Below are 64,476 nucleotides of genomic sequence, written 5' to 3'. Positions count from 1 at the left end.
TTATTTAGTGTTAGCACAGCTCAGAGGAGACCCACAGTGGGTAGCTCCCCTCTGTAGGCAGGTTGTCCCATGGAGTGTTCAGCTCTCAGCAGAGAGGAGGCCCTGGAGAGGGTAGCTCCTCTCCACAGGCAGGTTGTTAAGGGCATCTCTGCAGGTCTCTGAAGCTCTCAGCAGAGAGGGTAGCTCCTCTCTGCAGTTAATCCTCCCATTGTCTCTCCATCCTCTGCCCTTTTCTTGCTAAGCCCAGGGCTCAGAGGGGAGGAAGTATGTGCTGATTGGTCCATGGCAGCCATAGGTGGTCTGGAGGAGGCACCACAACTCCTCACTCTGGTCTGTTGGACTGGCAACCCAGCCCCCAGCCTTCAGGCCCTCTCTGGCCTGAAGGTGTGGCCTTACTGGAACCTGTTCCCTTCCCCCCCAGGAATCTGTCTGCCTTCTGCTGCCATTCATGACCCCAGGGCTCAGCCCCAACCCTGCTCAGAGATTGGAGCAGGCACTGGGAGAGTAGAGAGGCCAGGCAGTGGGAGCAGACAACCCCAGGCCTGCAGGTATGGGTCGGGAGAGGCCTTCTTGGGCCCCCAAGGGTGCAGGCTACAGAGATGCTTGGGTCCTGTGCCTGGGAGGGTGGCTGCAGCTGCACCCTGGGAGCTACCACCCCTCCAACTTGGAAGTCTCTTCCTCTGCTTGTCCCTGGCTCCTGCCTGCTCTGTGGAGCAGGAGGCCCAGGTCTGCAGCTGTGGGTCCAGGGCCTGCAGTTGCATCCAGGAGGGCAGATCCTGCCTGCTCCTGGTCACCCCTCAAGAGCGCAGGGAGGCTTGGATCCACAGCTGCAGTTTGGGTGCCTGTATCCCCACCCAGTGGGGCAGGGCCCCTGCCTGCTCAGTAGAGCAGGAGGACTGGGTCTGTGGCCATGGTGAGCTGCCATCCCTGGGATGACAGGCATGAGCCACTAGCCTGACCCTTCCTTCCTCTTCTCACCTTCTGGTAGCTCCTGCAAACCTTGGAATTCCTTGGTTTGCAACTGTCACTCAATCTCTGCCTTTATCTGCACCTGGCCTTCTCTCCTGTGTCTTTCTGTGTTTTTTCCTTTTTTAAACGACACTAGTCATTGGGTTTACAGCCCACCCTTATCAAGTATGACCTCACTTTAACTAATTATATCTGCAAAGACCCTATTTTCAAGTAAGTTCACATTTTTAGGTTCAGGGTGGACATGAATTTTGGGGGGAACACTTACTCAGCCCACCCTGGTGGCTGTACCATGTTGCATTCCCACTAGCAGTGCCTGAGAGTTACAGTTGTTCCCAATCCTCACAACTTCAGGCTTAGCAACTTCAGGAGATAGGAGAGTTTCATTAGAAGTCTCAGGACTGTCTCTCATTGGGCTGCTTGGCATACATGTGCGTTCATCCTTGAACTTATCGCTACAGCCCAGACATGGAACATGATGGTTGGCCAGGATGTGGTCATGTCCCTACTCCTAAAGGTAGGGATGGGCAGGGGTCAGTGCCACATGAATCGTGTAAATTGATTGTGGATAAGGGGCTCCCTGGAAGAAAACTAGGGAGATGTTAATAGAAGAAGAGGAACTGAATGATTGTCAGGTAAAAACAACTAATTTCCTCTACAAATAGGAAAGTGCCTTTTGCAACCGCTCCTTATCAGCTTCCAACAACTGCTAGAATCAAAGCAATTGATTATTTTCCATGTGCCAGGCACGATGCCACGTGTTTTACATGGCTCCAATTTCCCCAGAATTCCTCTGGGGAAGATTCCACTACTCTCACCTTTTTTTTGTCTTTCTTTCTTTCTTTCTTTCTTTCTTTCTTTCTTTCTTTCTTTCTTTCTTTCTTTCTTTCTTTCTTTCTTTCTTTCTTTCTTTCTTTCTTTCTTTCTCTCTTTCTTTTTCTTTCTTTCTTTCTTTTCTTTCTTTTTCCTTCTTTCTTTCCTTCCTTCCTTCCTCCCTTCCTTCCTTCCTTCCTTCTTTCCTTTCTTTTCTTTTCTTTTCTTTTCTTTTGAGGCAGAGTCTCGCTCTTTCACCCAGGCTGGAGTGCAGTGGCACAATTTCTGCTCACTGCAACCTCCACCTCCCAGGTTCAAGCGATTCTCCTGCCTCAGCCTCCTGAGCAGCTGGGATTACAGGCGTCTGCCACCATGCCCAGCTAACTTTTGTATTTTTAGTAGAGATGGGGTTTCACCATGTTGGCCAGGCTGGTCTTGAATGCCTGACTTCAAGTGATTGCCCTCCTCGGCCTCCCAAAGTGCTGGGATTACAGGCATGAGCCACCGTGACCGGCTCACCCTTTTTACATGTAGGAAACTAAGACTTGGAGACTTTGGATAACATTCCAAAAGACACATAGCTATTAGGGGGTACCCTGGATCCTGGGCCAGGTCTGCTAACGTCGGTGCACATTATACTGTCCTTGTATCTCTCCCCAGTCTCCCAACTAGCCAGTCTGTCCCTGCCTACCTGGATTTGACCCTTTCATTGACATGAATAATTTCATGGAGTGGTAACTTTTTTTTTTTTTTTTTTTAAACATTTCAGGGCTTTTCCTAGTGATAACCTCTGCTTCCTGCTGAGTTCTGGATCTAGAGCACAGGCAGATTTCCTGCCGTTTCTCCCATAGCTCCTGAACTCTGACTTTGTACTGATGGAGTGTCTGGGGACCAACAGAGATTTCTGTCCTTCACCTGGCAGCAGGAGACTGCTAATTTATATCAGAGTGTGTTTCTTTCCCCTCCCCCAGGGGCAGACAGGCACCATCTTGTCCTCAGACAAGACTCAAGGCATGAATGGGCTTCTCTAGGTATGCCTGCTCCACCCTAAAACCTTGGCAGGTGCTGTAGGGCTGTACCACCAAGGGGGAAGGGTCTCCTAGGACTACTGCGCTGTTTCCAGTCTTTCTCATGCACACCGAGTAGAGGCCAGAGGGAAAGGTGGCAAGCGGATGGGGATTTCTCTGTGTCCAGCATGCTCAGGACTTCTAAACTGCCCTGCTAGCTTATCCTTTGCCGGTAAGAATTTGTTTTCTTCTTAGCCAGTTTTCTGGTGATTGTCTGTTCTTCCCATTCTCGTCCAAAAGAGGAAACAGCTGGTGTGTCTTGTCCCTCTTTGGAAGGACTTGTGAGCTTTAGGAATTCAGTTCCCTTGATTGCTTTGTATAATAGCTCAATTTGCTGATGAACTAAAACAAAACTATGGTTTTGTATGTCTTATAGGTTATCCATTTTTTAATATATTTATTTGACACATTGAGGGTTTTTGTTTGTTTGTTTGTTTTGTTTTTGAGACAGGGTCTCACTCTGTTACCCAGGCTGGTGCGCAGTGGCGCAATCTTAGCTCACTGCAACCAACCTCCACCTCCTGGGTTTAAGCGATTCTCCTTCCTTAGCCTCCCAAGAAGCTGGGATTACAGGCATGTGCCACTACGCCCAGCTAATTTTTGTATTTTTAGTAGAGATGGTGTTTCGCCATGTTGGCCAGGCTGGTCTCAAGTTCCTGACTTTAGGTGATTTGCCCGCTTCGGCCTCTCAAAGTGTTGAGATTACAGGCATGAGTCACTGCGCCCGGCTGTTTATCCATTTTTTTCTTGTGTATGCCAGCCTCACAGAGTATGGGATATGAGAAAGAAAGGATCCTACGGTTGAATAAACTTAAGAAATTTGTCATGCCTTATCCTCTTCTGGATATTTACGTGGTACATTCACATCTTAAAGACCCTGAGAATTCCTGCAGAATAGAGAAATATATATATATATATATATATATATTTTTTTTTTTTTTTTTTTTGAGATGGAGTCTCGCTCTTGTTGCCCAGGCTGGTGTGCGATGGCACGATCTCAGCTCACTGCAACCTCCACCTCCCAGGTTCAAGCAATTCTCCTGCCTCAGCCTCTCAAGTAGCTGAGATTATAGGCGTGCACCACCACACCTGACTAATTTTGTAGTTTTAGTAGAGATGGGGTTTCGCCATGTTGGTCAGGCTGGTCTCAAACTCCTGACCTTAGGCGATCCACCAGCCTCGGCCTCCCAAAGTATTGAGATTACAGGCATAAACCACCACACCTGGCCTAGAGAAGTAAATTTAACTTTGTTTAACAAAGTGTCCCTAAAGTTTGTTTGATCATAGAACCCTTTGCTTGTGTAGCACTCATTATTTCCCTTAGAATTAATATTCTGTGAACACAGTTTGGGAAATAGAGGGCTGGATGTTGATGTTTTATTGTCTGGGAACCTGGAACCAAAATAGAAAGCCAGGATCCATAAAGATAGTAACAGAATTGTTGTGGGTATTTCTAGAACCAAAAGCCATCCTGAAGATTGGGTGGAGGTTCTGGGTGATACCGAGGCACTCAGCAATGGCCTTGGTCAGTAGTCCGTGTTTCATCTTGTATGCTATAACTTCAGAGATGGCCAGGTGTGGTCACTCACTCCTGTAATCCCAGTGCTTTGCGAGGCCGAGGCGGGTGGATCAGTTGTGGTCAGGAGTTTGAGACCAACATAGCGAAACCTCATCTCTACTAAAATTACAAAAATTAGCTGGGCATGGTGGCAGGCAGCTGTAATCCTAGCTACTTGGGAGGCTGAGGCAGGAGAATTGCTTGAACCTGGGAGGCAGAAGTTGCAGTGAGCAGAGATTGCACCACTGCACTCCAGCCTGGACAACAGAGTGAGATTCTGTCTCAAAAACACAGAAACAAAAACAGAAACAACAAAAGACTTCAGAAAGGATACCTGGATGAATGAGACACAAAGTCAAAATAAAATGGAAGTCTCTAGATCATTCCATGGACTCTCCTTTCTGACACACCCATCTCACTCTCTGAAACCAATAAGAAATCTCTTCCTGGCCCCTGGGTACAGCTTGCTCTGATGGCTGGTCCTCACCAACCCCGCTGTGGTTGGGGCCGACTCTGAATATGGAGCTGCTATTATATAGTAGGGCTGGATGTGAACCTGTTTTGTGGATCTTCATCCTAGTTGTAAATTATTTCTCAGCCTCAAATTTAAACTCCTGGGCTTCTGGGCCCTGGTCTGCCCCATGGATTTGAGAGTGGGCATTTAGTCTCTCTGCTCTGTGCCCCTCAGTTCCATTACCATCCCTTGAAGTAGCCTAGACACCTGTTGTTTTCAGCTCCTTTACATCCCTTTTATTTTTGCTCATGGGACACCACTTCTCTCCTCCATCCTATATTCAGGTGGGTCTGCCTGTCCGTAATTGCTGGTAGGGACCAAAGCTGGGGTTCAAACCCAAGGGGTCTGACTCCAAAACCCACTTTCATAAAAATTACTCTAGCTTGCTTCCTGGTGCCAAATTGCATTGCTTTTCATTGCATTTAATTTTTAACACTCTAGATCGTGAAATATACTACAGAGTTTCTCTCCAGTCATTTGGATAACCACATGTCAGACAATATTTGAGTCAAGGTTTAAGATTACACAAAATAAACCAAAGTTCTCATCTCATAACAGGGAAAAGTTTCATCTTACTAGTTTTAATAGTGGCAAAAAATGAAGGTTCTGTTTGAAAAATTATTTTTACTCTAAGATCCTTAGTCCTTTTTATTCCTCAACTACATCAGTTAAAATGTGGCCATGTATGATGATTAGGGAAGCAAACAGCTCTTTCTGAAGGATACTAACCTAATTACTCGGGAAATATCAACCATGAATCAAGAAGTATATTATGACTTAATTGTTCATCATACAAAATTTAGATAATCCTTCATTTCTTCCATGCCTTTCCTCTCTCCATCTAGAAGCGTATTTAACTAAGTAATCAGAGGTACTAACTATTCACAGCCTAGGCAAGTGTGGGCAAATAACCACTGCAATAACACATTGGCAGCCTCAGAAATGACTGGCCATGAATAAGCACATAGCACTTAGTCTGCTCCTTCTTATGTGTTTGCCAATACATTTGCAATTTCATGCACAGTTTTAAATGTTAAGCATTAATCTGAAATGGGCACTGAAGCATCAATAAAGTCTACAATTTGCCCCCTTTAATGAAAATGCTAGATATAGATTTAATGCAAAACTAAACATTTGGCTCAATATGTTCTACTCCAGTAAATTAGCTAGTGTTTGTCATCTTTTTAAAAAAACGGGGGTTGAATGCCTCATTTCACATGGTTTTGTTAGGGACAGATAGAAAGCTGATAAACAACCCATTTGTTCTATGACAGTAGCTCCTAGTCACACTACTGGAGTTAAGCTTCAGTGCTCATTTCCTTTACAAATCCTGTTGTGAGTTTAAGTGGCCTGCTGTTGAATATTTGACTGAAGTGTAGCCTTGATGAGAGTGTTTTCCCAGAGGAACACAGACGAAGCTTTTTTGGATAGTGGCCCTAGAGCAGTGGGTTCTGAAATGACTCGGTGAACCTGAAAGGGAACAGAGCATCAGTGAGCCCTACTGTGTGCTATTTGAAACTGTCAGAGATGTTATCCCTCAACAGCCCCAAAAGGTTCATGTAATTGCCCTCTACTTGGCCAGATGAGGAAACCAAGGGCTAGAGATGAAGCTGTGTAGCTAGGAAGTGATGAAACCTGGATTTGACCCCACTCACTATTCTACACTGTCTGGCAGCTGGGAGCTGCCATTCTTCTATCTCTACCAGTGGTGCATTATTTGTCATTCAAGGAGCTTACACATGCCACGTCCTCCAGGAAGTCTTGCTGACTGCTCACGATTAACCATCCTTCTTATGTGTTTTTATTGTACTTTGTCTATTTCCAGTGTAGTCCTTAGGACATTCTGCCTTTTGGTACATTAATTTTAATACCTGTCTGACTCTTTATAAGGGGAAGGGCTATCTCTTACATCGATCTTCTATATACTGCAGGACTTTCACTATCAAAGGCACTCAATAAATGTTCATTGAGGCTGGGCATGGTGGCTCGCACCCCTAATCCCAGTACTTTTGGTGGCCAAGGTGGAAGGATCACTTGAGGCCAGGAGTTTGAGACCAGCCTGTGAAACATAGCAAGACCTCATCTCTGCAAAAAAAAAATTTTTTTTTTTTTGAGACAGAGTCTTGCTCTGTGGCCAAGCTGGAGTGCAGTGGTGTGATCTCGGCTCACCGCAACCTCCGCCTCCCGGGTTCAAGCAATTCTCCTGCCTCAGCCTCCCAAGTAGCTGAGATTACAATGGCATGCTGCCATGCCCAGCTAATTTTTGTATTTTTAGTGGAGACGGGGTTTCACCATGTTGGCTAGGATGGTCTTGATTTCCTGACCTCGTGATCCACCCGCCTCAGCCTCCCAAAGTGCTGGGCTTATAGGCATGAGTCACTGCACCCAGCCAAAACGTTTTTTAAAAAAATTAGCCAGGCGTGGTGGTGAGCACCAGTACTCCGAGCTACTCAGGAGGCTTAGGTGGGAGGATCGCTTAAGTCCAGAAGGTTGAGGCTGTAGTGAGCTATGATTACACCACTGCACTGCAGCCTAGGTGACAGAGTGGGACCTGTCTCCAAAAAGAGTTAAAAAACTGTTCATTGAAATGTTTATAAAATAGATGGTTCTCAATATCTCATATCCTATTTCCAGAATTATGAAGAACAGTACAGTCAAGGGGGCAGGTCTTGCAGTAAGCCTGGCTGAGTTTGAATCTCAGCTGTATGACCTTAGGAGAGTTGCAGAGCTTCTCTGAGTTTCACATTCCTTCTGTTATAAAGCAAAGATAGGAATAGTAGCTACTGCAAAAGGTTGTTGCAAAAGTCCAATAAGAGAAGGCACACATAGTGCTTAGAATAGTGCCTGGTACATAGAAAATGCTCACTGAACCTTGGCTATTATTTTCCAGAAATGTTTGGGGATTTTTACTGCACAGGCAAGAAACTTTGTGGCACTGGTTGTTTACCATTTTAAAACATAAAAAAAAAAAAGGAAATATTTGATTTGATTAATAGTTGAACTGACAATGTGCAAGAACCATTTAATAATGACCAATCATTAAAGATTATGGAAAAAGAAATGATTTAAGAAGGCCAAGACCCAGGCCCAGGTATTGGTCAGCCCAGAACTTACCACATGCCTGGAGTCGACAGTTTGATCAATTCTAGTCTTGAATATGGGCGGGAGATTTTTGTAAAAAAAAAAAGTTTTTGGGCAATATGCATACTGCTTTCTTTTTTTCTTTCTCTTTTCCTGCCCCGTGGGCAATATGCGTACTGCTTTCTGAGAATGACTTTCCAAATAATTGTGTACCTACTGACGCAGGTGTCATAATTTCCAAACCCATCCAATCAATATGTACCGGAGAGACATCTGCTTACAGTTCAGAGAGCTAATTTGGAAACTCCAGTGGGCCATTCTTTTCCTTGTTCTGAATAACCAACTAACTAACCTACCTGCCTATTTAACACTATTTGACTTGGGTAAGCCCCTCAACATCTCTTGGAACTTGAATCTTCTTACGGATAAATATGGATCAAAATATGGATACCTCTCCTTCCTTTCCCTCTTTGGACCTCAGTTTCTCATCTGTAAAATGACCAGGTGGCCTCTCAGTCCCTCCTCTGGCTAACCTTCCATGGTTCTGCCTCCTCTGGGATGCTGTAAAGTCAGTTCAATGATATTGACTAAGCTGCTGTGAACTTCCTGACCCAGAGCCCAGCTGGACACCAACTGACTAGGAGAGTTGATGGCCACATGGGGAAGAACTGCCTCTCCTCAACTGCCGGACAGGGGAAGGAGGGGTGGGGCAGCTGCTGATGGCTATGTCTTCCCCTGTGTCCTGGTCACCTGGCCTCTGCTTGCATGTAACAACTCTATTTTTGGACAGGAGGTGGGTGGCAGGCGGGCCCAGAGGTCTGAATTTTCTTAAACAGTCAGGCATCCTTGGTCTGAATTTTCTTAAACAGTCAGACATCCTTGGGCTGACACGGTGTCCTTGCTCTCATCAAAGGACATGATGAGTGTATATAAAGTGAAGCTACATGAGCAGCCCATTGTGAAGGGAGGAGAAGGGCAGGAGGTCTTGTAGCCTAGACTCTTTGGCTCCAGATGGCTGGAAAAGTCAACAGCTCTAGACAGTTTCCCAAGCCGGCTGTGCACCAGCAGCACTTGGAAAGGTGGTTTGAAGTACAGATTTGTGGGCTGTAGCTTAGAACAGTCTGATTCAGTAGGTGAATGGCCTGAGCGTCTTATTTTTAGCAAACTCCCCAAGTGGTTCTCGTGCACAGCAAGGCTTGGGAATTCCTTTGGTTTAGGTCATGGGGAGATCGAAGCTGTAAGAGAAGAATGGCTCATGAAGCACATCAGCTCCACCAATGCTCCAGTGGGGTCGGCAGTATGCGGCATCCCAGCTCATTCCAGCTGTGTCTTGGTTGTGTCTTAAAATCTCAAAGCCTCGATGCTTATTTCTAAAATGGGAATCATACTGACAACCCTATAGTATCAATGTGAGGGTGAAATGGATGATACCCATAAGGCACTTAGCAGGGGGCCTGGCACAGAGTGAGCATTGAATAAATGTTAGCTATTGTCATTCTTGTTGTTGTTGACATTATTACGGAGGGCCAGGTGTGGTGGCTCCCACTTGTAATCTCAGCACTTTGGGAGGTTGAGGTGCAAGAATTGCTTGAGGCCAGGAGTTCGAGACCAGTCTGGGCAACATAACAAGCTCCTGTTTCTGCAAAAACGAAAACAAACAAACAAACAAACAACAAACAAAAACAACCTGAAAAAATTAGCCAGGTGTGGTGGTGCATGCCTTTAGTCCTAGCTACTCAGGAGGTTGAGAAGAGAGAATCACTTGAACTCAGAAGTTGGAGGTTGCAGTGAGCTATGATTGTGCCACTGAACTCCAGTCTGGGCAACAGGGTGAGACCTCATCTCTTAAAAAAAAATTAAAAAGAAAGGATTTTTAAATTCTTAAAAAAAAAAAAAAAAACCCAAGCAAAAACCATTATTAACTAATGAAGCACTTGGCCATTCCTGCTGTTGTTCTCTTCCTTATTGTAGGGTGGGTGTCTTAGTTTGGGCTGCTAGAACAAATGTAACAGACTGGGTACTTAAACAACAAACATTTCTTTCACACAGTTCTGGAGACTGGAAGCCCAAGGTGAAGGTACTGACAGATCTAGTGTCTGGAGCGGGCTCACCGTCTGGTTCAGAGATGGCTGTCTTCTCACTAGGTGCTCACATGGCAGAGAGCAGAGAGACACAGGAAGCAACCTCTCATGTCTCTTTTTAGAAAAGCATGAATTCCATTTCTGAGGGCTCTACTCTCATGATCTAATCACCTCTCAAAGTCCCTGCCTCCTAATTCCATCACACTGAGGGTAAAGATTCAACATATGAATTCTGTTCAGTCCATAACAGTGGGGTAGCCCTGGACAACATCTAAGGTCTTGTTCGCTAGATGATTTGCTCCAGAGCCCCCAAGGAACTGCACTTCTAGCACATTTTACAAAGATGACTCATAAAAGTAGGCTAAAAAATGTTAATATTATTCTAACTGGGTGAGGAATATTTAACTGGCTATTAAGATATTCCTTCAATTTCCTTAATATTTGAAATATTTCATAACAACAATAAACTAAGCTAACATTCATAAATGCCAGCTGATTTGTTCATGTTAATCCCAGCTGGTGTGACCTTGATCAAAATGGGTAAGCAGGCAAAATGGCCTTCAGGATCCTCCAGTTGTATGACTATACTCCCCTCTTTTAGACCCCCATCATTCCCTCCCAAGTTCTTCAGCCACCCAAGACCTCCCTTCCTCAAGGACTTGTTCTTCCAGAGCTCCTGATCTCATCTTGGAACTAGTTTGACTGGAGGTATTAACAGTTGATGGTGGCTTAATTTTGATTTCTGCTTTTTCTCATAAACCAAGTGGCATACACGTCGGACGCCTGCCTGTGAGTGATGAGGACATTTTGATGGAGGGTGAAAGTTGTACACTACCCTCGCAAACTACCAGGTGTAAAGCTGTTCCCTTGTTGCAGTGGAAAGGTCAACCCCATTTCAATGTTATAATGTTCAGTTTCTGTTCAGAGCAATTCAGAATGGTGCCAAACAACTGCTCGATTCAGGCGTGTGTGTGCGCGCGTGTGTGTGTGCGCGCGCGTGTGTTTAACCTGTCAATTTGTTGGTTGAAAAAAAGTGATGAGTTGCCTTTATGTAAACAAAATAGCCAGTTAATTGACTGGGATTTTCACTTTTTAACCAGTCATCATTGCAAAGACAAAGAGAACTTTTGCTAAGTTGCTTTTGACAATGTCACACAGTCAAACAAGCACAAATTCAAGGTGAGATTTTCCTTTTGTTACTATCCTCCTCTGGTGTGAATACCTAACCTGATATCAGATCTTTCTCTTCTTCCTTCACAGTCCTCCCGATGGGCTTTGATTCCCTTAGAGTCTTAGTTTTCTCCTGAGGAGACACCTCTCTCCCTTGGATACCTGCAGCACTGCCCAAACTTCAATCATTCCCTTATCGCTCTCCTGGTTTTTGCCATATCCATGTATCACCCTTCCTATCATTGAACCAGCTCTCTTTATATAAAATCACTTAGAAAATACATTTATTTTTGCCAGGCACGGTGGTTCACACCTGTAATCCCAGCACTTTGGGAGGCCAAGGCGGGTGGGTCACCTGAGGTCAGGAGTTTGAGATCAGACTAACCAACATGGTGAAACCCTGTCTCTATTAAAAATACAAAATTAGCCAGGCATGACGGTACATGCCTGTAATCCCAGCTACCTGGGGGACTGAGGCAGGAGAGTCGCTTGAACCCAGGAGGCGGAGGTTGCAGTGAGCCGAGATTGCACCACTGCACTCCAGCCTGGGTGACAAGAGCAAAATTCTGTCTCAAAAAACAACAACAACAAAAAAGAAAATACATTCATTTTAAAGAGAACTTTACATTATTACGATAAATGGGAAACCATATTACTCACCATACATACAGGGTAACCATAAACATTAACATAGTGAAAACAAAACAGTGTTCCTAAATTCTAGCTGTATTCCCTAATAAGAATCTTGACTTAAGACCTGCTTTCTCTAATAAAAAAATAAGGGGGGCCGGGCCTGGTGGCTCACGCCTGTAATCTCAGCACTTTGGGAGGCTGAGGTGGGCAAATCACTTTAGGTCAGGAGTTCCAGACCAGCCTGGCCAACATGGCGAAACCCCATCCCTACTAAAAATACAAAAATTACCTCAGCGTGGTAGTGCATGTCTGTAGTCCCAGCTACTCGGGAGGCTGAGGCAGGAGAATCACTTGAACCTGGGAGGCAGAGGTTGTGGTGAGCCGAGATAACGCCACTGCACTCCAGCCTGGGTGACAGAGTGAAACTCTGTCTCAGGAAAAAAAAAAAAAAGGGGGGGGAGTAGCAAGTGTTAAACTTTAAAAACATATTAGCACCAAACTCAGATTTTTCCTCCTTGATTTAATCCAAACAACCAAAAAGCTAATAACCTCTTTGAGTAATCAACTGTTATTTAATGCCTACAGTGATCCCTTATGCTAAAAGTAGCCACATCCCACTCCTTGGAGCTCTGGATCCCTGCAAATGGTCTTCTAATCAGGCTACGTGGTTCTATTCTGGCCTTAATACCTTGAATGCCCAAGCCACCCACTCCCTTATTAGCTTTGGAGTCTTGCATTCTTTCCCAGCGTCTTCTACAAGTCTCTTCGGGCCTTTGTACCTCACCTCACCTGCCACTCATTCAGGTCCACACAGATGCTAATTTTGTAAGCATTTTTCCTAAACCCCGCCTCAGAGACTTCCAAAGAAGGCTGACAGTGTGTCACTTAGTCTCTCAGAGCCTCCATTTCCTCATCAGCAAATCAAGGAAGTCTAATTCTGGCCTCACAGACTGTTGCAAGGATTAAACGATCCAATGGAGAGAAAGTGCCTTGCACAATGGTCGTAATATGTGCTCAATAAGCAGCCGCATGTTGTTGGCCATGGAGTCATCCAGTCTGACCCCAGTGCCAACTTCTTTCAAACAGTCAGTTCTTGAACTACCTCTTAGCCCTTGCGACGCACATTCACTGGCTCTTACAAATGCCAATAAGTTGTTGCTTTACTCAAACTCCTGATCAGTGATGGCTGATTGTCTGGAATGCCATGTGTGTTTGCTTGGTGCATCTCAAACCTGGATTAGCTACTGAAGTCAAGGAGTCCTGCAAGGGAGTGTGATTGGAGAGCATGTCCTACTGTTCCCACCAGAGAGATTCATGGCTTCGTGGACAGCCTTTGTTTTTCTCCCTTAGTGGACATAAGTAGAGGGACGGTTTTTACAAGGGACTGTGGCCATTTGCTCTCAAGGGGCTTTGGAGTCTCCTCCTGAGTATGAGGCAGTAAGTTCCCAAGGTAAGATCAGTTTCTTTGTGCAAGCCTCTCCAGCCCGTCTTTGCCTTACACACTAGACTCTTGGAACCCAGGCTCATCCTCTTATAAAAGGATGCCAAGCAGAGGGTCATACAGTAAAGGGAGGTAAACATTCTTTTAAACTAGTTTATCAATTCAACACAGCACAGTGGTGTTGGGTTACCAGGGTCAACAGTCAGCAGTCACATTCCTCAGCTGTTTGATTGGGGCAATGCATTAACAAACAGCCAGGAAAACTCTTTCTGATTAATTATGTTGATAAGTTTTTTTGTAGTGTGCTACAAGTTCTTTTAATTTAATATGCTTGGACAGCAGCCCATTCAGGTGAAATGTCTTGACTTATCTAAAGAAGCACTGATGAGAAGGCTACTGGGCCTGGGATTTTATTGTGCTATCATGTAATCATTAACACATGTGGCTACTGTTTTCCTGCATTTTGATTTTCTTCTTGAAAATCTGTGGGGTGGGGGTATTATGGAAGTAAGGATGAGGCCTGGCAGCAGTGACAAGAAAAGAGAGTGCTATTACTAGCTTAGCCTGAAAACACTATCTTTATTGCCAGGAGTAAAAGTATTTGAAAGCACTAATAATGACTTCAGTGAATACTCATCTTTTAAAAAAGAGCAAAGGATGATGAGGACATACTTCTCTCAAAGAGTGGAAATCTTCTGGATTAGGGTTGTCCAATCTTTTTGCTTCCCTGGGCCACAATGGAAGAAAAATTGTCTTGGGCCACACATAAAATACAGTCACACTAATGGTAGCTGATGAGCTTTAAAAAATTGCAAAAAAACCTCATAATGTTATAAGAAAGTTTATGAATTTGTGTTGGGCTGCATTCAAAGCTATCCTGGGCCATGTGTGGCACATGGGCTGCAAGTTGGACAAACTTGTTCTAGATCAAGGTTTCTCCACATTGGCAGTACTGGCGTTTTGGGCTGGATAAGTCTCGGTTGTGGGCTGCCTGCCCTGTACACTGGAGGATGGGTAGCCTCTTTCCAGTAGGTGCCAGCAGCATCCCTCTCCCCAACAATTGTGATAACCAAAAAGATCTGTAGACATTGCCAAATGTCTCCTGGGGCACAAAATTGCCCCCAGTTGAGAACCACTGTCCTGGATGTACAGATTCAAATCTCAAGTAGCCTATTATGACTCTCTGCTGATCTCTTTCCATCACCTCATTTAAGACACAATTCAGCCGGGCTCGGCTCACGCCTGTAATCCCAGCACTTTGGGAGGCTGAGGCAGGCGGATCACGAGGTCAGGAGATTGAGACCATCCTGGCTAACATGCTGAAAACCCGTCTCTACTAAAAAAAATGCAAAAAATTTAGCCGGTCGTAGTGGCGGGCGCCTGTAGTCCCAGCTACTTGGGAGGCTGAGGCAGGAGAATGGCGTGAACCCGGGAGGCAGAGCTTGCAGTGAGCCGAGATCGCGCCACTGCACTCCGGCCTGGGAGACAGCGAGACTCCATCTCAAAAAAAAAAAAAAAAAAAGACACAATTCCAAACATAACTCTTCCAGGGTGCCAGTCCTCACTGACTTCTTTGTCATCTGTCCTCCCTACATTGAGACCTTGGGTCTATACTATCTTCTCCTTCCTTCTCTTCTTCCTCTTCTCCCTTCTTGTTTTTTTATCCACAGAACTCTGTTCTGAGCAACTATTCAATATCAAGTTGCGAATTAACCAGGGAATTATTTCTCCCTTATATTTGTGACAGACGTCTATCTCAGAGGCAACGCACACAAAATTTCCCAAACGGTCCAAAAATAAAATGAATATTCCTTGATTAAAAACAGATGTCTAGGCCGGGTGCAGTGGCTCATTCCTGTAATCCCAACACTTTGGGAGGCGAGGGGGTGGATCACCTGAGGTCAGGAGTTCAAGACCAGTCTGGCCAACATGCTGAAATCCCTTCTTTACTAATAATACAAAAATTACCTGGGTGTGGTGGTGTGCACCTATAGTCCCAGCTACTCAAGAGGCTAAGACAGGAGAATTGCTTGAACCCGGGAAGTGGAGTTTGCAGTGAGCTAAGATAGAGCCACTGCACTGCAGCCTGGTTCACAGAGCTAGACTCAGTCTCAAAAACAAACAAACAAACAAACAGAAAAAAAACAAACACAGACATCTAGGCCAGGCACAGTGACTTGCGCCTGTAATCCCAACACATTGGGAGGCCAAGGAGGGAGGATTGCTTGAAACACGGAGTTCAAGACCAACCTGGGCAATGTAGTGAGACCCTGTCTCTATTAAAAATAAGAGAGAGAGAGGGAGAGAGAAAGAAAAAAAATACATGTCTTAATGGGGGCAATTTAAATTTGAGGTGAAAAGTAGCAGGAAGAAGTGGCAGAATTACAGAAATTAAAAATAGCTCACATTCTGCAAGCACTTAATCCACTATATGCCACATGCATTATCTCATTTAATTCACACATTACCCCATTTTGTAGAGGAGGAAATAGAGTTTTAGTGAAGTGAAGAAATTTGTGCAAGTCCCCAGAGTTGAACTGGTAGTGTGAGGATTTAAACCTGGGCAGCTTGATCCTGGGGTGGGTCCTCAACCCCTGTTCACACAGTTACAGTCCTACAGGGGTGGAAGGTCATCAAATGAGGCTGAGGACCAAGGGCAGGGTGACTTTTCAGGAGCTGTAAGAACAACTTGTCTGAATTCTAGAGGCCCCAGCTTTCAGTGTCTGGACCTATGCAAATCTACAAGTGAATGTGGTCCCATTTCTTTGTTTCCATCTGTCTTAGTGAAACTGCCTCTGCTTAGCGGTGTGGAGTATTGCTTTCCCAGTTTAGAAAGTTAATTTATCAAGTCACCTGAAGTGAAGAATATGGTTCAAGAGGGTGCCTCAGCTAGCAGGTGCTGGGGGAGTGGGGTGGGGGCGGGGAATGTAGGGCTGGAGAATCAAGAAATAAATTAAATCTTTGACCCTTGATGACTGTGGGAGAAAAACATGTGTGGACATAGATCCAAAGCCTTGGCAGTGCCTATCCCTTACCTGTCCTAAGCTGCGATTTTTCCTCATTTTGTATTTCTCATATGAAAGCACAAAGTTGTGGTTTCCAATTTCTTGGTGGCAAAATTGTGGGCAAACATTGAAAAAGAATTGAAAAATCTTTCCGCTTGCCATTCTTCTTCCTCCTCCTCCTCCTCCTCTTCTTCTTTTGTTTTGTTTTTTTTTTTTGAGACGGAGTCTCGCTCTGTTGCCAGGCTAGAGTGCAGTGGCTCAGCTCACTGCTGCAACCTCTGCCTCTGGGTTCAGGAGATTCTCCTGCCTCAGCCTCCCAAGTAGCACACACCATCATGTCTGGCTAATTTTTGTATTCTTAGTAGAGATGGGATTTGCCATGTTGGCCAGGCTGGTCTTGAACTCCTGTCCTCAAGTGATCCACCTGCCTCAGCCTCCCAAAGTGCTGGGATTACAGGCATGAGCCACCATGCCTGGCCTTCTCAGCACTTCTTTTGGAGAATTTTCCATAACTTAATGTTTGTCTCCCAACTAGACTATAAGCTCCCTGAGAACAGAGACTTAGCATCCCATATGGCAGCAGCACACAATGGCCTGGCACACAGTGTTTTATAAATACTCGTTGAGGGAATATATGAAGTCTAGACTGAGTATTTGGTTGATTTGGAAGCAATTGTGTGTTTCCTGCCTTTTAACTTTAAAAATGTGTGAAAATTTTCAAATGTACATAAAATTAGAATAATACAATGAACTTTTATATACACATCACCTGGGTTCACCAATTGTCAAGATTTTGCCACATTTACATGACTTTTTTTCCCTTTTTTAACTTAAATTTTTCCCTAGCCTTCTAAAGGCACAGAAACACTAGCTACTATTCATTGTGTTTACTACGAGCCAGCAAATGTGCTAAATGTTTCTTTCTTTTTTCTGAGACAGAGTTTCGCTCTGTCACCCAGGCTGGAGTGCAGTGGCGAGATCTCAGCTCACTGCAACCTCTGCCTCCCAGGTTCAAGTGATTCTCCTGCCTCAGCCTCCTGGGTAGCTGGAATTACAGGTGCCTGCCACCACACCTGGCTAATTTTTTGTATTTTTAGTAGAGTTGGGATTTCACCATGTTGGCCAGACTGGTCTCGAACTCCTGACCTCAGGTAATCCACCTGCCTCGGCCTCCCAAAGTGCTGGGATTAGTAGGCGTGAGTCACTACTCCCGGCCTAAATGTTTCTTACATATGTTGTTATTTAATCTTCTCAACAACTCTGCTATTTTAGAAAGGTGGACGCTGTTGATACAGTGTAAGTCACTTTATGGAGTGTTCCCACTTTAGTAGGTGGAAATCTGGGACTCCAAAGTTCATGTTCTCAACTACCAAACATTGCTCTTTATAGATTTAATCAAACACATTTCTCTCCCACCTGCCCTTTCTTCTTCATACCTACAGACTTTTAAATGTTTGAAACATTTTTATTGTGCCTAACCTGGAGGGCAAGTGCTCTAGTGCCTGTGAAAAAAGAACAGCAATTGGCTTTATTATTCTCCTAATAAAAAATCAATTTGGCAATAAACATTTATTGAACCCTTTTTTATTTATCAAGCACCATGTGAAGACCTGGGGAGACAACAGTGAATGAAATAAATATTGTCTCTAGTCTTACGGAGCACAGTAGAGTCAGGTTCTCCAACAGTAATTCAGATAGTTTGTGGTTGGATCCACCCTATATAAATATCCTCTTGGCTTTCCAACTGAGACTGTGGGTTTACAATGAGCCAAGTAAGATGGAGCAGCTGACGCTGAGGGTTCAAAACGGTCAACTCCACTATTTAGAGGTTTCTTCTCTGACACTCCCCTCTACTTTTTTCCTTGCCCTCTGTTTCCTGACTATCCTGGAGCAGTACTGCTTTCATCTCTGATTGGACAAAGGAAGGGACCAGATATGTAATTCGAATTTACTCTGATAGCTACAAAGGTCTTCTGTGTTCAGTTGTGCAATTTGTGCACTGCACAAAGACATCTGGTTGAGGAGCTGGCTGGAGCTGAAATCCTGCTTGCGCCCCATTTGCCAAGGGATGGCCCCAACCCGGGGCTCTGCCAGCCTTGAGAAAGAGCCTCTTTTTCTACCTACTGAGCTTCCCACGGCAGACACACAGGAACCACGGGTCTATGAGCTACAGAGGCATCCCATGAAGCCCTCTTGGCCAACCTAGAAAGAGAATGGAAAGGGAGATCATTGAAACAGCTGGGTCAAATTGAAATTTTGGATTACGTGTGAAACTCACCATTTGTACTCTCCATGTCACCCATGGACTCAGTGGATGGAATTCAAAGTGCCTTCAGGTTTGATGGCAGTAAGAATGTCAATTCAACACAGGAACAAGGCATGGTGGTTAAAAGCATACACTTTATAGGGTACATAACGTGACTTGAGAGACTTCTTGCCAGCAAGTAATAGAAGAGAATGGGAAGAATTGGTAACAATTTTCAGGTGGTTTATTTCCTACACTTAATTCCCAGTGTGAAGTGGATCGCCTCATCATAGTGATGAAGAGAACACTAACACTGCCCAGCCCTCTCAGCATAAACCAAGAGGTTTTCCACAGGGAGTATATTCACTGTTTTTATGATTGTGTGTAGTAATATTAATAGCTTTCACTTAGTAAGCACAGATACGTGCAGGGCATTGTACTGAGAATTTCACCTACATTGCTTTATTGAATTCTCTTTATATCCCCATAAAGGAGGTATGATTACATTTTATGCATGGGGACACTGACATTTGAGTTACCTAAGGTCATATAATAAAGAAGTGGTACAGCAGGGCTTGAACCCTTGCCTTTTGACTTCAAAACCCACACCTCGCCGGGTGCAGTGGCTCACATCTGTAATCCCAGCACTTTGGGAGGCCAAGGTGGGCGGATCACTTGAGGTCAGGAGTTTGAGACCAGCCTGGCCAACATGGTGACACCCCATCTCTACTAAAAATATAAAAATTAGCTGGGCATGGTGGTGGGCACCTGTAATCCCAGCTACTCAGGAGGCTGCGGCAGGAGAATCGCTTGAACCCAGGAGGCCAAGGTTGCAGTGAGCTTAGATTGCACCACTGCACTCCAGTCTGGGTGTCAGAGCAAGACTCCGTCTCAAAAAAAAAAAAAAGACCAAAACCCACACCTGTAACCACCACGCATGCCCGTTTTGGGAGAAGAGTCTGTCCTGTTAGGTCTCTCTCCTGGCCTGGAGAACCTACCATGCACATCTCAGACTTCTGTTCAAACATATCAAACTTCCCCCAACTTGGGATCTATTTTAGCTTTCTTTTCTTGAATACCCACTGTCTTCATGCATAACTGATTAATAGGAATCCTTCTTGGGGCCAAGCGCGGTGGCTCAAGCCTGTAATTCCAGCACTTTGGGAGGCCGAGATGGGCGGATCACGAGGTCAGGCGATCAAGACCATCCTGGCTAACACAGTGAAACCCCGTCTCTACTAAAAAATACAAAAAACTAGCCGGGCGAGGTGGCGGGCACCCATAGTCCCAGTTACTCCGGAGGCTGAGGCAGGAGAATGGCGTAAACCCGGGAGGCGGAGCTTGCAGTGAGCTGAGATCCGGCCACTGCACTCTAGCCTGGGCGACAGAGTGAGACTCCGTCTCAAAAAAAAAAAAAAAAAAAAAAAAAAGGAATCCTTCTTGGGCAGTGCAGCAAACTGGCCACTTTTTCTCAGTTAGTATTATCACAACTCACACTCATGTCACAAGCCACACCCCAGCCAAGGCCTTTAACCTCTGCCAACCTCATGACTCATCAGAAGCACTGTTATAAGTATATTAAAACATTTTGTAAGGGTTTTTTTTTTTGCCAACCTCAATAGCTCAGCAGAAAACTGACATAAGAAAATATTTTAGAAATCTTATAAGGATTTTTCTCTTTGACTATCTCCCCACAACTGTCCACAAGAGAGGACAGTCATCAAAAAGACAAGGTGTGTCTTTTTGAGTAATGGGATTTGGGAGGATCAAAGAGACTTCAGTTTAACAGGATGAAAAATGTCTTTCATGGGAAGTTGGGGCAGGAGGTGTTGGCACTGCGAGGTGGTTTGCATGGTTCTAAGATCACAGGTATGATCAGGTGTTGACTGTAATTAGTTTTTGTTTTGGGTTCAGGCGAGAGAATTGGTGTGCAATTCTTGGCTAGCGTGGTATTTTCCTTCACCTTTTAAATGGCAGAGTTCATAGTTTTTATAAGACAAAGTTACCAACCTCATGATAACAATAACTCACATTTGTTTTGTACTTACCCTTTGCTGTTTATAGACATTCTTTTATTTCATCCTCACAACCGCTTTGTGAAGGAGGCATATTCATTATTGGCAAGATGATGGCAATTTTACAGATGCCATCTTTTGCAGATGGCAAGATGGGGGCTCACAAAGGGTATGAGGTTGTGGCTGTGTAAGCTGAACAAGTGTAGAGAGCTAATGTGCAATAAGAAAACTACAGTTAATAATACTGTATTCTGTACTGGTGTTCGCCAAAAGAGAAGATTTTAGGTACTTTTTTTTTTTTTTTTTTTTTTGACAGGGTCTTGCTCTGTCACTCAGGCTGGAGTGCAGTGGTGAAATCTCAGCTCACCACAGTCAAGACCTCTGGGGCTTAAACGGTCCTGCCACCTCGACCTCCCAAAGTGCTGGGTTTACAGACATGAGCCACTGTGCCTGGAAGATTTTGGGTACTCTTAACACACACACACACACACACACACACACAGAAAGAGAGAGAGAGTTATCTGGGCACAGTGGCACATGCCTGTAGTCCCAGCTTCCCAGCTGCTTGGGAGGCTGAGGTGGGAGGATTGCTTGAGCCCAGGAGTTCAAGGCTGCAGTGAGCTACTATGGCACCACTGTGCTCCAGCCTGGGTGACAGAGTGAGACCCTGTCTTAAAAATAATAACAATAAAATAAAATAAAGTAAAAAATGTAGCTATGAAGTGATGGGTATGTTAATTTGCTTGACTATGGTAATCACCTGGGCATGTGTATGTACCTCAAGATAAGTGTAGCCAAACATGTTACACACCTTAAGTATGTACAATTTAAAAACAAGACGGAGGCTCAGGAAGGAGAAATAACTCACTCGAGGTCACAGAGCTAGTAAGTGGCAGAGCCTGGATTCAAAAGTGAGCAGCTGCCTCCAGGTTGGGCTCATCACCATATTTCATGTACCCTCTAAATTCTTGTGGGGAAATCAGGATGCTTATTCAATCCATGCCGCATATAGAGGTTGTTAGGTGGTGAATACTTCTTGTCCATTTTTGTTTCAAAGATGGGGTTTCCCCCAAATACCCCTGGCCTCTGTCTCACCTTTACTGTCCCCCTGGGGAGATGAGCGGGTTGCCTGAGTGTGAGAAAAAAGGGCACACATGGCCTAGCCTTTTAACTATACATCTTGTTCTGCTCCTCCAGGGGCAGGTCTTTCTAGCTGGGTGGGGTGGGAGGCCTTCGGAGTTCTAGTGCTCCAGAGTATGTGAGTCTGCCTATCTTTGGAGTTTAATATGAGGAGACCCTTGGCCCTATATAAGCCACAGTTTCCAAATCAGCTTATTAAAGGGTATATTTGGCCCCTATTTGATTATTCTCTTGTCTTCTTTCTCTGTTGATCTAGAGCTCCAGATGGAGAAGAGAGTGTTATGTATCCTCACTGCACCCTCTCCCAAGAGCTACTGTGGAAAATAAAGAAAGAAATGTGGGTCAGGTGCAGTGGCTCACGCCTGTAATCCCAGCACTTTGGGAGGCAGATCACCTGAGGTCAGAAGTTCAAGACCAGCCTGGCCCCATCTCTACTAAAAATATAAAAAATAGCCGAGTGTGGTGGCGGGCGCCTGTAATCCCAGCTACTCGGGAGGCTGAGGCAGAGAATTGCTTAAACCTGGGAAGCAGAGGTTGCAGTGAGCCAAGATTGCACCACTGCACTGCACTCCAGCCTGGGTGACGAGAGAGACTCTGTCTCAAAATAAAAAAATAAAAAGAAAAAAGAAAAAAGAAAGAAAGAAAGAAGTGAGTTAAGTATTAAGACATCATATGAATTAAAGACTCTTGATCTAACATTCAATGAATCTACTGGGCACACTGGCTCATGCCTGCAATCTCAATTGAAGTTGGGCGGGTAGATGGCTTGAGCCCAGGAGTTCAAGACCAGCCTGCACAACATAGAGCAATCCTGTTCTACCAAAAAACACAATATATCAGCCGGGCATGTGGTGTGCACCTGTAGTCTCAGCTACTCAAGAGGCTGAGGCGGCAGGATTGCTTGAGCCTGGGACGTTGAGGCTGCGGTGAGCCAAGATCACACCATTGCACAGCCTGGGCTACAGAGCCATACCCTATCTCAAAAAAAAAAAAAAAAAGAAAAGAAAAACCAAAAACCCATCCAATGAATCCACTCCCTTCCAGGGCAATTGGTTCATCAATTGAGTTAAAGAAGGAGAACATAGCAGGTACTTTGCTTACATGATCTCACTTAACTGCTGTAACAATCAGGTGAGATGAAATTTATTATCTCTATCTCATCCATAAGGAAACTGTATCTTATTCAGTCAACAAATATTGGGTATAGCCCATAGCCAGACTTTATTCTAGGAGGCTCAGGAAGGTCATGGGAATTGCTCAAGATTGTATATAGCTGGTCAGTGGAAGAACTAGGATTTGAATTCGGGTCTGACCAATGCCATGGGTTAGGCTTTCCTTGGAGAGATGGGAGAGTGGGAACAAATAAAATAATGACAATAAACATATTGAGCCCTGACTTTATACCAGTATGAAACTTTATACCACTCAGTGCTTGTGATGCATTACCTCATCAAGTCTTTGCCTCATCCTTACAAAGCAGGTACTGTTATCCTCATTGTACACATGAGGAACATGAGGCTCAATGATGTTAAACATGAGGCTCAATGAGCTCAGGAGTTCGAGACCACCCTGGCCAACATGATGGAACCCTGTATCTACCAAAAATATAAAAATTAGCCAGGTGTGGTGCCGCATGCCTATAGTCCCAGCTACTCGGGAGGCTGAGGTGGGAGGATAGCTTGAACCTGGAAGCTGGAGGTTGCAGTGACCTGAGATTGCACTGCTGCACTCCAGCCTGGGTGACAGAGTGAGACTCTGTCTCCAAAAAAAAAAAAAAAAAAAAAAAAAGATGGAGTCTCACTCTGTCACCCAGGCTGGAGTGCAGTGGCATGATCTCAGCTTACTACAACCTACAACCTCCACCTCTCAGGTTCAAGCAATTATTCTGCTTCAGCCTCCTGAGTAGCTGGGATTACAGGTGCCTACCACCACGCCCAGCTAATTTTCATCTTTTTTTCAGTAGAGACGAGGTTTCCTCATGTTGGCAGATTGGTCTCGAACTCCTGACCTCAAGTGATCCACCCACCTCAGCCTCCCAAAGTGCTGGGATCACAGATTTGAGCTACCGTTCCTGGTCAACCCCATCTTAAAAAAAATCAAAACAAAACAGTAAATGGTAGAGCTCCAACTGAAGCCAGGTCTTCTCATTCCAAACTGTTAGACTATGTGTAGTATTGCCTTTGTTTTCCTGCCTTTACAAAGGTAGTTGGGAGACATAGCCTCTGATATGACATCAGAACACCTTGAAACAATTAATTAAAAAGTGCAGATCAACCTGGTGGATTTGCATGAAGGTACTCCAGAGTGGGGAAGGAAGGCAGAGGATGAGGTATGTGGGAGAAAAGGCTAGGAAGCAGAGTGAAGTGATTAACATTGGGTGGGTTGAACCAGGCTTCTTGGGAGGCATTTTCAGCCAGGTTTCAGCTTGATGACAGCAGAGAAAAATAACAGGGCAAGTCTGAGAATCAGGGAAAATTTTTGAATGGCATGACTTTGTACATGGTAAGTCAGTTGTAAAAAAACAAAGCAACAACAGCAAAACTCCATCTTCTCTGAAATGTAGGAATTGCCCTGTTGAAGAGATGGGCTGCATCCAGGTCCTCAGAGTTTTATTTGGGTGAACATTCAAGACCCAGAAAATCCTGGATTTTATCATGGTTTTCTGTTGTTAATTAATTGGGGTGAGTATGGGGTCATTTAATTTTTCTGGACCTTAATATCCTTATCTCTAAAATGAATGTGTATCCTCCAAAGTTCCATCTAGCAATAATATTTCTTCTCCTTTCTTTCAGGGCAGAGGACAATACCAGCCTCTGGCACACAGATGATGGTTGAGCAATGCTTGTTGGCTGGGTGTGGTGGTGCAATCCTGTAATCACAGCACTTTGGGAGGTCAAGGTGGGCAAATTGCTTGAGTCCAGGAGTTCGAGACCAGCCTGGGCAACAGGGCAAACCTCATCTCTACAAAAATAAACAAAAAATTAGCTGGACATGTTGGTGCGCACCTGGGGTCCCAGCTGCTCAGGAGGCTGAGGTGGGAGGATTGCTTGAGCCCAGGAGGTTGAGATTGCAGTGAGCTGTGATTGTGCCACTGCACTCCAGCCTGGGAGACAGAGTGAGACCATGTCTCAAAAAAAAAAAAAAAAAAAAAGTTGACTTGAACTAATTAAAGGCAGTAGTACTAATTGAAAAACAAATTCTCCCCATGTGGCGTGTCCTGCTTGCTATCTTGTTGCCTGTGCTCCATAGGTCATGTGGCCTTGCCCCTGAGTTATCCAGCTTGTCATCTCCTTGTTGAGGAAACCTCTCCCCGCCTTTCCCCACAAAAATCACTTTGCTTCCCTCATTCTAAAGTCTCCCTAGTATAGGCTCAATCTCTCTATGAATCCCTTGCATTCTTAATTCTTCCTCTGCCTTCTAACTTTCCTGTTCTTAGGTATGGCTGAACTGGCGGTGTGCTTATTTTTCATTTTTCCTTTGATGAATGGATAGTGTCTCACTTGCTCTCTTCCTGGAAACTGAACACATGCCTGCATGAAGGGTGTGGAGGAAGCCATATGATTGAAGGGGCAATGTCTAGTAATGTCATGCCTTAATTGTAGGCTCAAATGTTAATGATGAATTAACTTCTTGAAAGTTGATCTTTAGGCCAGGTGCAGCAGCTCACACCCATAATCCCAGCACTTTGGGAGGTTGAGGCAGGAGGATCTCTTGAGCCCAGGAATCTGGGACCAGCCTTGTGACATGGCACAACGGCATCTCTACTAAAAATACAAAAAAAAAAAAAAAAAATTAGCTGGGCATAGTGGCACACACCTGTAGTCCCAGCTACTCAGGAGGCTGAGGTGGGGAGATTGCGTGAACCTGGGAGGTTGAGGCTGCAGTGAGCTGTGATGTTGCCACTGCACTCCAGTCTGGGTGACAGCAAGACCCTGTCTCAAAAAAAAAAGAAAACAAAGTTGATCTTTAAAATGAAGTGTGTACAGTGAGAAGAATATTTCAAGGAGGAATGGTGCTTTCATATATTTGGTTTAAGCAGATTTATTTAGTATTATATATAAATCAACCATGTATTTGATGGACTTCTTCACTTTTCACTTGTGTGGCTTAGCACCATACCTGCAGAGCCCAATCTTTCTTTCTTTTTCTTACCATAGGCATGAACACCATTTTATTATTATTATTTTTGAGATGGAGTCTCGCTCTGTCACCCAGGCTGGAGTGCAGTGGCATGATCTTGGCTCACTGCAACCTCCGCCTTGCAGGTTCAAGCCATTCTCCTACCTCAGACTCCCAAGTAGCTGGGATTACAGGAGCCCACCACCATGTCCTGCTTTTTTTTTTTTTTTTTCAGTAGAAATGGGGTTTCAACATGTTGGCCAGGCTAGTCTTGAACTTCTGACCTCAAGTGATCCATCTGTGTCAGCCTCCCAAAATGCTGGGATTACAGATGAGCCACTGTGCCCAGTCTCCTCTCCTCTCCTCTCCTTTTCCCTCCCCTCCCTTACCCTCCCCTCCTCGCCCCTTCTCTCGTCTCCTCTCTTCTCCTTTTCCCTCTCTCTCTTTTTAAAGAGCTTGAGTCTCTCTGCTCAAAATTTCAAACTCAGAAAGTTTACTCACCTGGATTACTTTCATCTGCGCTTCTGAGACTGCGCCAGAGCCTTGGAACCCAGCTGATCTACTTATTTGTGGCAGTAGAGCGGCAGATGCCCTGGTTGGCCTCCGGTCTCCAGTCTCTCCTTGTTCTTCACTAACAGGGCTCCAGCTGGGCTTAGGGCAGCAGGCTGCCCATGGAAGATCACATACCTCCCCAGAGCCCCTTGAAGCTGAAGTGTCTACAACCCAGGTCTGGCCAAAAAGATATCCGTAGACGCTTCCTCCGGGGGCTTTCAGGAGAGCCCCATTGTTTCCCTGATAAAAAGGGACAAGTCCAATCAGTACATGTGTTTTGCCCTTGACCCCTCCCCTTCTTTCTGTGTGGAGTATGAACACCATGCTGGAGGGGCAGCAGCCCAGCTTTCCATTGTGAGGAAGAAAGTCAGGCACTAAGAGTAGCAGAGAAAAGTTAGAAGGAGGCTGGGACCTTGTTTTCTGTAAGCAACTGCTTCAGCCTTATCTCAAGACTTCTATAGTGTGAAAAAAAAAAAAAAAGAGAAAAACCCTATTTGGTTAAGCACTGTGTTCAGTTACTTGCAGCTAAGTAAAATTTTAAATGATGCTGTGGCTCATACTCGTAATCCCAGCACTTTGGGAAGCCGAGGCAGCCGCATGACTTGAGGTCAGGAGTTCAAGATCAGCCTGGCCAACATGGTGAAACCATGTCTCTACTAAAAATACAAAAAAATTAGCTGGGCATCATGGTGGGCACCTGTAATCCCAGCTACTTGGGAGGTTGAGGCAGGAGAATCGCTTGAATCCAGGAGGCAGAGGTTGCAGTGAGCCAAGATCGCACTACTGCACTCCAGCCTGGGTGACAGAGTGAAACTCCATCTCAAAAAAAAAAAAAAAAAAAAAAAAGGAAAAAGAAAGAAACCCCATCTCTACTAAAAATACGAAATTAGCCGGGTGTGGTGGCACGTGCCTGTAGTCCCAGCTACTCAGAAGGCTGAGACAGGAGAATTGCTTGAACTCGGGAGGTGGAGGCTGCAGTGAGTCAACATTGCACCACTGCACTCCAGCCTGGGTGAGACAGAGTGAGACTCCGTCTCAAAAAAAAAAAATTTTTTTTTTAACTGATGCAACTAGAAAATAGAGGAAAATGTGAAAATTATAGGCCTCGGGAAACACTTGACATATCTTGACAATATTGGCAGCCAAATGTAGCTGGTCATTAATATATTTTGCCCAGTGTTGGTCTATCCAGATTTTGTCAGTGATTATTTGGATCCTCTCTTTCTTCCTTTCTTTCCTTCCTTCCTTCCTTCCCTTTTCAACAAATTTTGCTGAACAGCTTCTATATCTATGAAACAAAATAGCCGTATCTGCCTTCAAATAATTATACAAATCTATAATTATGGAACAATCTAAATACAATAAAAGAAAATACAGAGGACAATGAGGATGTGTAATTGAGGGACCAGATCTGGTCAGGGAGGCTTCTCTGAGGGGCTGAGGTCTGCTCTGAGACTAGAAGGATGAACAGGAGTTTATTAGGCAAAGGTGGTGGCCAGAGTGAGAAGCAGCAGCATGCATGAAGGCCCCAGGGCTGTAGAGAGCGTGGTGCTTTTGAGGAACTGAAAGTAGTGCCCTGTGACTGAAATATTGAGAGTAAAAAAGAAAGTAGCAAAAAATTAGGCTGGAGACATAAACAGGGGCCAGATGATGCTGGGCCCTGTGGTCAGTTTATATTAAGGATTTGGGTCTTTATCCTAGATGAATAGGAAGTCACGGAAGATTCTAAACCTGTAGGGTGACCTGACCAGATTTGAGTTTAACAAAACAAGTGCCATTCTAGTCATATGAACTAGAATGGACTAGAATGGAGATGTGAGGTGCAGGTGATGTGGGGAGCCCATTTAGGATACTAGACAGAGGATGTGGGCAAGGTGAGGGATGAGGGCAGCTTGGATTAAGGGGTGGCAGTGGAGGTGGAGAAAAGTTATGGGATTTGAATACTATTTAAAATATAAAACTTATAGGGCCTGGTGATGGAGTAGACATAGCTGTTGATGGGTGGAGGACTTCCAAGAGGACTCCTTGATTCTGGCTTGCAAAACTGGATGTCCAGTAGGGAGTGGGGGTGGCATTTACTGAGAAAAGAAACCTGGAGGAGGCCTGAGTTGGGTGGGGGGCATCATGATGAGTTCCCACTGAACACACCAAGTGTGAGGAGCCTGGAGACACCCATGGGGCTGTGGGAGTAGGTGGTATGAGTAGGATCTGGTGCTTAGCTGAGAGGTCTGGGCTGGAAGCATCAGCATTTAGATGGAGTGGATGAAGTCATAAATCATGAGATCATTTAAGAAGAGAAGACAGTGAACAGAGAAGGGGGCTTAGGACCAAGCTGATACCAAGATGAATAACCTTGTTTCCACCCTCAAGGAGCTATGGCTGTGTAGAGGTGATGAACTACGCATGTATGTAATTACAGTATTGTCAGAAAAGGACTTATACTCTACCAATACCATAAATGATGCATTCGGAGGAGGGCAACACTATACCAGCTGAAGGGATTAGCAACAGTGTCATGGAAACATTTAAGACCATCTTTTTTTTTTTTTTTTTTTTTGGCAGGGGGGCAGGGTCTCACTCTGTTGCCCAGCCTGCAGTGCAGTGGCATGATCATGGCTCACTGCAATCTGGAGCTCCTAGGCTCAAGCAATCTTCCTGCCTCAGCCTCCCAGGTAGCTAGGACTACAGGTGCGTGCCACAATTCTTTTAAAAAATTATAGAGATAGGGTCTTGAACTCCGAACTCAGGTGATCCTCTTGCTTTGGCCTCCCAAAGTACTGGGATTATAGTCATGAGCCACTGCACCCAGCCTTAAGACCATCTTTGTTGTATAGCTAGAATAAAGTGAGGTGGATGAGGGTAGTGATAGGCTTCCAAGTGGAAAGAGTGACTTGACAAAGGGTTTGAGGCTGAAAAACCAAGACCCATGGCAAATTTCAGGGAGTTCAGCTTATCTGGAGATAGGGTATAAGTGGGGAATCATTTAAAAGGTGAGTTGGAGCCAGACTGAGGAGGGCTGCAAAAATACCTGGCTGAGGTGCTCGACCTGTAGGAGTGGGGACCTAACTAAGGTTTGTAGGACAAGTAGGGGGAGGGTGCCTTGACTAAAGCAGTGATTGAAGAAGACTCCTGGATTCCCATGTGGGAAAAAATATGTGTGTGTGTGTGTGTGTGTGTATTTAGGAAACCTCATAGAATACAACCCTGTAAGTCCTGTGGGCCCACAGGAAATGGACAGTGGTTTGTCTCTGTTTCCCTGGAGACACACGCATGGTCTCTTGTCTTTGCCTCTCTCAGCTCTCCCGTACTCTTTGCAGATCAACTTTCTCTGTAAGGGCCTTGGCTTCTACTTTCCCTTCACCTGCTTTGCAGGAGGTTTGGGTTGCCATGGCACCCATTCTGACCCGGATCCACCGGATCTTATATCAGACCCCACCATCATTTGCTGCAGTCTCTCTGCTGATCATAGCATAAAGACAGGCTGTACCTTTTGGTGACTCCAAATTGATATTCTAGTCACGATCAATACAATAATCTAACAGATCTCCTAATCACATTTCCTGTTGGTGGGTAAGTCTAGCATTTGCACAGATTTGCTGGACACAACTTGACTCACATTGTTTCCACATTTGTTTAATAACAGGTTATTATCTGCTGTAAGAATGAGGACAGGAACTGTGTTTGTCTTGTCTCCCACTGTGTCTATTGCTGTATAACAAATTACCCCAAAACTTGGTGGCTTAACACAGTAGGCATTTATGATCTCACAGTTTCTGTGAGTTAAGGATTTGGAAGTAGCTTGTCTGGATGGCTGTGGTTTGGGTTGCTTATGAAGTTGCAATCAAGATGTTGGTTGGGTTGCAGTCATCTGAAAGCTTGAATGAAGCTGGAGGATCCACTTCCAAGATGGTGCACTCACATGGCTGTTGGCAGGAGGCTTCAGTTTCTTATGACATGGACCTTTCCATAGGGCTGCTTGAGTGTCCTCATGACATGGTAGTTGACTTTCCCCAGAACAATTGATCCAAGAGAGAGCAAGGAGGATGACATACACCGCCTTTTATAACCTAGTCTCAGAAGTCATACATCATCACTATTGCTACATTCTATTTGTTAGAAGTGAGTCATTAGGTCTGTCCGACACTCAAGGGAAAGAGGAATTAGGCTCCATCATTGAAGGGAAAATTGTAAAATAATTTGTAGATGTATTTTATATTTTTTATTTTTTTGAGACAAGGCCTCACTATTTTGCCCAGGCTGGAGTGCAGTGGTGCAAACACAGCTCAGTCAGCCTCAACCTCCTAGGCTCAAGGATTCCTCCCACCTCAGCTTCCCAAGTAGCTGGAACTATAGGTAGTGTGCCACCATGCCCAGCTACTTTTTTATTTTTTGTAGAGACAGGGTCTTACTGTGTTGCCCAGTCTGGTCTAGAATTCCTGGGCTCAAGTGATCCTCCTGCCTCTGCCTCCCAAAGTGTTGGGATTACAGATGTGAGCCACCATGCCTGGCTGCAGATGTATTTTAAAACCACCACAGCCACCGTAACTTTAGCACCTATTATGGTGCCTGACATATAGCAGTTAATAATGGCTTGCAAAAGGAACAGTTGTTCTCTCTCCTAAACTTGATTCACTAGCACTGAAAGAGTGGCAGTCACTATAAGGCAGGTCGTCACACCAAGGAATGGCCATTTCAGGCTTCATTCGGCTTTAGTGTCTTCCCATGTGTTGTTCTATCAGGAAATGGTGGGCCATTTTGGGAAGTCGCTTGGCCAAGAACACAAATATAGGCTGCTGAGATCCCTTTAGATGTTGGCATAAAACTAGCCAAAGAGAGAGGAGGTCTCAGAGGTTTGTAAGAGTTGAGTTCTGCTAGCGAATTAGAATTTTTATTAAATATTTATAATGGGGCTTCTAATAAAATTATTAATACTATTATTTTGAGGAACAAATCCTTTATATTTAATATGTCTCTGAAGACTTGGGATCATTTGTGTCTATAAGATCAAACAGGGCAGGGTGCGGGCCTGTAATCCCAGCTCTTTGGGAGGCTGAGGCAGGCAGATCACTTGAGATCAGGAGTTCGAGACCAACCTGGCCAACATGGTGAAACGCAGTGTGTGGTGGTGTGCGCCTGTGATGCCAACTACTTGGGAGGCTGAAACAAGAGAATTGCTTGAACACAGCAAATGGAGGTTGCAGTGAGCCGAGATTGTGTCATTGCACTCCAGCCTGGACAACAGAGCAAGACTTAGTCTCAAAAAAAAAAAAAAAAAAAAAAAAAAAAATCAAATAGATTCAGGTCAGAGCAGATGCTGTGGAACATAACCATGGTGGAGCAGGAGCACAATGGGATTCTTTATTACAGTTCTTTGCATCCCAAGTATTCAAAGAGAAAAGAAGGTGGGTGTTAGGTGCTGCGGCCATGGACTTGACATTCAGTGGGGAGGAGTGCAATGAGCTGCAGCACTATTTTGTTGCTGTTGTTGGAGGTGAGGTCCTGCTATGTTTCCCAGGCTAGAATGCAGTGGCTATTCACAGGCATGATCATAGCACACCACAACCTCAGACTCCTAACCTCAAGCGATCCTCCTGCCTCAGCCTCTCAAGTAGCTGGGATTGCAGGAATGTGCCACTGTACCTGGCTACAGCACCTTTAGAATCCACCATAGCTTTCATGCTGGAGCTGTGCTCTTCCTGGTCAGCCCGTAGCCAATGACAGAGCATGGTGAGTGCAGGCCTAGCTATTTCTGTCAAACGTGGGATTTCTCAAATGGCTCCCTGTGGAGTTGACTGAGATTCTGTCACATTTGTCTTGTGATCCTAGGCTCTCCCTGCCCAGTTCTGCTGCCTCCTCCTTTATCTTCCACGGGTGTCTCCCTCTCCCCACTGAGCCTCTTGCTCTCTCGGCTTTATCTCAGCATTCCGGAGGACATGAATGACATGGGAGGAATGAGGCTGTGTGGTCATGGTAACCATTGGAAGACCTACTGGGCAAGCCTTTAAGATCTTCTAGCCCAGGCTTTGAGAACTAGTGTCTGCGGGATGGGGATCTTGGCTTTAGAAACTTATTTTGGAAGGAATTTCCAAATTGCTTACATGATATTGTAGGCCAAGGTGGAAGTTTGGGCATCATTGTAGATGAGGGTACTGATGTCAAGGCTCCCCAGGAATGGAGAAGAACAGCGCAAGGGGCTCACCAAACAAGCTCCTCAGCGAAGTCAGAACTGTGTTTCCCCAGTGCTGGGACACAGGGAGGCAGTCTCACTGTGTACTGTTGCCATTTGCAGGAGGTGACAGAGCTTGCCCAAGGAGGGGGCAGGAGATTGCAGTGGTTAAGTGCTTTGGAGGCAAATAGGCCCGGGTGTGAGCCTGGCGGTGCTACCTACTAGCTTTGTGATGTTGGACATGTGACCTAAGCTCTTCATCTCTCAGCTTCCTCATTGGGAAGATGGAGATGATAATATAAGTCTACTTCTTAGATTTGCTGGGAGGATTTTTAAAACTCCTTCTAAAATGCTCAGCACTGTACGTAATTGAATCAGGTAAAGTTCTCAGCTGTAAGCAACAGAAACTGACTCAGGCTGACTGAAATAGAAAAAAGAATGGATCAAAAAGCCAGTGGGCAGCTCCCAGAATCCCCAAAGAGGCTAGAAAGGCAGCTCAGAGAACAGATAGAAATAAGGGCAGTAGCCAGGGCCATAGTCAAAATCCTGCCATAAATCCAGCCTGGTGAGGATGCTGCTGCTGCCATCATTGATCGCTGGATGCCTTTGCTGTTTCCCGTCATAGAACCAGACCCTGCCCTTGGCCTTGTTGCCACTGTTGCCTGGAAATGGGTGTGGCTGTCACCACTACCACTGCCAGCCCAGCCACCAGAATGGCTTCTCTGTGGTTCTCAGCCTCTTTTCTGCTTCCCCTCTCCTTCCCTTTCCACCTCTACTTTCCCCTTCCCCCTCTTCTTCCTCTGCCTCCTCACCGTCCCCCCTATCTATTTCTTTCTCTATCCTTCTTCACATTTTCTCTGTCCACTGGCTAGTTATCCTCATCCATTAGCTGTACCAAATTTTTCCCATTAAAGGAAGAAATAGGCCAGGCATGGTGGCGCACGCCTGTAATCCCAGCTATTTGGGAGGCTGAGGCAGGAGAATTGCTTGAACCTGGGAGGCACAGGTTGCAGTGAGCCGAGATCGCGCCATTGCACTCCAGCCTGGGTAACAAGAGCGAAACTCCGTCTCAAAAACAAAACAAAACAAATAAACAAACAGAAAAACAACAAAAAAGGAAAAAATACATGACCCAGTGATCCTTCTTCAACTTCCTTCCTATCTTCTTTCCTTCTTTAAATGTCTGGAAAGTTTATTTTTCTTCCTCACTTCAATCTGTCCTCCACCTCCTTAATTCACTGTAACTGCCCTTCCCAAGGTCACCAGTGACCTCTCCATTGCTTTGCCAAGGCCGACTTTTTTGTCCTCCTCGACCTCTTGGGAACACTTGATCTTGTTGACTATGACCTCCCTTTGAGACTCTTTCCTTTTCTCGGCTTGGTGATGCCATGCTTTTCTGGCTTCCTCCTTTCTTGGATCTGATTATCTTGATATTCTTTGTGGGCTTTTCCTTATAACAAAGTACTACAAACTGTGTGTCTTCAGCAACAAAACTGTACTGTTTCATAGTCCTGGGGCTTGCAATTTGGAGATTAACATATTGGCAGGACTTGTTTCTTGGCTTGTAAAGCATCACCCTGATCGGTGCCTTCATATTCTGATAGTGTTCTCCCTGTTACATGCCTCGGGTTCAAATGTTTCCTTTTTATAAGGATGCCAGTCATATCGTATTAGCTCCCCTCCTCTACCAGAACTTCATTTCTGTTGCTTATAACAGAATACTTGAAACTGGGTAATGTATTTACTTATTTATTTATTTTGAGGAGTCTTGCTCTGTTGCCCAGGCTGGAGTGCAGTGACACAATCATGGCTCACTGCAACCTCTGCCTCCCAGGTTCATGCAATTCTCTTGCCTCAGCCTCCTGAGTAGCTGAGATTATAGGCACACACCACTACACCTGGGTAATTTTTGTATTTTTGGTAGAGATGGGGTTTCACCATGTTGGTCAGGCTGGTGTCAAACTCCTGACCTCAGGTGATCCAGCTGCCTCGGCCTCCCAAAGTGCTGGGATTATAGGCATCAGCCACCATGCCTGGCTGAAACTGGATAATTTATAAAGGAAAGGAATTTATTTCCTACAGTTCTGGAGGCTGAGAAATGCAAGGTCAAGGGGCCACATCTGATGAGAACCTTCTTGCTGGTGGGGACTCTGTGGAGTCCTGAGGCAGCACAGGGCATCACATGGTGAGGGCGTGGATGTGCTAGCTCAGGGCTCTTCCTCGTTATAAAACCACCAGTCCCATTCCCAGGATAACCCAGGAATCCATCACCCCATGAATCCATGAATGAATTCATCCCTTCAGGAGGGCAGAGTCCTTATGACCCAATCCAAATCGTCTTTTAAAGTCCCCATCTTTCAATACTGCCACAGTGGGGATTAAGTTTCAATGTGAGTTTTGGAAGGGACCGACATTTAAAGCATAGCACTCGTCTTAGCTAATTACAACTATGTTGACTCTATTTCCAAGTAAGCTTCCATTCTGAGTTGCTGGGGGTTAGCACTTCAACACATAACATTTAGGGGAACACGGTTCAATCTATAGCACTCTTTAAACATTGCTTTCCCTTGGCCACTTTCTTTTTTTTTTTTTTTTTTTTTTCTGAGACGGAGTCTCGCTCTGTCTCCAGGGCTGGAGTGCAGTGGCCGGATCTCAGCTCACTGCAAGCTCCGCCTCCCGGGTTTACGCCATTCTCCTGCCTCAGCCTCCCAAGTAGCTGGGACTACAGAGGCCCGCCACCTCGCCCAGCTAGTTTTTTGTATTTTTAGTAGAGACGGGGTTTCACCGTGTTAGCCAGGATGGTCTTGATCTCCTGACCTCGTGATCCGCCCGTCTCGGCCTCCCAAAGTGCTGGGATTACAGGCTTGAGCCACCGCGCCTGGCCAGGGCCACTTTCTTAGGCTCCTCCCATGAGAAACTTTATCCAAACTCATGACTTTAATGACCATACCACCTTAGAATGATGCTACCCCAGGGTGTTTCTCAAACCCAGTTCTCTCCCTCAGTTCTGGAGGAACAGATCTGATTACCCAGCAGTCATATTTGGATATTTACAGGTCCCTTTTTTTATTCATTTTATGAGTCAGGATCTCACTCTGTTGCCCAGGCTGGAGTGCAATGGTAAGATAATGGTTCACAGCAGCCTCAAATTCCTGAGCTCAAGCCATCCTCCTGCCTCAGCCTCCTAAGTAGCTAGGACTACGGGCATGTGCCACCATGCCCAGTTAATTTTCTTATTTTTGTAGAGATGGGTGTCTATGTGGCCCAGGCTAGTCTTGATCTCCCGGGCTCAAACAATCATCCTACCTCAGCCTTCCAAAGTGCTGGGATTATAGGAATGAGGCACTGTGCCTGACCAAGTCCTTTGTGTAATGTTCCAGATTGAATTTATCTTTTCCTTAAAGCTGCTTCTTCTCCTGAGTTTCTGATCTCAGAGACTGGCCCCATCAACTACCTTGCTCCCCCATGGTGGGAGATCACCCTGGAGGCTTGCTTCAGTTTCTTACTCCCACCCCTTCCAGTCACCATGTCCTTCAATAGCATCACATGTTTCTTTTCTCTCTCTCTCTCTCTCTCTCTCTTTTTTTTTTGAGACGGAATGCTCTCGCTCTGTCACCCAGGCTGGAGTGCAATGGCATGATCTCAGCTTCCTGCAGCCTCTGCGATTCTCCCACCTCAGCCTCCGAGTAGCTGGGATTACAGGCAACCCGCCATCATGCCTGGTTAATTTTTGTATTTTTGTAGAGATGGGGTTTCACCATGTTGGCCAGGCTGGTCTTGAACTTCTGACCTCAGGTGATCTGCCTGCCTCAGCCTCCCAAAGTGCTGGGATGACAGGTGTCAGCCACTATGCCTAGCCTATTTTTATTTTTTGAATTGAACATTCCTTCATACTTGTTTTATATGGTCAGAATACTACATTGGTAGCAATGATTCATTTTGTTAGTCATGAAACAAACAACAACAAAAAACAATTCATACATTTTACTTTGTTTCTCAGAAATGAGAGATGTTTTAAGAATGTGTTTTCATGAGATTTGCCAAATATTTTTCATTGCACAATATGCACAATAGCTTTTTTTTTTTTTTTTCCTCTTCCTTTTGGAGAATTGTTGGGTTGATGAAGCTTTTAAGATAGGTAAAAACAGATGTACTGACACAGTTTGGGAAAGCAAAAACAATTTAACTTGAAGAAAAGCCCCTAGAGAAATGACGCTCTCCCAAGGATGTTCGAAACCCAGTTATAGGAAGTACTAAGTCTTCAGCAGACAATGTGATTTGCGTTAACAGCCAGCAGAGCTTGGGGAAACGCTGACAGTCCTCCAAATACCACAATGCACTGTTAGAATCAGACTCGCTATGTTGAAATTTAAGAGGATTTACATTTTAATTACTTGCTCAAAATTTGTCCTCACAATTGGTCCTTTAGGCAAATGTTAATCCCATTTACTTCTCTCTAATTTTAATGCTCCAAACCCCACCAATTTAGAGAAGGAGGAAGTGTTCTTCCAAGTTTTTTAAGTGGTTTATTATATGATGTGAGAATTTTTTTTTTCCTTAAAATGATATAGTCCAAACATGGAGGTACCACGTAGGAGAAATGGAATTGAGGAATACCAGCTGGAAAAGCTCTTATTCACCCTCTAGTTCAATCCCAGCCTCACAAATTAGAAAACAAACCCAGAGAGGCAGAGAGACTTGCTTAAGGTCACATGGTTATTCATAGATCTAGAATTCACACTTTCTGGTGCCTGAACCAAAAGTCCGCTTTAATAAAAATTATAGTCAGCATTTACGGAGCACTTGCTAAGTACTAGGCTCTGGGCTAAATGCTTTTCAAAACTTCCAACAGTTCACAAAATCAATGAAATAGAAAATATTTCAAATGTAAAAGAAAAACATAGTCAGTCCTCTCGAACAATTTTTCTGTGGATGTTTCATTTGCTTTCTTAAACAGAAGCTGCTGACGTACATGCCTTTCCTCCCTTCCAGATTCAAAGTCTGCAAAGGGCTCCTAGGTGTACTCCACTGAGCTGTGTTTTGAAAGCTAAATAAGCATTCACTTATTCACAACAAAAGCCTGATCTATTTCTATTAAGGCTGCAGAGAGGTTTGGAAAGCACAGATTTCTCCCCCTATTTCCTCCCTTAGTTTGTTCACCAATTACTTCTTCCCTCTCTTCCTTCTTTTTCCCTTCCCTCCCTCTCTCCCCAGCTTCTCCCACTTTCTTTCCTCTCTCTGTCTTTCTCCCTTTCTTTCTTCCATTCTAGAAAGTGAGGTGTTTTCCAGCACCTGTAATCTGTATACTTTGGGAGGCTGAGGTAAGAGGATTGCTTGAGGCCAGGAGTTTGAGATCAGTCCGGGCAACATAGCAAGACCCTACAGCAAATTTTTTGTATAAAAAATTTAAAAATTAGGCAGGCTTGGTGGCACATACCAATAGTCCCAGCTACTTGGGGGGCTGAGGCAGGAGGATCACCCAGAAGTTCGAGGCTGTGGTGAACTATGATTGCCCATGGCACTCCAACCTGGATGACAGAGTGAGATCCCATCTCTATAAAAGATAAAAAATGAAAAATAAAGATAATCCCAGCACTTTGGGAGGCTGGGTGTGGGCAGATCACCTGAGGTTAGGAGTTCGAGACCAGCCTGGCCAACATGGTGATACCCCATCTCTACTAATAGTACAAAAATTAGCTAGGTGTGGTGGCACATGCCTGTAATCCCAGCTGCTCCGGAGGCTGAGGCAGGAGAATCGCTTGAACCTGGGAGGCAGAGGTTGCAGTTAGCCCAGATTGTGCCACTGCATTCTAGCCTGGATAACAGAGTGAGACTCCATCTCAAAAGAAAAAAAAAAAAAAAAAAAGTGGAAGTGAGGTATTAAGGACTCTCTCTGCTGTGATTCAAAACTCCTTTTGATTTGTCTTGAACATGTAGAACGTTGGAAATGCCGGGGCCTTAAGCATCATCCAAAGGGGAGTGGAGGCTAGAGAGGTAAAGGATTTTGCCTGAGGTCAACTAAATGAAATCCTACCGAGATCAGACAGTGACTATAGAGCAGGACTCCAATCAACCCCAAGAGGAAAGCTACCAGAATAGCAAAGGCAAAGTCTAATTGGTTCTGGAGGTGTTATCCTTTTTAAATGACTTAATTCAATCTCAAACCAGCAAGCTCTTCACCTTCACTTGAAGGAGTATAGGATCTTTTATCAGGAGCTTAAGAATGAAAAGCAAACTTCTAATCACTTTTTGAAACCCAGCTCTTCAAAATCCCCAGAGTTGAGGGCCAGGTAATGAGTGGGGCTTACACAGAGTAGGTTCTCAGAGATATAAGGGTTGGGACTTGGAAATACACATGACAGGCGGAGACAGAAATTTTATTAACCTGTACCTTAAAGCCCTTTAAGAGGACATTTGATTGTGGAATGAAACCAACACATTGAGAAGACTCAAAGTGGGGAGAACTTGAAATTAGTTTTGCACTTTCGAATCCCAGGTTTCCAGGCCCTCCATCCTCAATGATTGGCTGGTGAGATTCTGAACACTGAGCTGTTTATTTTCCCATCCCAATAACTTCAGCAAAGGAATCTCTGAAGTCCGGTGTGGAAGCTCAATGCATGGACCAGACAGGAGGATCGCTTGAGGCCAGAAGTTTGAGACCAGCCTGGGCAACATAATGACACCCCCATCGCTAGACAAATAATAATAATTATTATTATAAATAACCAGAGAGAGATTGAGCCTGGGAGGTAAGTAGCATGCCACAGATCACTTAGCAATCTAGAAACAGATTCTGAATTCTAGGTCCCACTCAGAGAAGGAGAAGGAGAAAGTGTGGCAGCCCTGACTTTTGTTCTTCAGAGGCAGCTTTGTATGGTGGAGATTGCCTGGAGCCAGGAGATAAGGCCATGTACTTTCTGGTCCTCAATTACTTCCCTTGTAAAATGAGAAAGAATTGGTCCACATCACTGCCAACTTCCTATCTATATGTAAGAACCATGTGACTTTAGAATCATATTCGAATGGTAAAACGACATGTGATCCAATTGATTGATTGTTTTTTATTGTCTTGATTTTTCCCCCCATCCTGGTTTGGGGTTTGGCCGAAATGACTGAATTTAGGGAAATATCTTTGATGTCCCAAATTACCTGGAGGAATTTCATCTCACAATTTTTCTCAAAGGTCTTTAGGACTGCTGCATGTTTTTGAGATCCTTGCCTAGAAAACAATCTAGGAGCAGAACACGATGAGAGGTCAACAGCATTTTTTTTTTTTTTTAAGATGGAGTCTTGTTCTGTTGCCCAGGCTGGAGTGCAGTGGCACGATCTTGGCTCACTGCAACTTCCACCTCTCTGGTTCAAGCAATTCTCCTGCCTCAGCCTCCCAAGTAGCTGGGGCCTGCCACCACACCCAGCTAATTTTTGTATTTTTAGTAGAGGTGGGGTTTCTCTATGTTGGCCAGGCTAGTCTTGAACTCCTGATCTCAAATGATTCACCCATCTTGGCCTCTCAAAGTGCTGGGATTACAAGGCGTGAGCCACCATGCCCAGCCTTTTTTTTTTTTTTTTTTTTTTTGAGACAGAGTCTTGCTTTTGTCGCCCAGGCTGGAGTGCAGTGGTGGGATCTCGGCTCACTGCAACCTCTGCCTCCCAGGTTCAAGCGATTCTCCTGCCTCAGCCTCCTGAGTAGCTGGGATTACAGGTGTGTCCCACCATACCTGGCTAATTTTTGTATTTTTAGTAGAGACAGGGTTTCACCATGTTGGCCAGGTTGGTCTCGAACTCCTGACCTCAAATGATCCACCCACCTGGGCCTCCCACAGTGCTGGGATTACAGATGTGAGCCACTGCACCCGGCCTGTTCAGCAGTATTAGTGAAATGTTTCCCCACCATGTTCAGTCTAAAGCCACACTTCTTCACCCCTACCAAGCCCTGCACTTTCTGGATCCTCCTTCCTTTCCAGCCTCCTATCATATCCTCTCTCCTCATTTAATTTATTTTGGACACACTGGCTTTCCTTTAGTTCCTCAAAGGCACAAAATTCTTTCCTAACTCAGGACTTGCGAGTTAGGAAGTCCTGAGTTAGGACTTTTTGGTCGCTTCCCTCATTTTTGGTCGCTTGGATGATTCAGGCCTGAATACCACATCATCAGTTGGGCCTCCACTGGTATTAATATTTGGACCTCCACTGACCACCTCATCTAAACTGAAATTGGACCACCCTATCCTTTCTCTTCAGAGCACTTAAAATTATTTTTGTGTTTAATATCTGCTTCTCTAACTAGACTGGGAAGTCCATGAAGTCAGAGGCTATCTCTTTTTTGTTCACCACTGCATTTCCTAGCATGTAGTAAGCCCTCAATAAATATTTACTGGCCTGGTGTGGTGGCTCACGCCTGTAATCGCAGCACTTTGGGAGGCCCAGGCGGGCAGATCACTTGAGGTCAAGAGTTCGAGACCAGCCTGGCCAACATGATGAAACCCTAGTAAAAATACAAAAATTAGCCAGGCGTGATGGCGAATGCCTGTAATCCCAGCTACTTGGGAGGCGGATGCAGGAGCATAGCTTGAACCCAGGAGGCAGAGGCTGCAGTGAGCTGAGACTGCACCACTGTACTCCAGCCTGGGTGACAAAATGAGACTCGTTTCAAAAAAAAAAAAGAAAAAAATTTACTAAATAAATGAATGAATGCATTCACAGAACATCCCCAGCACAATCTGCTCTTATTGGTTGTTTCTATATGACACAATCTACATAAACACTTAGTGAAATTGCCACGTTGACCCTGTTTTGGTATTGTGGAAACAGCTATTGGCCCTTGGATAAGTTGGCAAGGATTCCAATGTGTGTTTATTCAAACTGAATGGGCCTGTTTAGGGGCTCAGCAAGAACCCCAGGAGCCAGTTAATGCAAACTCAGTTCTCTCAATCTGACTTCTTGTAAAATTTCAGAGACATTCTCTTGGCCAAGAAGATAACTGAGATTTCAAGTTAGAACTGTAGTATCCTTAAGAGAGAAAATCAAGTGACTCTCAAGTGACCGATTTTGCCTGAGTAAAATCGGAATTAAATCATATGTGGAATTACGACAGAGTCACTGGATGGCAATCAGTTTTGTTTTGTTTTTCTGGGACCACATGAAAAAGAGGTTATTTATTAAGAATGGAATAGTTCCTTTAAAATTCTGTAGCAATCATGTCTCTCTCTTTTTTTTTTCCTTCCAGTCCATGGAAAGTGTTATCTCAGGCAGCTTTGTGCAGGAAGTTGGGTTTATCACTTCCTCACAGTTGCAGTTTGTCTAGGACTTAGTTACATGCTATCAGATTGCATCAAAATGTAGGCCTTTGTGTGTTTAACTCATCAAAGGAATGGGCCCTCAGGACTTGATATCACTTCACTGCATACGCAGCCATGTAGCAAAACAAAGCCTATCTAAACAGGACACAACTATTTCTGTTGTGTGGCAGCTCCGCTAGCTCGCGCTTTCAGAAATGGTTGGGTTTTGGGTTTCAGGTGTCTGCACTGTTTCACTTCTTCTTTTTATATTTGTATCTTTTTAGAATTGCAGTCATTTGCTGGTTATGTGCGAGGAAGGAAAACCCAAAATATTACCTATGAGGGAGGAGGTAAGATTGCCCCAATCCAGTGTCAGTTGGAGGTAGCACTAACCCTTACCTCATCTTCTTGCTATTCACTTGAGAACTCAGTTGCTGCGGTCTCAGTAGTCCTGGGCTTCAAGGCTGGCCATGTGGGGGTTTCAAACCTTGACTTCTCTGGGTCGTGGGGCAATTATTTCACCTCTGAGCTTCAGTGTTTCCATCTGAAAAATGAAGTTAATAATAGCACCTGCCTCATAGCTTCATGACATGGAATAAATGACACAGATTAAAGAATATATGAAGAGCGCTTATAAAAAGTGCTCACCATGGGAGAGATATCGGGATTTTAAAGCCTGAGGGGATACCACACCTTAGGCCCTGCAAGAGCAGCAAGACAAGCAGGCAGGGCAGCCAGTCCCAGCCTGGGCAAAGTTTCTCAGGCTGTACTTCCACCTTTGGGGCCTCGTTACTATTTTCTTCTCCGTGGAGTTCCCTCTTCTCTGTGGTGGGCTTTCTGCCAGATGCTGCCTCTATTGGCGGCCACAGGAAGCCAATGCAACTGTGAAGTAATACTTCTGCCTCAGGCCTGGCTCCGCCCTGTTGACCAAGGGTTTTTAGAGCTGCTCAGCCAACTCTTTTTAATGCCTTGCCTAAAAAGGACTTCTCACCCAGCCCTGCTGCACTAGGATATGGCTGGCTGCCCCGGAGGCTTCGGACAGAAAGTTTTCTGGAGAGCGAAAGGGTGGAGCGGACGTCTCCCTCTCAGCTCAATTCTTCAGGAGTTTGGGGTATCACTTTGTGGCAAGTCTCTCATATGATGCTCATTTACCAAAAGCAGGTGTCAAAGGAAGAAGGAGAGAGCTTGATTCTATACAATGTCTTTGAGCCAGTGGAATAGAATGAGGCACTCTTTAAAAAATGATTTGCATCAGGAAGTATGCGAACTTTCACAGGCCAATGACCGGAAAGAAATTTAAGTTACACCTAAAAAACTGTATGCTTTAAGAAGGTAAATGGTTTTTCTTTTTTCTTTTTTAAAATCTGAAACGATTTTGCATAGAAAATTGAAACCAGCCTAAGGGTTTGTTGCTGCTTTTTTTTTTTTTTTTTGCCTCACTTAGCCAGAGAGACTTTATTGCTTCTTTACACATCGGTTATTCACTGATAGCTTGCTATCTTCATAGCTTCCTGCCATCCAGCCCCTGAGGTGGCAGGTGTCCTGTGAGCCACACTCTGCCTCAGCTGTTCAGAGAATCACTTTGGACACCAGTCACCTCCATTCAGTGCCGCTGGCTTAGGGTTGGTGCCACAGGTTCCCATCCATTGGATTTTGCCTCTATCTAGCCCCCGGGATGGGCTCTTAGGCTGTCTTTTCAGCTTTTGCCCTTAGTATAATAGCACATGATACTGTGGAATAGCCACAACCACTCAGATCTGTTTCTTAGACTCCTCTTAATGGCCACAGGGTCAGTTTCACCTCACCCTCAAATCCTAAGCAGGACACAGATTCCCTCTGTGGCTCTGGTATCCTGGGCTTCCCCTTGACTAGGAATAGAGTTGGGACATTTGCCTACAGCCCTCTTAGGATAAGTGTGACTGCTAAGTGAAGACCAGCACTTTCTGTTAGACTGATGAGATTAAACTTCTTTTTTTCCAATTATAAAAGCAATAAATGTGTTTTCTTTACACACACACACCCCTATGCACAAAAATGCATAAAGTTTAAATTTTAACACCTTCATATTAAGGCTCCTAATGATAATTTGTTTGTTGTATGCTGTTCTAAGATTTATTTCAGTACAATAAAAGTATTATAAAAAAGAAAAAGATAATGGGATGTATACATGCTCTTCTGAAACTTACATGATTTCCTTCATAGTATATGTTGTATAGATTTAAAGGTCAGTATACACAGATTTACCTTCTTATTTTGAGCAGCTCTGGCTATTCCACAGAATGATGTGCTATAATTTATTTACTCAATTCCTTATTGGTGGACATTGGACTATTTCAGACTTTTTGTTTGTTTGTTTTGTTTAACAAACAGTACAGTACCACTGAACATCCTTGTGCAAACATCTTTGTGCTTATGTGTATTTCTGTAGAATTGTTGGGTTAAAGGTACATACCCTTGAAATTTTAATATGCATCGCTAAATTGAGTACCAGTGTATCAGCTTGCAATCGACCCAAAAGTCTGAAAGGTCCTATTTCCCCAAACATGTATCAGCTCTAGTATTAGCACATTTTATAGAGCTGATAGGCAAAAAAAAAAAAATGTTTTCATTTGTGTTTCCTTTGTTATTCACAAAACCGAACATCTTTTAAAGATATATTTTGGCTACCTGTATCTCCTCTGTGTTTTCTGTTTGTATTGTTTGTCCATTGAAAAGTTGGACAAATGAACCAAAGTTGGACAAAGTTGAATTGTCTTTTTAATGACCTGAGCATCAGTTAGGATGTTTTGGGCTATAAATACAGAATTCTTGCTAAAAGGTGGCTTATATTTATTGCTTATTATATTCCAAACACGGTGTCTGGATGGAGGTAGGGCATTCCAGGGCTGGGAAGCGGCTTATTGATCTTGCACACAGACTTTTTCTGCTATGTTTTACTCAACTTGTCCTCTTGTGGTTCAAGACGGCTGCCACAGTTCCAGTCATCACATAACAACCATCTCCAAAACCCAAAAAGCCACTCCCCAACCCCCAAATCCTCAAGCTTCTCTTTTGATCATGGAGTAAAACTCTTCCTAGCAGCTTCCTTGCAGACATCAGCACCCCTCCTTCCCTCAGGTCTCATTGGCCAAGATTGGGTCACGTGTCCCTTTCCAAGCCAAGATGCATCTGCTAATTTTTTTTTTTTTTTTTAGACAAGGTCTGTTGCCCAAGCTGGAGTGCAGTGGTATGATCTTGGCTCACTGCAACTTCTACCTCCTGGGTTCAAGTGATCCTCCCGCCTCAGCCTCCCAAGTAGCTGGGACCACAGGGGCACACCACTATGCTCAGCTAATTTTTCATGGAGATGGAGTCTTGCTATGTTGCCCAGGCTGGTCTTCAACTCCTGGACTCAAGTGACCCACCTGCCTTGGCCTCTCAAAGTGCTGGGATTACAGGTGTGAGGCACCAAGCCTGGGCCTGCATCTGATATTTTAAATAAAAATTTCCCCCTTTAGTTATCATGTCTCCTGAATTAGTTGAAGCAGGCACATGCAATTTGACTGTAATGCAACAATTTGAATTTAGGGGCAAATGCTGTATGCTGCGCCTAAAATATAAGGATTGGGCCAGGCATGGTGGCTCACGCCTGTAATCTCAGCATTCGGGGAGGCCGAGGTGGGCAGATCACTTGAGGTCAGGAGTTTGAGGCCAGCCTGATCAACATAGTGAAACCCCGTCTCTAATAAAAATACAAAAATTAGCCAGCTGTGATGGCACGCGTCTGTAATCCCAGCTATTCAGGAGGTTGAGGGAGGAGAATAGCTTAAACCTGGGAGATGGAGGTTGTAGGAAGCCAAGATCGCGCCACTGTACTCCAGCCTGGGCGACAGAGTGAGACTCCATCTCAAAAAAAAAAAAATAAAATATAATAAAATATAAAGATCGTTGGCTTTGAATGATGTATCTTTAAAGTCTAAATGTATGAGTTGAACATGAGCAGCCCAGCTCCATAATATCTGGCCACTCTCAGTAAGTCATAATGTCACCACTCAGCTCCCAAAAGTAGGATAACTCATGGCCTTCTCTTCAGGCAGGCAAAGATAGAAGGATTGCCTCTCATCTTTGTAGCCACTGTTAGCCCAGCCAGGGTCCACTGGTGGAATTTCTAGACTTCTCCAGATGAGATGAGGGAGATTGTTTTCTTAAGGGTTGTAACAATATCTACCTTCTTTGATAGATGCTGAGTTCTGACTGGAACCATGAGAAGCTGTAACCCTCTTCATCTCTTTTGGGCCAAGGATCTGCCCTCTTCTGACACTGGGCAGAGTAAGAATGGGAGGTGGCAGTTACAGTGTGTTTTTGCTTTGTTTACGTCTGGTGACTCAGCAAATCTCAGTCAGAGGAAATAGAAACCAATCTTAGTTATACCTTTGTAACTAGCAAAATGTCTTTTAACTGGACTAAGAGACCTCCTCGGGTTCACATTCTCTACTTTCAGAGTCTTGCTGGCATCTTCTGGGTACCAAGGCACTCAATTTTGGCTATGGACATGGAGGCTGCGTTCCAGAATCATTTCGGTGATCTTTATCCTTCTCCCTTGAGCTACCTTTTTTTTTTTTTTTTAAGACGCAGTTTTTCTCTGTCATCCAGGCTGGAATGCAGTGGCACGATCTTGGCTCACTGCAACCTCCGCCTCCTGGGTTCAAGTGATTCTCCTGCCTCAGCTTCCCAAGTAGCTGGGATTACAGGTGCCCACCACCACGCCCAGCTAATTTTTTTTATTTTTTGTAGAGACAGGGTTTCGTCACTGTTGGCCAGGCTGGCCTCAAAATTCCTGACCTCAGGTGATCCACCCGCCTTGGCCTCCCAAAGTGCTGGGATTACAAGCGTGAGCCACCGCGCCCGGCCCCTTGAGCCATTCTTATTTTCTCTACAACAACTCCAAAATGAAAGTTCTAGCAAATGGCATTCCCCTTCTGCTTCCCTCCTTCTCCTATTCACTATCCCATGATGAACAGAGCAGTTACAGTGATACCTAAACTGGGTGTTTATTAGGCTGAGGAATGTATTTGCTTTCATTTTTAATAATAGAGAATCCCGGACAGCTATTATTCAGATGTATTCCTAATTGTTTTGTTTTCAGGTATTATTGTATATGGACTTAAAAATGTTCCTTTCCAGTTTCTTGTTGCTAGTGTCTAGAAATAGAATTGATTTTTGTGTGTTGACTTTGTATCCTGCTGTTTGTTTTAGTAGCTTTTTGTGTGTATAGATTCCTTAGACTTTCTGCATACATAATCGTACTCTGAACAGAGACATTTTTACTTTTTCCTTTCCAATTTGGATGGAAAGATGCCTCCTGCAGGCAGCCAGCTTGATGAGTAGTCACATGGTTTCAGTTTGGAAGCTGCTCACCCCTTGATTGGACTGCTTCAAGCAGTGAAATCCCTGTGCAAGCGATGGTCTTCTTTTGCTCTTTGGCTCTGTGCATGCTTTTTGTGCTTTTTATTCCTCCTAGCTGAGACTGTCCTTCCTGAGTTTGATTTGAAAACAGGTTCATTTAGAGAAAGTTTTTAGTGTCCACTTAACTTCTAAGGCATTTTCCTTCTGGCTATATGACAAATCTGCCATTCCCAAGCCATTGACCACCTCACCTTTTCCGTTTCCTTCTTTGGTTCTGTATGAAGCTGTTGGAGTGATTCCCTCCAGACTCACCAGCCAGTCTGTCCACTGGCTGTTCCCTGATTTGTGCCAAGAAACTGTTCACCAGCAAGTTATCTGGTGTCCTTGCCAAATGAAGGTCTGGGACTTGTTTTGCCCCCACTGCCCAAAACTTTAAATTTCCTTTATCAAGTAGCTTCTCATGCTGGGAAAAACCACAGTTGGTCTCTACTGCTCCCTCCCTGTTTCAACTTCTTCAAATTGCGTGATGGTACCTTTGGTGCTTTATCTTAACCACTTGTACACTTGCGTTGTTTAACTATTTTATCCTCTAAGTACCACTTATTCTCTGTAATTATTTTTTCCTTCCTTCCTTCCTTCCTTCCTTCCTTCCTTCCTTCCTTCCTTCCTTCCTTCCTCCTCCCTCCCTCCCTCCCTCCCTCCCTCCCTCTCTTTCTTTCTTTCTTTCTTCTTATTTTTTTTGTGAGATGGAGTCTTATTCTGTGGCCCAGACTGGAGTGCAGTGGTGCCATCTTGGCTCACTGCAACCTCTGCCATCTGGGTTCAAGTGATTCTCCTGCCTCAGCCTCTTGAGTAGTTGGGATTTAGAGGTGCCGGCCACCACGTCTGACTAATTTTTGTGTTTTTAGTAGAGATGGGGTTTCACCATGTTGGCCAGGCTGGTCTCAAACTCCTGACCTCAGGTGATCCACCCACCTCGGCCTCCCAAAGTGCTGGGATTACAGGCGTGAGCCACGGCGCCTGTCTTGTAGTTATTTTTCTTTATTTTCCATTTATCTACTTCAGGGATTACTTCTTTTTTGTTTAGCTTCTTTCATTTTTAAAATGAAAGGATAACATAATACCCAAGCTCTGTAATAATTCTTAGATTTCCTTTATGGAAATAGTGGTGTAAGATTATTTAAAGCCCGTGGAACTGTTTTTAGCAGATTATAGTGAAAGAACAGCTTACCATAGCTATACAGAAGTGAACCCACGGGTCAGGATGAAAATGTGCCCAGGAAGGGCCACTTATAAGCACAGGGTAGTCCTGGATTTTTGTTCTTCCTTTTTCACTTTTTACAGTTTGCTTTTGTATTTCCTTGCCTTCAGCACCAGGTTGTTTTCCTTGAATCCTTTTTCTTTTTGGAAAACAGCATGGATAAGTGGAAAAATATGAACTCTGGAGTATAAACATACCTGAATTTCTTTCTTTTCTTTTTTTTTTTTTCTTTTTTTTTTGAGGGAGTCTCACTCTGTTGCCGAGGCTGGAGTGCAGTGGTGTGATCTTGGCTCACTGCAACCTCCACCTCCCGGGTTCAAGAGATTCTCCCGCCTCAGCCTCCAGAGTAGCTGGGATTACCAGGCATGCACTACTATGGTTGGCTACTTTTTTGTATTTTTTTTTAGTAGAGACAGGGTTTCACCGTGCTGGTCAGGCTGGTCTCTAACTCCTGACCTCAGGTGATCTGTCTGCCTTGGCCTCCCAAAGTGTTGGGATTACAGGTGTGAGCCACCGTGCCTGGCCTGAATTTCAACACTACGCTTTTCAGTTATTGACTGTGGGTCCTTTGGCAAGTTGCTTATCCTTTTTGAGCTTTAATTTTCTCTTCTAAGGATTGCCTTTAAAAATATAAGCATTTATGAGGCATCTAGCATAGTGTCTGGAAGACAATCCAGACATGGAAGTCACTCAATATGTGATTACTTTTGATTATTATTGCCTTTATGTCTTTGATTTTCTTTCTTCTATTCTCTTTCTTTACTCACTTGTCATTCATTATGGGGCTTGGATGAGGCCATACATTTACGATCTTTGAGAAAGATGGTTTACCTCTTCTTCCCTCTTAATATTAGGTCATCAATGTGCTATATCTGCCAAAAAAAAAAAAAAAAAAGCTTCTGTGATCTTAGCCTGAATGACAAAGGAATGAATGTGTCTGGAATTATAGTTGAATATGCCCAGAATCATAGTATCAGAGCCTGAAGGTATTTTAGAGACCAGCTGCAAATGAACTAACTGATACAGCGAAGATAAGCAATTTGCCCAAACCCCGCAGAAGAGTATATGTGGGCCTGGGATTTTCTTACTGCAGGAAAGAAGTTTTAAAAATTGAGGTGAAATTCACATAACATAAAATTAACCATTTTAAAATGCACAGTGCAGTGGCATTTAGTGGTTTGCAGTGTTGTGGAGCCATCAACTTTATCTAGTCCCCAAACATTTTCATTACCCTGTACTCATTAAGCAGCCATTCTCCATTCCCGCTCACCCCCAGCTCCTGATAACTCCAAATCTGCTTTCCGTCTCTAGGTATTTGCCGATTTGGGATATTTTATATAAATGGAATCATACAGCATGTGGCATTTTGTGTCTGGATTCTTTCTCTCAGCACAATGTTTTTAAGGTCCATGCTCATTATTTAAAAAATTCAAACATTACAGGAAAGTTTAATGAAGAAAAGGAAAAATGTTCTGTAATCCCACCTGCCACTGATGACGACTGTTGACAGTGTAGTGAGAGTTGCTATTCCTGCTGTCTCCCACATAAAGATGTTTACACTGTTCACACCTTTTTCATCAGTTTGTTTTTTTCCCTTAATGCTATGTATGAAACATCTTCTTCTGTCAATACATACGTATCTCTTCATTCTCTTTAGTGGATTGTATAGTGTTTCATTACATGATTATAGTTTAGGTTGTTTAATAAACCTACTCGGCCAGACGCTGTGGCTCACACCTGTAATCCCAGAACTTTGGGAGGCCGAGGCGGGTGGATCATTTGAGGTCAGCAGTTTGAGATCAGCCTGACCAACATCATGAAACCTTGTCTCTACTAAAAATATAAAAATTAGCCGGGTGGTAGTGGCACATGCCTGTAATCCCATCTACTCGGGAGGCTGAGGCAGGAGAATAGCTTCAGCCTGGGAGGCAGTGGTTACGGTGAGCGGGGATCACTTCACTGCACTCCAGTCTGGGCAACAGAGTGAGACCCTGTCACAAACAAACAAACAAACAAACAAACCTACTGATGGACATCCTCTTCCTCCCTGCTAATTCTGTGCATCTTAACCTGCTGAGTGTGAGTTACTTTGAAATTCCTATATTGGAGAAAAATAAACAGGAAAGGCTCCCATTTCTCTGGGATCAGCTTGGATACACTGGGAAATTCATGCATCAGTAGGAGGTAGATAAGCCTTGAGGTTATTTCTAATTTCAGATTCTTTGATTCTTGGGATTAATACCCAAATCATGTAGTGCTAGGGACATAAAGGAAAGTGCTAGGACTAGAAATTAGGCCTGGATTTAGCCTTCATTTTATTAAAGAACAGTTCTGGGTCTTTGGAAGTAACTTACCTGTTTAGACTTCAGTTGTCTCATCTGTGAAATGAGGTAAATGGGCTAGCTGGTCACTAGTAGTATGGACTTCAGCTGGGGTCACCGCCCAGTTTACAGTGATTCTCCTTTCTGCAGGAACAGCTCTGCTTCACAAGCGTGGGACCCCACTAGCCATGTCTAATGGATCTAGTGGAAGTCATTTGTTACAAGGTGAGTCCATCAAAACTCTTCTCTAGATTTTTTGAGTTTGAACCACAGAGAATATGAGCAGTTCTTCTCTTACGGTGGGAACATGTGAGAAGTGAAACTTGGTAGCCACTGGTAACCATATCACCAGTTTAGTGAGGCTCTAGTGTAGAGAGGAAAAGTATGGGACTCCCTGTGATATGGGTTAGTGGGGGAGTAATCACATAAAAGAAGAGCTACCTCTAATGCCATGTGGTATCCTGGATTCTTCCCTGCAACAGAAAAAGAACATTAATAGAAAAACTGATAATCCAAATGTGATGATTAATTTTATGTGTCAACTTGACTGGTCTGAGGGGTGCTTAGATATTTGATTAACCTTATTCTGGGTGTATCTGTGAGGGAATTTCTGGAGGAGATTAGCATTTGAATTGGCAGACTGAGTGAAGTAGCTTGTTCTCCCTAATATATGTAACCTTAAACTGATATGTTGAAGGCCTAAATAGAACAAAAGAGAGAGTAAGGGAGAGTCTCCTCTCTCTGACTATCTTGAAGCTGGAACATAGGTCTTCTCCTGCCTTCAGACTTGTTCTCAGACTGGAACTGACAGCATTGGATCTACTGGGCCTCCAGCCTCCCAAATGCAAATCTTAAGACTTCTTGGGCCAGGTGCATGGCTCACGCCTGTAATCCCAGCAATTTGGGAGGCCAAGGCGGGCAGATCACCTGAGGTTAGGAGTTTGAGACCAGCCTGGCCAACATGGTGAAACCCCATCTCTACTAAAAATACAATAATTAGCTGGGTATGGTGTCGCGTGCCTGTAATCCCAACTACTTGGGAGGTTTCAGGTGGGAGAATCACTGGAACCCGGGAGGCGGAGGTTGCAGTAAGCCCAGATCATGATACTGCGCTCCAGCCTGGGCGACAGAGAGAGACTCTGTCTCAAAAATAAATAAATGAATTAATTAATAAAATCAGATAAAAGTTGAGATTATTTTTTAAAAAGACGTGAAAATTTAAGACACTACAGAAACATATACAGGAGTGTTTTGTACTGTTTTTTCCAACCTTATAAAAGCCTGAAATTATTTTAAAAATCCATATTTAAAAGCTTAGAAAAAGGTGACATCATCAACATGGTGGTATAGGGAGTTCCAAATATCTCTCTCTCCAGGAAACATTTTTTAAACACTAGGCACTGTCAAAACCAATGTTGTCAGAACTCTGGAAAACAGTGAAAAAAAAATCCAAAGCAATCAAGTGAATGCTGAATGAAGAGAAAGGCAACTTAAAAATGGTAAGAAGACTGGGTGTGGTGGCTCATGCCTGTAATCTCAGAGCTTGAGGAGGCAGGATTGGGGCCAGGAGTTCTAGACCAGCCTGGGCAACATAGTGTGACCCCATCTCTACAAAAGGTAAACAAAATTAGCTGGGTGTGGTGGTGCTCCTGTAGTTTTAGTTCAATTTAGCCCAGGAGTCTGAGGTTACAGTGAGCTATGAGGTTGTCACTGCACTCTAGCTTGGATGACAGAGAGAGGCCCTTTCCGCCCCCCCTGAAAAGAAAAGAAAAGAAAAAAAAAAGAAATATCTGTGGCACTTTTACTTTTACCACTTATCCCACCCACTCCCTGGAGAGATAGCTGTTTGGAAGATAGCAGCCTAAGCTCCCAGTGTGGGACCCTGGCCCTGGTTCTGGAGGGAGCAGGAAAAAACCTTATTCACAAATTGTTGTGTCTAGCTATTCTACACTGTCTGGAGGCTATGTGAATGAAGGTCTGATGCAAGGTGCTTGTCTCTGTTTCACAGAGCTTAGAACTTAGGGCAGAAAAGTAGTAGGCACTGCTCTCACATTATAAGGTAAACAAAAAACCTGAAGCCACCTGGGACAAAAGACTATGGTTGAGATATACAATATACTGCCCAAAGCGTGGGAGGAAAAGCTGGGGAGAGACTTTCTTAAGAAAATTAAGGTGCTCAAAAGAGCCAGTGTATACTGCGGAACTTAGAAAGCCACACACATGCCCAAGATAGGACACATGCTCAGAAAAGCCCTGAGACACCCCTATGCTTTCACCTTCTAGACTTAGTGCAGGCGACAAATAAAGGCTAAGGCAGAGTTGCAAGAAGGCTGGCTAAGTGTTAAAGGAGAGCCCCAATATGGCCAACCTGCAAAGAATGGGAAAGGTGTTTCTTTGTTGTTGTTGTTTTTAATCTCCTGGTGTCAAGGGAACCTCTTTGAAAACACTAGCTGAACACAGCTAAAGGAGCAGAGACTTTGGTGACCATACATAAGAATGCAGTCTTTGCAAAGATGTTTGGAAAAGTCACTAAACAAGTGGATAACTGTAGCCTTCAACAATCAAGAACAGCAAACCCTGGGGATGGAAGAGAATCTGATTTCTAGAGTTATCACATTATAATAGTCAAATATCCAATTTTCAACAAAAAAAGTCACAAAGCATACAAAAAAATGAGAAAGTATGACCTATTCAAATGAAAAAAAAAAATTGACAGAAACAATCCATGAAAAAGACCAGACATTAAAATTAGTAGCCAAAGCCTTTAAATTGATGGTCTTAAATATGCTTATAGAACTAAAAGAAATCATGTACAAAAAACTAGAGAAACCAGGAAAATGATACATAAATACAAAAAGAATATCAATAAAGAGAAGTTATAAAAAGGAAACAAATATAAATTCCAGAACTGAAAAGTACAACAACTGAAGTGAAAAATTCACTAGAGGGAATTCAGTAGCAAATTTGAGCAGGCATAAGAAAGAATCAGTGAACTTGAAGGTAATACAACAGAAATGATTCATTCAGATAAGTAGAATTAAGGCCGGGCGCGGTGGCTCACACCTGTAATCCCAGCACTTTGGGAGGCCGAAGTGGGCAGATCATGTGGTCAGCAGATCAAGACCATCCTAACTAGCATGGTGAAACCTCATCCCTACTAAAAATACAAAAAAATTATCCAAGCATGGTGGCAGGTGCCCAACTACAGGTAGTCCCAACTACTCAGGAGGCTGAGGCAGGAGAATGGCGTGAACCCAGAGGCAGAGCTTGCAGTGAGCCAAGATCCCACCACTGCAGTCCAGCCTGGGCAACAGAGCAAGACTCCAACTCAAAAACAAACAAACAAACAAACAAACAAACAAACAAACAAAAAACAGATAAGTAGAATTAAAAAAAAGAAAAGTGAAAGAGCCTAAGGGACTTGTGGGATACCATCCAGCTGATCAACATCTGCATTTTGGGAGTCTCACAAAGAGAAGAGAAAGAAAAAGGGATATGAAGATTACTTAAAGAAATAATAACCAAAAACTTTCCACATTTGATAAAAAGCATGAATCTACACATTCAAGAAATTCAACAAACTCTGGTTGTGGTAAACTCAAGGAAATCCACACCAAGACATATTACAATCGAACTGCTGAGAGATGAAGGAGAGGGAGGGAAGGAGAGAGAGAGAGAAAGAGCGAGAGAGAGAGAGGGGAGAGAGAGAGAGAGAGAGAAAGTCCTGAAAGCAGCAAGTGGGAAGAAACATTCAGGTGATTTTCAATAAGATTAATAGCCAATTTCTCATCAGAAACCATGGAAGCCGGAAGGTGGTGGGAAGATATGTTTAAAGTGCTGAAAGAAAAAAAATACCTGTGAACCAAGAATTGTTAAGAAATAGAAATAACGATCTCTGGTAAAGGTAAGTATGCAAGTAAATATAAAAGTCAATATAAATGTATTTTTAGTAACTCCACTTTTTGTTTCCTACATGATTTAAAAGACAAATGCCAAAACATAATTATTGATCTATATTGTTGGTATACAAAGTGAAAAATTCAAGGTATATAATGGTGTAATTAAACACTATCAGTTTTGTAAAAACAAAAAATGTATCTATGTACACATAGATCATACACAAATGTATACAAACACATGCGTGTGTGGGCATAGAATATCTCTGGAAGGCTACACAAAAAAGCTGATAAATTGCTTCCCTTATAAGTTTAAGGGCTGAGTGGACACATTCTCAGCAGTTAATTTTTGTTCTGTGCCTCAAATCTGCCTCTCCTTTTATTTACCGATTTCCCTAAGGCACTATCACTTATTCAGTTGATTATGTCAGAAAAGCAGGAATCAGGTTTTTTCCTTCTCTTTTCTTCACCCCCATCCATCCATTAAATCAACTATCAAATCCAGCTAATTTTACCTCCAAAACATATCTCAATTTTGTCTACTTTTATTGCAGAAGATGTTGGCTGTTCCTCAATGTTCGTTGTTCCTTTCATTCTTAGTTGTAGAACTCCTGATTTTCAGCCAGACCTGCAGTAACCTAAAGTAACTATTTTATTTTCTATCTTTCCTTGCATATGAATGGGGCCATGTGACTAAGTTCTGTGCGATAAGTTGTAACTAAAATTGTCACGTGTAATTTCTAGAAATGCTCTTAAAGGGAGGGACATCAGTCATGCTACCATTGCAAGAAGTAAAAAAAAAAAAGATTTTTTTAAAAAGAGAGAAACGTACCTTTTCTCCTCCCTTCCTCATTCATGTTGGCTGGAATGTAAACAAGATGGCTGGAGTTAGAGCAACTACCTTGGACTGGGAGGTGGAAGTCACAAGTTGAGAAATAAGATGGAAGGAATCTGGTCCCTAAGAACGGTGGAACCACCAATCAAATTCTAGGCTATGTACAGGCTTCAGTTATATGACAGAGGACTAAATATCTGTTTGTCCAAGCCGCTGTAATTTGGAGTTTGCAGTTACAGCTACTCCAAATCCCAAATGATAAAATGTCTCTGCATTTCAATGGCCAACCACCTGGTCCAAGCTCAGCCCATCTCACTTGAACTGCTGCCTCCTAACTGTTCTCACCACATGCCATCCTTGACTTCTCTCTCTATTCAGTTCTTTACATTCCAACAAGAATATTCCTTTAAATATATGTGCAAGATTAAATCACTCCCTTGTTTAAAATCCTTTAATGAGTTACCATTAGTTTTATTTTATTGACTTATTTATTTTTGTTGTTTTCTAAAATAATTTTTGGGTTTTTTTTTTTTTTTTGAGACAGGTCTTGCTCTGTCACCCAGGCTGGAGTGCAGTGGCATGGTCTCAGCTCACTGCACCCTCTGCCCCCTGGGCTTAACCAACCCTCCCACCTCAGCTTCCCAAGTAACTGGGACCACGGGCACACACCACTGGGCCTGGCTATTATTTTGTACTTTTGGTAGTGACGGGGTCTTGCCATGTTGCCCAGGCTGGTCTCAAACTCCTGAGCTCAAGCAGTCCACCCTCCTGGGCCCCCCAGAATGCTGGTATTACAGGCTCGAGCCACTGTGCCGGGCCATTGTCATGATTATTAAAAGTCTTTTTCTTCCTTTGGTTTTATTTTCAATATAAGATACTATAGGAAGGTACATGTGTGGAATTATCAATTTGGTGAATATTTCAAAACGGATTTGAACAAACTTACCACAAGACTCTAAACTTTAAAGCTAGCTTTCACTTTCTTTTCTACTAATGAACTAAATAAAAAGTAAAATAATTTGTTTATACTTTTTTAAGTTTTAAGTTTACAAAAATATTTCATCAGCCATTCTGTTTCTAGAGGTGGGAACCCTCTAAACTATCTTTGCAATTTTTCTTAAATCTATAACTATTCTAAAACAAAAAGTTTATTTTTAAAAAAGGGAGATGGGGTCGGGCGCAGTGGCTCACACCTGTAATCCCAGCACTTTGGGAGGCCTTGGGGCGGGGGGGAGGGGGGGTGGATCACCTGAGGTCAGGAGTTCAAGACCAGCCTCACCAAAATGGTGAAACCTCATCTCTACTAAATATACAAAAACTAGCCTGGGAGGTGGAGGTTGCAGTGAGCCAAGATCACACCACTGCACTCCAGCTTCGGCGACAGATGGGGAGTGGAGGCTTCTCTCAAATTTCCAATTTAAATCACAGATGTTTGAGCTCTAATTTGAACTAACTGATTCTGGCTTCCCTGTTGTTCTCTCTCTCTCGCTCTCTTTCCTTCCTTCCCTTCCTTCCTTCCTTCCTTCCTTCCTTCCTTCCTTCCTTCCTTCCTTCCTTCCTTCCTCTGTTCTCTTTCTTTTTTTTTTTTTTTTTTAGAGACCAGGTCTTGCTCTGTCACCTAGGCTGGAGTGCAGTGGTGTAATCTTGGCTCACTGCAACCTCCATCTCCCAGGCTCAAGCAATCCTCCCACCTCAGCCTCCTGAGTAGCTGGGACCACAGATGTGTGCCACCACATTGGCTATTTTTTTTGTGTTTTTAGTAGAGTCAGGGTTTTGCCATATTGCCCAGGCCAGTCTCAAACTCTTGAGCTAAGGAGATTTGCCTGCCTCAGCCTCCCAAACTGTTGGGATTACAAGCGTGAGCCATCACCCGTTTCCTTTTGCCTTTTCATCACACTCTTAACACCATTACATCAACATCTCAGCTAAAGCTTATTGAAAAGGTACCACTTTGGAGAATGTGCTCATATAGGACCATTGCGTATGGTTGTGCAACTTCTGCCTGGCACATAGGCCACATGGGGGTCAATGAGGGCTGAAACCCAGCCTGTGACCCACATCAAGCTGCTGTGTACTCAAAAGCAGGGCTTCCTCAGCCTAGAGGAAGAAGGGCCGTATGTGCCAGGAGCAGACTCGGGTTCTCAGGGGAACAAGGGCTTCTCTTTGCTCTCCCCTAGCCTTGATCCTTGCCACAGGGGAGAAGCCGAAGGAGAGAATGAAGCTTTAACACCTGGAGACAGGGCAATGCTAGTGATGGAGAGAGAGGGATTCTGGGTGACATTTGGGTCCTATGTTTGCTCCTATATTAATCAGGAGACCATATCCCTGGCTTTCTTAAGGTTTGGAAGTTCAACCCCTTTCTCAATTACATCCCCTCTTTTAGCCCTAACTAGTTTGATTGAGTTTCCGTTTCTGGTAGAATATCTTAGGTCTCTTCTAGTTCAGATATACAGTACCATGACTTTAGGATCAGCTGGGACAGATAGCTACAACGGCATCCTGGTAAATGTTTTATAATCAGCTGTATGGGAAAAGGGCCTGGGGAGGGATGGGGGTTTGGGGGTGAGGAACTGGCTTGTAGTATTTACTAATTTCCATGGTATAAATACTACCACTGTGGCTGATTTCAGGCTACCAATGTGGTGTGATTAGACACGGAGCTGGGAATAATGTATACAATTGGCTCTTGTAAGCCTGTATGAGCTGGCTCCAGTAGATTACTGAAGAGCTTCCATTAGGTGTAGCTTCCGTGTACATCAACAACTGGTAAGCCCACAGGCTATATATAGCTCCAGATGTGCTCTCTTTAGGCTATAAATGTTTAAAATATTTTGGGTTAGTTGCCAGAGTTTAAATATCATATACATTCCCAGATTTTCATAAAAAATGAGACTATATATATTCATATATATACACACACACATATATATATATTTATACACATTTATATATTTTTTCCAGATCTTCAGAAAATATTGCAATATTGGGCCTGGTGATCAGAAAGAGTCAATGATCTATCCAAAGTGATACCAAGAATAAGTGTCTAAACCAGAACAAGAGCTCAGGTCTTTTGACTCCCAGACCAAAGTTTGCACCTCTTCTTCAAGTTGTCCTCTCATTTCCTTGTCCATTATCATTTTCATTACCATTTGCTTTCTTGGCATTTTCTCTACAACTGGTGTTTTCTATTTACAGATCCTTATGTGAGTAAGAATTGTTAGGGTCATGTCTCTGTGCTTATAACCAGGTAAGTTGTGACAAAGAATCTAAGCATTGACCATCTTTCTTCCCTGCTCATTTTTATTTTACAAAATACCAATTGCTGCTTTGTAAAGATAATGCAGGTTCACTGAAAGAAAAAGAAGAAGGGGAAGATAGCAAAGATAGGGGAATAGCAGTAAAAAATTATCAAAATTACTCCCAATCCTACCCATTAATCCTGGTTAATAGAGAACATTGCTCAGGCATCTTATGCACATACAGAGAAGGGACTCCTGGACAGAAATGGGGTCATTCCAGATGTGCTATTTTAATAACAATATTACATTTAATCTTATTTAAATTTGACAAAAGAAAAAGAAACCGAAGTTATACTGTATCAAAAGTGAAACTGAAGGAATTACTGCATGTGAAATAAATATTTATCACAAGGAACATTAGTTCTTTAAAGACATTCTAAGGTTAAGAAAAATTATAATAAGCAATATGAGTTTTGAATCATGTGTTGTTGTTTTCTCACATTCATGTTACACTTTTAGAGAGCATCTTTGATGCATTCCTAGGAGAGCTGAGGATGTTGGTACACTAACTATTCTCAATCTCCCCTATCTTCTGCTGATTTTAGATAGTTCATTTCACTTCATGTGGTTAGGTTTTTAATATTTACGTTCTGTCTTGCAATCATAGATTCCATAGTTGGTTAGCCTTTGTTTTAAATTTAAATGGATTCAGTGCTCTATACCAGCCTCTTTTCATGTCTTCTCCATTCTAGAGTTCTTTAATTTCTCTCTAGTTTGTATGGATTTCCTCATCAATTACTACCCCTTCTATCCTCCACTCCCCTACCTCTAACATACACACACAAGAAGAGCTTGTAGAAATTGTAGTCCTTAAATACTTACAGTCTTGAGAATGTCTTTCTGTTACTTTACTACTTTGTAGCCTGCCTGGATACAAAATTCTTGAGTCACTCTTTCTCTCAGAATTTGGTAGCTATTTCTCCATTGTCTTTTGACATAAGTTGCTGAACTTGGTCTCTTACCATGGCTTTTTTATCTGTCTTCTTGTTAGTTTGAGTCATCGCTGAATTTTTTTTTCCACAAAGGGTTTATGTGTGCTATTTGCCTTGAGCTTGTCTATTTTCATATCTGAGATGTTTGCTTATCTCTCTTATTAATGAATGACAACTTGTCTTTATAAGCATGTTCCACTCCTTCTGGCATGGAATGAGACCAGGGAGGGTTTGAAGCCAATGTGGCTTACAAAAAGAAAAAAAAAATTCAATGGAGGCTGGGCATGGTGAATCATGCCTATGATCCCAGCACTTTGGGTGGCTAGGTGGGAGGATTGCTTGAGGCCAAGGGTTCAAGACTAGCCTGGAATATTGCAAGACCATCTCTACCAAGAAAAAAAAAATCCTAAGCTTGGTGTGGTAGTGCATGCCTGTAGTACACAGCTACTTGGGAGGATGAGCCAGGAGGATAACTTGAGCCTGGGAGTAGAGTCCAGCCTGAATAATATAACAAGACATCATCTCTAAAACAAACAACAAACAAACAAAACATCCTTGTAAATGGCTTGTTTTTCTTGCTTGTATTAGTGAATAACTGTTTATATTTAAGGTTCAGTTACAACCAGAATATATCTCAAAGTTGCTTGTGCTATATCATTTTTTCCTTTGCAACGTATACATCAGTTACCTTTCGTTGGCTTGTTTTTGTCTGTCTTCCATTTCTGTTATTTTCTCTGTATTTACTTTAACGTCTTTGCATTTTTCCTGGCATTTGTTAAAAAGCAAAACTGAAGCCCATTATTTGCATTAATAATTCCATTTTAGGCTGGGCACTGTAGCTTATGCCTGTAATCCCAGCACTTTGGGAGGCCAAGATGGATGGGTCAGTTGAGGCCAGCAGTTCGAGACTGGCCTGGCAGATATGGCAAAACCCCGTTTCTACTAAAAATACAACAATTAGCTAAGTGTGGTGGTGCATGCCTGTAATCCCAGCTTCTTGGAAGGCTAAGGCACAAGAATTGCTTGAATCCAGGAGGTAGAGTTTGTAGTGAGCCAAGATTGTAGCACTGCACTCCAGCTGGGGTGACAGAGCAAGACTCTGTCTCAAAACAAAAAAACAAACAAACATAATAATAGTAATAGTAATAATTCATTTGTAAGCAAATGTATATTATTTTCCCAGTAGATTATGTTTATTTAATAGTTCTTCTATAGTATTACTTTGGCCTTTGATTTGTTTCCTTAACCTCTATCTCTCTTTTCATCTCATTCTATTATCATAGTATCTTTGAACTCTTTCTTCTCCTTTCTTTGCTGTAGCATATTTGCATAGCTGCTGTACTGCTTTTGAAAATCTTGCTCATGCTTAATATGAGGAGCTATTTTCAGACCTTCTATTTGCTAGGCTATTGTTTGGTGAATTCTTACTATTTTACCTGTTTTTCTTTCTTTCAAGTTTCAACTTGAGGGCTAGGTTTTGTGCTCTACCTACTTTTAACTAGCTTGAGGGCATAAAGGAAAGGGAATTACTGCTCAGGTGAGCTGTGCCCAGGGAGAATTCACCCTGGGAGAAGATTCTAGATTTAGAGTCATGCAAACTTAGCAGAGCCAAGCATGAGTAAGTATACCACCAAAATTCATCAGATGTCACAGAAGCTTCTCACAAGGATGGAATAACTGTATGGTAAACAACACTTTATTCAGCATTTACTCTGTACCAGACACTGAAAGAAAAAAATAGCTACCTTTATTATGTATTTATGATGTCAGGCTGATGGTAAGTGCATTATGTATAATTTCATTGGCTCAATACAACTTTATGAAATACCTTTATCAGCCCTCATTTTTTCTTTTTCTTTTTTTTTTTTTGAGGCGGAGTCTTGCTCTGTCGCCCAGGCTGGAGTGCAGTGGCCGGATCTCAGCTCACTGCAAGCTCCGCCTCCCGGGTTCCCGCCATTCTCCTGCCTCAGCCTCCCAAGTAGCTGGGACTACAGGCGCCCGCCTCGTCACCCGGCTAGTTTTTTGTATTTTTAGTAGAGACGGGGTTTCACTGTGTTCGCCAGGATGGTCTCGATCTCCTGACCTTGTGATCCGCCCGTCTCGGCCTCCCAAAGTGCTGGGATTACAGGCTTGAGCCACCGCGCCCGGCAGCCCTCATTTTTTGAATGAGGAAACTGAGGCTCAGAGAAGTTACATTAGTTGCCAAAATCATATAGCAAATAAATGACAGGGTTGAGCTTTGAAACCATGTCTAAATCAAAAACATTAAAAAGATTCTTTACAAGGAGATTAACATGATATTGGAGAACACTTGTAGAACTTTTAGTACACTGTGGTTTGCATGTAATCCATTAAAAGCTTAACAATTTTCTTTTCTAAAAAAATTCTGATTTATAGATAAAATACGACCTAGACTTGCTTCAAAATAATTTGAGGGAGGGAAATCTGAGTGAGGGAATAGATGGGACAAGATTGGCCATGAGTTAATGATTGAAGCTGGGTGAATTAAAGCATGAGGGCTCAGTGTACAGATTTAAATAATGACTGCTTAACTAATCACTTTTTACCGTAGCAGCTCTTGAAAAGTTATACCTCTTTTTAGGCAATGACCCACTTTCTTTTGGTAATGACTTTTCAGCCCATCATACTCCACAGGTAAATATACCACAAGAAGTGCTATTTCAATATTATGGTTTTAGGTAAAGACATATTCGCCAATTTACTCAAAACATTTGCATTGCCTACCATTTTAGGATGAACCCAAACCATTTTGGTTTACATGCAGATGTCAAGAAAGATGTGAAGATGCAGGACCACTGACCACTCTTAGGCCTGTTTCTTACATGTGCTCTTTCTACCTTTAGTTTTTTGCCTTTTCTTTGCTTTAAAGGTGGTTTTCTGTGCCATAACTTAATTTTTAAGTGCAGTTTGAGTGTAAGATGACCCCGAAGTTTGAAAAAATAGTGGAGAAAAATGGTGCAGAAACTGCCCCTTCCAATAAAAAACATTTCTTATCTCCTCTCTCCACCCCTTATGACCCCCATGAAGTCTTTTCTTCCTCTTTGAGTGAGTACAATGAACTTCCATTATGTTACAATTTATGTATGAGTGGTGTTTATTTACTTTCCAATTGTTGTTAATTACTTAGAGTTAGAGGTTGAATTGTGTCCCTCCCCAAATTCATATGATAAAGATCTAACTCCAAAACCTTAGAGTGTGACTATATTTGGAGATAGTCTTTAAGAAGGCAATGAAGTTAAAAATGAGGTTATCAGGGTGGACCCAGATCCAGTATGAGTGGTGTCCTTACAAGAAGAGGAAATCTGAACACTCTATGTACAGAGGGAAGATGGTGTGAATATCCAGGGAAAAGAGAGCCACTTAGAAGCTAAGGAGAAAGGTCTCAAAAAAAACCAACCCCACCAACACATTGATTTTGGACTTCCAGCCTCCAAAACTATGAGAAAATAAATTTTTGTTGTTTAAGCCACCTAGTCTGTAGTACTTTGTTATGGCAGCCCTAGCAAATTAATATAATTATCTAAACTTGTTTTCCTTATTCTCTTAGAGAAAACATTATAAGGAATGGATTAAATTCATAAAGTGAGGGATAGGTATTTCCCTCACCTTTTCAATATGCTACTTGGGAGGCTGAGGCAGGAGAATGGCTTGAACCGGGGAGGCGAAAGTTGCAGTGAGCAGAGATCACGCTACTGCACTCCAGCCTGGGCAACACAGTGAGACTCTGCTTCAAAAAAAAAAAAAAAGAAAAAGTAATAGCTGGTCAGTGGGGAAGGTCTGTTCCTTTCCTGGTGAGGGCCGGATACCAGTGGTGTTGGATGTCTATGAATGATAGTCTGAGGTTTGGGCCTTGGCCATCTCTGACATGTGGATCAAGATGACTCCAGGATTAGGTGGTTTGGTTGGTTCTGCACCTCATGGCCCCTCTGTATGGGTCTATTTCCTATTCAAGGGCTTTGGCTGTTAGATACGGTAATGTGACAAAGTGGTTCAGCGCATTTTGTTTAGGAGTTGGACGACCTGATTTTGAATTCTGGCTCTACTCTTTACTATTTGGGTGATTGATCTTGGATAACTGTCTTCTCTAAATCCTAATTTCCTCATCTGTAAAACAGGGGTAATAATACCTATCTTTTTTGGTTATTGGAGTGAGTACATGAGATTATATATGTAATGTGTTTAGCATGGTGGCTGGTCATATTATTATGCTTTAGTTTAGGTCCTTTTGACATGACCTAGACTGAAATGTCCTGAGTGTCATTTTCTGGGTGTTATCATTTGTCTTAAGGTGATAAACTCAGCTGGCATCCTTCTCTTTATTTAACAATTTTAAGCCACATGTGAACCTCAGAAAATAGATTTCAACATGTTTAGGGAAATGGAAGTCTCAAATAGGAAGAAAGTCTACCTACCATAGAAATTCCACAGAGGTAAAAGATTCATTGATTCATTCAACAAACATTTATTGAGTACCTAATGTATGTCAAGTACTATTCTATATGCTGGGGATGTAGCAGTGGATAAAACTGACAAAAATTCCAACCTGAGAATGAAAGTGACATTCCTGGGGTTGGGGGCTGACACCATGCATCTAGTAGGTGTTAATTAAAAAAAAAAATTTCCCTCACCTGTTTGAGTTTCTATAGTAGGTGTTATTTATTAAGTGTATATCGTGGCTAG

At 43.4% G+C, this 64,476-nt stretch overlaps 1 long non-coding RNA gene across 1 annotated transcript; it reads right to left on the bottom strand.

The window, feature by feature from the left end:
- Positions 1–17,933: 17,933 nt before the first annotated feature.
- LOC115900457 lies at positions 17,934–42,669 on the bottom strand. Its single transcript, XR_004060139.1, has 4 exons — positions 42,495–42,669; positions 42,246–42,390; positions 26,353–26,643; positions 17,934–18,534 (listed from the first exon to the last, which is right to left on the bottom strand). It is a non-coding gene; the product is annotated as an uncharacterized LOC115900457 (long non-coding RNA).
- Between the last annotated feature and the right edge of the window lie 21,807 nt (positions 42,670–64,476).

Source organism: Rhinopithecus roxellana, chromosome 11 (assembly GCF_007565055.1).
Source record: "Rhinopithecus roxellana isolate Shanxi Qingling chromosome 11, ASM756505v1, whole genome shotgun sequence".
Taxonomy (NCBI): Eukaryota; Metazoa; Chordata; class Mammalia; order Primates; family Cercopithecidae; genus Rhinopithecus; species Rhinopithecus roxellana.
Note: the sequence above shows the minus strand (reverse complement) of the source record. Positions and strands in the feature narration are given on the sequence as shown.